The sequence below is a fragment of the Leguminivora glycinivorella genome, chromosome 3 (genome assembly GCF_023078275.1).
Source record: "Leguminivora glycinivorella isolate SPB_JAAS2020 chromosome 3, LegGlyc_1.1, whole genome shotgun sequence".
NCBI lineage: Eukaryota > Metazoa > Arthropoda > Insecta > Lepidoptera > Tortricidae > Leguminivora > Leguminivora glycinivorella.
Window position 1 is genome coordinate 1,879,342 of NC_062973.1, and position 72,089 is coordinate 1,951,430.

The 72,089-nt window shown below is 39.1% G+C and overlaps 1 protein-coding gene across 1 annotated transcript; it reads right to left on the minus strand.

The window, feature by feature from the left end:
* Positions 1-10,498: 10,498 nt before the first annotated feature.
* Positions 10,499-54,297, minus strand: LOC125224982. Its single transcript, XM_048128498.1, has 6 exons — positions 54,097-54,297; positions 21,750-21,893; positions 20,576-20,737; positions 15,277-15,459; positions 14,829-15,067; positions 10,499-10,665 (listed from the first exon to the last, which is right to left on the minus strand). The coding sequence occupies exons 1-6, from the start codon at positions 54,278-54,280 to the stop codon at positions 10,645-10,647; spliced, it is 933 nt and encodes a 310-aa protein (XP_047984455.1). The 5' UTR covers positions 54,281-54,297; the 3' UTR covers positions 10,499-10,644.
* Positions 54,298-72,089: the final 17,792 nt, after the last annotated feature.

Sequence of the window (72,089 nt, forward strand, 5' to 3'; positions counted from 1 at the left end):
GTACTCAGTTGCCCTCACTAAAGAAGATTAAAAAAATTGTAACGTGCGTACCGAGCTGCTGGGTTGTAAAGGATCGGGGATCATATTATTATGGTCTTCTATAGAGCAACTAGTATTTTGCGGCATTTCACAATTGACACTTGTTGAAGTAGTCGTCATTAATATTACTATCAACATTAATTTCAGCGATCTGTACTTCTTTTGTCAAGATTTTTGTATAGATAAGTGTCTACAAATTTGTAATGTTAAAGAGACATAAATAAAACGTAGTAGAGTAAATAATGTGTTTTTTTTGTAACCCAAACAAAATACTTGTAGATACGAGTGCGGAAAAGAGGAAAATCGATACGAGTAGCGATAAATTAATACACGAACGAAGGGAGTGTTTTAAATCGACACGAGTTGTGAATGTCCTTTTCGCACGTGTATCGTACGACGATTTTCAGTACCTAAATCTAAGCTAAGAGTTTCGACCAGACAAGAAAAGAATCATTGCTTGATTTGCTCGCACTACTGCGTTAAAAAAAGCAGCATCTGTACTGAAAAAAACTATCATTGCGCAACAGAAATTCTATTAATATCACAGTAAATACTCTATTTCATTTGATTCCTACTTTTATTGTGTAAAGCAACACTACACTTCATTTTTATCAATAAGAATTAAAAATTATATATTTAATACATTAAGTAACTATAAAGTGCTTATCTATTTGTATTATCATTCTGCACTTTTCTTAACTTTCCCACATTTCTATAAAATGTCGAAGAGTGCTTAAATGGTCGTCGTCGTTTATTATTATTTAATTCGCTCATATTTAAATGATTCAAAGCAACCAGTCCACAACTTCACAAGACAGTTTGAGAAACCTTCGTATTTCAGATTGTCATTTGCGGATACAGTGGTTTAGGAGCAGTTCGGTAATCAGACCTACACATGTGTGTACAAATTCTGTCAATGTCACTGTCAGAAACCGTTCTGACAGTGACAATGACAGCCACAAATTCGTCCACATGTTGTTACCGTTATGTGTGCAAACGTCGACTAATAAAGTGTCGTTAAAAGTCATTCTGACAGTGACATTGACAGCCACAAATTCGTACACATTTTGTTACCGTAACGAGTGCACACGACGACTACATTTTGTTATTGTATCAATACGGTCGCATTGTTTGCACGACGTTACCACGCGTTATGTCACATTTGACAGTTAGTTACTGATTTGAAGAGTTTGCGACTGAAATGGTTGTATGGGTACTTACTTTAGCAATGAATGACCTTTTTACTACGTACCTACATGTAGGTATTCGGCCCTAGGTCACGACTGAATAAGGACTAGATAACCATATGTATCCAAGGTGCCCCCACACAATGGCCTATTTAGTTTGAAGGTCCAGCTCCTTTTATTATCTCAATTATCGGCTCAATATGGCTGTGTTCTTGCTCGGAAGTTATATAGTTGGTACAGTTACGTAGCATAAATAAAAGCTGTTGTAAGTACTTAATTAGGTCAGAAATATATATTGCCCGAACACACTTTCTATTCTTCCTAAATTAATAGTACATTGTGTTTTAATGGCGGAAAGTGAAGGATTACGAACGAGAGGCATACGAGAGGTTGTTCTTTAATAACTCGAGTTGCCACACACAAGAGACACACTCGCGAAATAATAACCAAAATTTAAACTAAATGTATTGAAATATTTGAAATACCTACGCTGACATAACATTCGTCCGCCATCTTGCCTAATTTTTGACAGGTCGTGGAAGGCCCTACCCAGGTATTTACTATACAGCCCTAGGGTGGTAAAATTGCTCATTACGTATCAGTATGCAGGTATGTAATAACACCGTTTACGAGCGAGTATGATGAAAATTTATAAACAACATTGTAGTCACAATATGTTTGTATTTTACGAAAAAAAAAAAATAGAACTTCCTACTCGCAATTTGTTGTTTTCCTGGTGCTATATATAAAATTCAATGAATGTTCTATAAATATATTTTCCCCTCACTAGCTCGGAAACTCGTGTTTTATCCTTTAATACGGGTAAAAACGCATTTTATCCACTAGTGGGTAAAGTAATTTGACCTAGAATAAAGTCAAATTAACTGCTTTAAAATTGATAAAAGTAGGTGAATCTAGTAATAAAGATGATTTACCACCTGTGGAACTACTGGAAGCAGTGATAAACGCATTTTTTGCGTTGTAGTTTCCTCGCTATAGTGAGAGGAAAAGTTTTGTGTTACACTCGGGTGCAAATGTATTTTACTTCTCGTGTGTTAAAAAACTCGCAAGTTCAGGATTCTATTCTCGAACCACTCGCTTCGCTCGTGGTTCAACAATAGAATCCTTTCACTTGCTCGTTTTTCAATTCCACACTCGGCGTTAAAATACAACTTTGCCCCCTTGTATAACAAATAACTATTGTCGATGCCGGTAGGCACAAGTATAATAATAACATATAGTTAGTGGCACTTCCAATTTTTGGTATATCAGTACAGTCAACAACACAGCTTTGAATACAAAGTGTAAAAACCCATTGTACATTAAGATCTGTATACATATTTGGCACTTCGTCTGTATTCACAGCTGTGTTTTCACTCCGCCACACATAAAGCGTTTTGATAGCGTAGCGTTAGCGGAGCGCAATGCTCGGCGGTACGCAAGCGTTCGTCCGGCGCACTGCTATCAATGCGCTCCGCTGACGCTCCGCTGACGCTCCGCTAACGCTCTGCCTACGCTCTCAAAACGCGCATGTGTGGCGGAGCTTTAAAAGTCTAGGCACAACATTTATTATTTCAGTAAAATTAACCGAAGAATCTGTTGATAGATCACTATATTTTCTTGGAATCTTAACGAAAACGTTTTATTCGTGCAAACAGCTGGAAAAATTAAAATCGGATTGGAGCGAGCCCCGATCTATTTCAGTTAGTTTAGAAAGAGCTGTTATAAATAAATCTATGAATCTAGTTAATATTAACCGCGAGTCCGATTCGGACTCAACATCTTGTTATAGTTTCGATCTGGTTTTGATAGGACCTCGATGATTTTATGGACGGGCTAAGAATTTCACCACCCTCTTTCCTCTTGGGGTAGAAGGTATGGGATAGGGGTTCAAATACCTACTTCAAACATGGAGTGGGCGATGGGCTAGCCACCTATCAGGCTGTCATTGCAATATCACAATTTCTTTTTCTTGTAACCCTTTTAACCACTTAATAATGAGGAGGCACACTGACATTTTATCCCTCCAGGCGCCGCCTGTGCATGTGACTAGGCATGTCATTGTCATTCATATGTGAGAGAGGGAAAAAATATCATCTCTCTCTCACGTATGAAATTCTTTATCTGTGTCATGGACTAATAAGGTGGCGCCATCTGTTATAACCTTTGAATGATGTGCAAGCGCGGTTCCAGCTTCGTGTCCAGGGGGGGGGGGGGGGGCACCTTGGATTTTTTCCATTCCGACATCCGATATCCGATCGGATAATGTGAAAACGGACTTAGGGTAACAGATTTTACTGTATCTCTACATATAATAATTTTTTTAAATGATTTGTCCAAGCACAGCGATAACGGCTTCCTGTCAAGTGGCTTTTAAGATCATTAGTTATCACATAAAAATATACCATAGGTACTTATAAAGGGGAAGTTGGGGACGTTGGGTTAATAGTGATGTGTGAGTGTGTTACTATAATGAGTTTAACTGGAATTTGTAACACCTGTGTAGTATGATACCTACGCAATAATTGATTTATTTACAATTCAATGAATAGATTAAATCATGATAGATGCTTAAATAAAATGCAATATACACTACATACCTATTATAGTATTAAGACATGTAGTTATGTATCAAGAATTAAAAAAAAAACAGGATAAGAAAACTTCATGATTATTTTAAACATTTTATTCATACATATTTTTGTGCTATAACAAACCAACGGGACATTCGAACGTTCCTACAAAATATCACGATTACATGTAAATCGATTCTTTAGTCAATTAACTAGAATTAAATAAATCTTTCAGCAAGCGTTGGCTGGGTACGAGATTCGGTGGAAACGCTTACATGTAAAAACATGGTAAAAATATTGAAAAATATAATAATTTCCTAACAGACCGCTTAGGAGAACACCAGATGGCGCCAATATCTTTGTTTCTGTCACATTTTTGACATTGAATGCCTAAATAATGTTATACATGGAAATTGTTTATACTGTCTTTTTATTTCATATTTTTTATTGATGTCATTAATGAAATAAGAAAATATAAATGAACCCTCATCAAAAAATACTTCATAACATTTTGTTGGCGGTCAACGTTCAACTATTTTGTTTAGTTTCCTTTTATGTGTTTTAATTCTTAATTTTAGGTTGTTTTAGGTAGATAGCAATAAAGACTACAAGATACTGATAACAATTATGGTCTACAACCAAAACATCCGTGAGACACAGATATTAAATATTACGAGACACCAGTGGCGGCTGGTGAAAATTTCTGCTAGGCAACACTGAGCAAAAAGAAACCTAATGGTAGGTTAGGTAGCTAACCACTTACTTGATTAGGTACTTTACTAGTACCTAATCAAGTTTAGGCAAGCCTGTGGGAATCGGCTTGTATGGATCAGCCGCTGCTGTCAGACACTGGCGTAGATATTTATTTGCGTCATGGGACTGCGTGGGCCTGACAAAACTTGTTTACGCTGCATATCGATGGCGTGTCGAAAGTTTAGCCGAAAAAAATGTATTGTAATAGAAACAGAATATAGGTACATATTATGCGATATCAAGGATAAGATTAAAATTTATTTAAGTACCTACATGCATACAAATTTCCATCGAATCTCAACACCAGTTAATTTTCCTATTGTGTAATACCTATCCTTAAATAACTATATACATTACGTTAACGAGTACAAAATGAGTCCATGATACTATCTATCTCGCTCGCACGTCCAGGGTACCTGAACTATAAGGCCTGGCCTAAGCCACATTTCATGCAAACCGACTTAGTATAAATTTAATTTACAATGCAGAAGATTTGCAACATCTTAAAAACATCATGTACCTAATAGGTAATGGTAATTATTAATATCATCTCATGTTTCGCTTAACATACTGTAATGCCTGACAATATATATAACCATGGTTGCAAGAAATGATAACTATGAATATACCTACAGTACTTAAAAAATATAATATATTCGCTGGAAAGCTTTTTATAATACATATACATTATATTATACTTATTACTTACCAAAATTATACAAAGAAAACGAGTTCCTAGAAATATTTTATTAAAATAAGTTTCCCAACCAATGATTCCAACGACAATGCTATTTTTATTTTTTATATAAAAATAAACATGAGAGTTAGTTGTCGCGTCAGAAGATTATTTTTAGAAATAGGATAAGGACGTCAGTAGGGCAAAACCCATGGTGTATAAATCTGAAATGTTTTGATTTCACTCGCAATATTTACGCGTTTACACTACGCAAAGTTTTCCTGAAAAAAAAAAACAAACTAGGTTGAAATAAAACTATGGAAACGGATTAAAATCGTGTATAATGAATTTACAATTTGGGTGTCACCCGCTGCTGTAAAGTGTTCGAAACGTCGGGATGAATTGTAAATTCATTATACGCGATTTAATCCGTTTCCATAGTTTTATTTCATGAGTAACTATCGCGGTAACCGAAGACAATATTATGTAAACTAGGCTGATTTATCTTACCTTAACTTGATACTAAGATTTTAAAAGACTAGTTGACTATTTATAGGGAATTTTACCTTTATGATGGGCTCAACACAAGTCAAAACAAGGTTATAAGTTTAATCAATATTATTTTTTTACTCGTATCCAAGTGTCGTCGTTATTTTGTAATGTTTTTGACATCAAAACAAATTGTTCTTATTCATATTTTTGTTTTATCAATCTTTGTAAAACAGATCAGTGGTTATGGTTGTACGTAGACGAATTTATTGTTGCATATCTTCTGACATAATAATTATTCAACATATTATGTAGATTTGGTTTCATGAAAGTCCATTATATTTACAAATATCCTTTTTTCTCACATCCTTCCCAAACTTATAAATAATTCACAATAACTGTTTTTACGCAGTTACCCGACTTAACCCACGTTACCCTTTAACGATAAATATAGCTTAGGATCATAAAAGGTATCAAAAGTTAAGGATAAAGATCGTTTAAGAAAAAGACATATAAGTACAAGTTTAATCTCGGATCATTTTGGTGGCAGCGTACAGTCACATACAATAATATGTTGCACACTCGTATTTTCGAAGGTCGCCGTTTTAGTTTGGGCATAAATGCTTTCGTATATCAACTACCACATACTACATAAATTGGTGCACAGTTACAGTCTGACCAAAAACAGTATTAAAAAGTGGCAACATTTGTAGTGTCATCCCTTTCTAATCAATATGCGTGAGAAAATAGGACGACACTACGATGTTGCCGCTTTTTAATTTCAGCTCTTTTTGGTCAGACTGTTCACTGTCTTAAACAAAGGATACTATAGACTAGACAGCCAAATAATAATACCACTACCGAACGAGATGGTCACATACAAATTATAATAAGAGTGACAGAGAGCAAAATGTTATTTTTTGTCTTTGTCATAGTTTCACTTTTCCGCCGCTGCCACAAACGAGTTTTTGGCAAAGGACGTGACTTGTAAAGCTTATTATCCGCCCAAATTACGTAGGTTGTGTATGGTAAACTGTCAGCCATTTTTAAAGTGATTCTTAAATTCGCTCCATTATTCTATATCTGTCCCTTACGGGTGTACCCTTGCGTCAAGTCTATAGTATCCTTCGTCTGAGGTTCACTGTACATACATCTGTCTGACACCAAAATGCACATCACAAATTACCAATATAGGAAGTCATTTAATGAGTTAATTTCCACAGATACATATGCGTCGAATGTCATCATTCCATTGTATAATGGACAATCATGTGTGTTTATAAACACCAAACACCTCATGTCATTCTAATTCTCAGAGAGAGTACAGACATTTTGTTCTTAGATTGAAATGAGGCATTTTCGAGAGAATGATTTGATAGACCATTAAATAGAGACGCTTTCTAATAAATCATCTTTGTAAGAAAAATGCAGTCGGGTAGATAGTAGAAAGATGTTCAAAACCATACTTGGATAGTCCCTTACCTCCTATACCTTGGCATTCAAAAGCGAGGTAAGTTTACAGAATACCTGATTTTTGTTCGAAGCACATTCCAAGTAATATAACGAGTTATCAAATCATTCTCCTTAGGTGTCAACTACTCCGCACATCAGCTCCGCGAAATTCGTCCATCTACCGTCTGTTACAATAACACTGCATTAGTTATGTGATGTTTTATCATTCCTTAATCTCCAGAGCTCATGAGCGATCCTTAACCAGGCTTACATCGAAACGATCGGAAGAACCCTTTCACCATTTGCTGTGTTGGTAGCATTGGGCCTCTGCACCAACTTATATATATACTATACAGTTTCAATACACTGCACACTGGTTTTACAAAATCCTGTCAAAGTCGCATCCCACTTGACCTTCAACGGATTTCTGGTAAAAAAAAAACAGAAATACAATATTCATAATCCTCAGAATTTTTTCTGTTCCCATAAGTTCGTTCGTTCCCATTCAATTCGTATCAATGGGCCCATTTCTGGAAGCTACAAGTTACAGTTGTTGTCAATATCTAATATGACAAGATGGAAAGACACTTTCGCTTGTAACGTTCTTTTACTTTTGAGAAATAGGCTCAAGGTCGTTTGGGATGAACTACAAAGGTTAGCTCCACAGGCAAGCATGCAAGTTTTGACATAAGATGGTCAGAGGCGTTGTCAGCATCTATTATAATTATTGGTACTTTATAGCCACGTATTCAGTCTTTTAAGCTCATTGGTTAGTGTCAGGACTCTTCCAATCGCGAAGGAGCTTACTCCGAATGATTTCCTGTCATTCCTTTTTGCTATTATTTAAAATACTTTTTAGGTACCTCCTTTATCTGTTTTATTTCATGATTGCTTTTGAATATTTTAGTCATTTCCATTCACAATCACATTTCACCGCCGTAGATGTTTTCTAGTCAATAATCACATGATCATGACCTTACCATATGACTTCCACAGAAGTATATGTATCGCAAAAGCAATATCACCAGGAATTCGTTGATAAATCATTCTGAATAAGCCCTTTAATTTACTTATAATTATCATATATTTAGGCAAAGCTATAAATTGAGATATGACTGAAGCCGGATTTGTTAAGCCGATGACTGTCGAAGTTCGTGGGGTCTAGGCTAGATTTAGGGCTCTAGGTCACTTATTACATTTATAGGCGTAGAGGTAAGAGGAGACATAAATCATAAAATAACTGTCATAATGTTCGAAAGGGCGGGTTGACAAGTTAATCACAATTAATGTATGTATAATACGTATTTAGAACGTTTTAATGTATTCCTGTGATTAACAAGAAACAAAAATATAACCATCGATTTTTTCTCGTAAAATGTTTGTTGGAGTCATAAAGTTTTTGGTGCAGATTTTTAACTGAATATAATTTTGAAATTACATTCGCTTGAGCGGGCGGAGGTAAGGCATTTGGATAAATCTAGGTTATCGTGCTATTGAGTCTAGCTAGTTAAGACTAGAAAAAGTTCTATTATTAATATGTTGAGTTAGAATGGACAAAAGTGTGTGCGATGGAGAACTGACAGAAACATTGCACACCAAATTGATTTCAACATATGTATTACAAAAAGTATAGGTACTTAGTTAAAACAATTAAAACTTAATAAATAATGTTGATAATATTCATACTTATATTAATAATCTTGATCTCGTATTTACAAAAAAATCTGGGGAAATAAATATTTTTTATTCCTCTGTACCACGTCACCCTAAGTTCTCCATCGCACTTAGAAGAGAACTATTCAGATTTGTTATTTATCTAGTTTTCGATTTAAATATCTATGTATAACAACTATTGTAAAAAGTTACAGATGATTCATTTCAAAACCTTAATTGGTATTATGTACTTCATTTCTGAACACTTTTAGTCACAGTATAATATGATCGTATTCAATTTCAAAATAAACAAACATCACACAATATCGTCAATAGTTGAAGCTATGTTGAACATAAGTATTAAATTCTTCTTTGGTCTGATACGTGTTACTGTTGCTGGATTTCGAAAGGAGACATCTGTAACGCAATTCGTCCTTATATTTAAACTGGCTTTTAAATATTGGGTTTCGTTAATCGGCTTACAAATAAACGCGGTATACTTCCCATAAAATTGCTATTATGACACGATCGACATGGTTTTACAGAATTGACAGGAACATATTAAAAAGTAAACTCCCTAAACAAATGGCCATGTAGAAAGAACCAGCCGACTGCGCCAGATATTTTTTTTGGCCTACTGAGTTTGACAGGTTTAATCTAATGCCATCGAACATGTACTTAAGGAAATTAAGTGCGTCTGTCATTCACAGACTAGAATTGAACATGTTAGCATAATAGCAATTTTATAATTTGATATTGATTTGATTACATTTTAGATATTTTTCGACGTAAATTTTACACACAAAACACATCCTTGTAGCATCACATATAGCAATACTAACTAGCCTAGCTCAAAAGCCAAGCAATCGAATGTCAAAACCTTACAAATTCAATTTGTCTTTATAATTCACTATTTTGAAGATCCCACAAGCACTAACAGTCTTATCACCCAGTATAAACCAATTCCTAATTTAAATTTGGAATTTATATTCCATTTTCGGGTGCGTTCCAAATACTAAATTGCGTTCACGTTCTAAAGTCATACACATCACTTTCAGATGCGTTCAGTGTTACTGGCAGTTTTAATATTTTTTTTAGCCGCTGTTACATCCAGGCGTAAGCGGGGGACCCGTCGGATGACAGTGAGTCGAGGGACCGACGCACCGATTTAGAACGCTGTTGTCAGTAAAGCGACGAGCTCGAACACGGGTTCTCGACGCCTTGCATTTGTTGATCGGGGTTTGTTGACAACTGAAAATATAGAATAACATCATTATAATACGTTTAAGATATACATAATTAAAAATAACCAAAACGAAATGCCTATACTATCTCAGTTTGAATGTAACGTTTTAATGTTCACTGGTCGTAATAGATTATAGATTTATTAATAGGGAAGTTTGATAAGGGGCAACGTGGTCACATGACAAACACAAACATTTAAATATATACAAACAGTAGGCAAAATGATATCAACTTTTTCTGTCAAACTAAATAAATTTTGGCAAAATTGTGTCTGGTAGCCTCGAGGGTTAACAAAAGTCATCGTTTGCCAGACTGTTGATGCCATTTGGAAGGACCAGGAACAACATTCATACTTCTCTAATTTCACATACAGATGGCAGCAGTCCATCCGTAGAATTATTGGGAGAGCGCGGAGACGGAGTGGGCGCGTGTTTAGGTATCTCTCTCCCTGCATTCATTTTGTCGTGCAACTGAGCGAGACGCATGCTCATCTGTCTCCTCTCCTTCTGTTCTCGCTCTTTCTCCCAACGTCTAGCACTGTAGCTTCTTATGGAGGATGAACTGCTTTGCACTGAACTTATACTTGGACGTCGGGAACCTGGATAATAAAAATGAGGGTCAGATTTTGAATGACTATTCATGAAGTATGTGCGTGCTATGCCATGCTGTGTTTGATGCATAGCTTGAGTGTAGAGATAAACATGTTAAAGCCAAGTTTTTTTTCCTTGAGCGTAGATTCGAAAAAGAGTGAGAAGCTTCTGAAGATTTTTATTTGTGATCATGAGTAATGCTACTCAAAATTGAAATATTAGAAATTGTGTCTCAATTCTTGAATTGTGTGCTTAAAAAATACATAAAATTAATGACTATTTTCTGAATGAAATCAGCGACAGACGGACGAGTTTATCAAAATTTTCATGATAAACGTGTTACCTAAAATAGTTAAGTAAATAAAATTTGGTACCTAGTTTAGAATAAAGATAATCAAAATTACCATGAATTGAATCAAACCGTTTATCGAGTCCATTTCGATTTTCGAGTTAATTTCTATCATTATCAAGTCCAAAAATTAGCGATTAGTAATTTAATATAATTATATTGAAAATAGCCTAGGCAGTCCTCACCAGGAAGTTCCAGTGGCGATGCATCAAACACTACACGCATGAAGTTCGTTTCTATTTATTGAAGTAGATTGTGATGAGGTAAGCAAAAGGCAACGCCACGGAAACTTCATTTTATTTCTTTTTGGTGTCTCTGAACTTTGAACAGCACAGTTCTAAATACTTTATGAGGTGTAGAACACAACATGAAGTCAGCAGTGTGACATGAACATCGCAACCAAACGCCAGCATGCAACAGTATACACGTTTAGCAGCGTAACTATAATATGGCACATTTGATACACACACAATTACACACTTTTGAGAAACCTATAGGCCTCAATAATTTTTAGGTAGGGAAAACACTTTGCTACTTAGCGTGAGCAATCTTCCTTGAACTTTAACATTAATTTAAAAAGAAGCAGTTTAAAACTTTACTTAATGGTTACATTTTCCGCCAAACTGTAAAAACAGTTTGTTGACAGTAATAGGCAGATTTTGGAACAGGTCCCTGTTCCAAAATCTGCCTGGACATTAAACATTTCGTCTATCCAATAAGTCAAGTCTGATTTATTAAGTGTTTGATTGAGAAAATCCGTTTGTATGCACTCAAACCTATACAATTTTCTACAACTGTAGGTTATCCAGGGTCGCTGGATATTTTAGAATGTAAATTGCCATATTTTATAATTACATTGCTGATAAAGCATGAAGCGAGGTGCGTGTGAAACTGAGGCTTAGCTCACCTTAGCTCTACTGTGAAATTGTCTGTGTCTAGCTTCTAAATGTATTTAAACGATTTATCATGATAAAGCCCGAACAAACGGATGGAAAGCAAAATTTTTTAACACAAATAATTTCAACAGGATGCTACGCTTCATGTCATTGTGAATTTAGCCTTTTTGTGTAGTTACAAGCCAATGTGAGGTTAGATATGTGTTTCAGTGTAAGGTCAACTTTACCTCGTTTCTTTATGGCACTGCAAATGTATCTATCACAGCAAGGTCAGATAAGAAACGTCGAGCAAATGCCAATATCCATAAAGTAGAGGTTGAGGATAGGGACAATTGCTCTGTAGTTGCAGATTACCCACCAGACCTTGCTAAATTCAACGGTAGTCTTTAAGTTGGTGATACATGCACAGTGTCATACAACAGTGTGGTAGAAAGAGAGAAGGAAGGACCATGGCCATCTTGCTCGCGCCACGGGAAGGCGCGACAGGTCGCGACTCACACCATATTTCCGAAGACTTGTCTTCGCCCCCATTATGTCTAACGAAGAAAGCATCAATCATGGCGTCACACTTACAAATAAAGCTCACATGTACGATATTTTGTTTGGTTCGTCACTGATGGGTCCAAATATGCCGTTAAGGAATTAAGGGACAATTTAACTATTGGAAGACATAAGAAATGAGGAAACCATATTTTATGAAAAAATGATTATCCGCAACTGAAGAGATCTTTAATATTTTGGCAAGTTCTGAAGAAGAAATCTGCTAACATTTAACCATCAAAAACACATGTATACACCGATACTAGAGGTATAAGTCATTCCAGTAATGTTTTTGTTCAAATTCGGATCATAAAAGAGATACAACAATTAATAACAGGTAACAAATAATTAATAGTTAAATGTACTTACTTGTGATGTAAGTAGATGGTTCTTGAAACCTAGAAAAACCTGATAAAATAACTCAAATAGGTGTTGCAATTTATTTGTCAGTCGGAGGACGTTCATTTCTCAGTCCATTTTGTGAATCTAAATTAAGTCAATGGCCGAGAAGAAGAAAGAGGGATTCCGGGGATTACTGATTACAGAGGAAGAAAAAGAAATGCTTCTGCATTGGGATTGGAAAGGAAAAAAGATATCTGTCCAAGTGCTTGAAGGAACTTTATGAAGTTCTGAAATTTAAGAAGAAATATTTGGGATATATTCGCTTTAATATCGATTAAAATATTGACTCTCAAGCTGAGGAAAATACGTTCTAAATCCATTTCTTTGATTGCATGTGTGCTGCCTTTTGTCAAAGGGATAAGAGAAAAACCCAAAAGAGAGTTTGAGAGAAGAGGAAGGCATAGATAAAGGAGAAAGGATAGAATAAAATCAACAGGCATATTTGGAACACCGTGTGCGTCGGGACTCGCGCCGCTAACATCAGCAACAACTAACGGGACGTCCCATGCGACACTCCAGCGGGCGGGTACTGGGACCCATTTCTCGGAAAATATTAGTCTAATAATATTAGTGTGTCGCCATGGCAACCCATACCATTTGACAGTTCGTGGACTAATGATATTAGACGAATATCGTTCGAGAAATGGGTGGCTGGACTCTCGAATTTCTATCTCCGAACTTCTGTAATCGAAACAACTATTTAACTGGAATTTATCTAGTAATAACATTATTGGTATTTTTTGTTATAGTTGAAAAAAAGTTATCCTTTTGTTTATTTGCGCGAAGGGACAGAGCAAAACATAGATTCTTCGATAAACATTTGAAAAATTTAGTCAGGTCTGTTTTTTAAGTTTTGTCATTGCCTCGATTTGAAGTTTAGAGTGAGTGTTTTTGATATTTTTACTATATTTGGGAGTACAGTACATATATTTTAATTATCCAACTTTACTTTACATCTGTTTCATTGAAAGTGAATTCAGTTTTTTTGTTAGCAGTCTCTGGAATTTGGTGTCAATGTTATAGTGATTCACCAACGAATGCAACATACCTATTATTCTTCTACCGTATAGCAAATTAAAGAAGATTGTGATCAGGAATTATAAGGACACCAACTACAAGAAGAACATATAGATGATTGGATTGCTTATGATCAATAGGGTACACACTACTTATAAAAGTTGGTCCGTGACTAAATACTTTATTTGGCAGTTATAGGTGTGATCAGAATTATAACATGCACCACAACTAGGGCATTCTTTACAGTGCGATGGCGATAAGTGTAGAAATCCGAGAGTCAGTCAGTTGATTATTTGAAATTTTAGTTTACAACTGATCGCCAAAGCAAATCTATGCTCTTTTGAAGTGCGGAGAAAATTGACAATCAATTGGTGGAAGTTTCCGTTTGTTGTAGACGTTGTAGTTAATCTTGATGAACATCTACCAAAACAATAAATATGTTTACATTGAAACAGAAAGATCAGTTAAAGATAGAAATTGACGATATTTTTAATTCAGGTCTAATGCTGGTGTACCTGTTTCTGTATTTTTAGTCAATCATCACCGTTTTTATTTACGAAAATTCTAGGGCTGTGCTGAAGGGTTAAATTATCACACCTCGTGCCTTATTAAAAAAAACTATAGAAACCGTATAAACTTAATATAATTGTAGCAGTTTATTTATTTATTTATTTAATCTTTATTGCACAAAAGAAAAATCTTACAGTACAAAAAGGCGGACTTAATGCTTTAAGGCATTCTCTACCAGTCAACCTCGAGGCTAAGCAGACAGACTGTGAGCAGTTCGCGCCATTCTGTTGCATTTGGTTCCCTGGCATTATCTTTTTACATGGCGACCGTGACAGGAGTCCCTACTCTTTGATTGCCAAATTTCTAGAGATCATACATCTCCAAACTCGAAGACCGGTTGTACCCACACCCGCCCGCCGCACACCGAACGTGCATTATGGGAAGGCGCGCTGCATACATCGTTATCACCTTTGGCGGCGCACTTGGGCGCGTGCGCGCCGCCGTCCCGCCTTACGGCCTTCAGGTGGCGCGAGATTAGCAAGATGGCCGCCGTGCGCGCGGCACCTGCGCGGGACGCCGACACTGGCACGCCGCGCCGCGACGCTCGCCGGGACGACCCGGAGTCCAGCGTGGCGCCCGTGCCGCCTGAGCGGGACGAGGCGCGGGATGACGCGCGGGTCGCGCTAAGAGTGCCCCCTGGAAATATTTTTTTAATTGAAAGAATACTATCGTACATCGTACACTATGGCCACTCCCTGCTTCTCGCTGAAAGTGCCGCTTTGCTAAAAGAACAACTCTTATTTCCCAATTCTGTAGTTCTTATGCCCACTGCTTACCATTCTTAACGATCCGTCTAGTAAGTACACATATTAGCCCCCTCAGGAGAGAAATATGAATAAACGTACCAGTATGTGTGTCATTCAGTGAGTACAGACACGGTGGCGTCAACCGCGCGTCAGCGAGATGTGCTGGATGGTACCGTGCCCGAGTGTACAGGTGTAGCACCATACAGAGCAGACCGCCCAGCACGAAGATGCCCGACGCTACGCCGAGCAGCGTCGGCATATCCGCTGTCAGCAGCACGAGGTCTGCAAAAAAATTGAAAAAGTTTTAAGTACTTAATTGTCAAAGTTGTCAAAGTTGATTGTCAGGGTGAAACTGTGCTCGTGTTATTTAGCATATGTCGGCCTTAAAACTGTGTAATTTCAAGTGAATACTATACCAAAGTGGTTGTGACTATTCGCGGAACTTCTGATAGTGTTATTTTTCCTTAAAACTAAGTACTTTTTACAAAAAACAGTGCAAAACATTACCACTTGACACAAATCTAAACTAAATTTATCAACCTACCCATAACATTTTTTATCAATAGTGTTGCCAGTGGAAAAGTTAAAAAAAACCCACAAAAATGGCTGGAAAAAGTACAGAAAAATGCACTAACTGCAAGAAAATACCAAATGAGAAGAAAACATCAGTCCTTTGTGATTCTTGCAAAAACTTGTTTTGTGGAGATTGTCATGGGCTATCACCAACTGAGGTCCGGGTGATTGAATTGAAAACTGTTTCTCGGGTTATGAACTTCTTCTGCCCCGAGTGTAGGTCTGTAATAGCTCAGTTACCAACGATTATGAAAAAGCTGGACATGCTTACTGATGAGGTTCATAAGCTTCGCATGCGGCAGAGCATGCTTGCAACAGAATCAGCAGTACGAGAAATAACAGAAAGGAATGAGAGGGCCAACAATGTCATTATATTTGATATCCCCGAGTCGATGAGTGAGCAAGCTGATGAAAGGAAAGAACATGACATGCAAGAGACTGTTAGTATAATAAGCAGTGTTTCCAGCAAAGTAAGTTGTACTGGCATGAGAGTGTTTCGCCTAGGCGCTAAATCCAGTGGCCGTGCGGCGCCGCGTCCGTTGAAGGTAGTCTTACGCAGTAAGAATGACGCGCTGGAGGTGCTTCGCAACAAAAAGAAATTGTCAAAACCCTCATCTGTCAAAGCTGACCTTACACCCCTTCAAAGGGAATATCTTCAACATTTGAGAGAAGAGCTTAATAAGCGCATCAGCGAGGGCGAAACAGGCATCACTATAAAATATGTTCGTGGCCACCCAACCATAGTGGAGGCTACACCGACAAAAAACCATTAGATCTAACAAACAACTGCCTTACAAGTGTTCAAGCCGCGGCCCTGAAAAATGACATTGGTGTCGCCGTTGGAAGACCATCTCTGCCAGCAATATTTACAGTCACCATACTTTACACAAACATCCAATCTGTTTCTCCTAAGATAGATCTCCTCACTGCAAAAGTTAATGTCCTCAAACCAACTATAATTGTGATCACAGAAGCCTGGCTCAAACCAAACATACCTGATTCCTTGATTAAGATTCCTGGCTACGACCTATATAGAGATGATCGAGTGGAAAAACGAAGTGGTGGAGTGGCTATATATGTTACTAAAACTGAACATGTCACGGCAAAATTAAACAGCAATTATAACACGAAACATACCTCATCTGAATGCCTCTTTTTGGATGTGGAAATTGGCAGTTGCAAATTCATATTATGTGGTGTGTACAGAGGTCACGACTCGTCGCTAGATCAAGACAACATATTGCTCGACAAAATGAGTGAGGCTTCAGAAATGAATTCAGTCATTATTATGGGAGACTTCAACTATGGTGGAGTGAAATGGCCTCTCGAAAACTCTGGTTATGTAACGCCAAAGGAAGATAACTTTATACAGTGGTACAAAAATGGTAACCTCTATCAACTAATAGACAAACCTACTAGATTTCGTCAAGGGAATCAGCCATCATACTTGGATCGTGTTCTGACAAGTGACGAGCTTTTAATAGCTAGCATTGATCATCAGGCACCAATTGGCAAAAGCGATCACGTCTGTTTGGAAGCTACCATTCAACTACAATTTAAAAAGCCTTGCATGAAAAGAGAACTTAGATACAACTATAAGAAAGCCGACTATGACAAAATTAATGAGCATTTAAAATTAACTCTACTTCAAAAGATTACTGGTGTGGTAAGCATCGAAGAACAATATAACATGTTCCTTACCGCGATGAATGAAGCTGTTTCCCAGTTTGTACCTCGAATAAAACCTAAACCAATTACTAATGATAAGCCATGGATTACCAAACAGATAAAGGACTTAATAAAACAAAAAGCAGCGCTTTGGGACAAGTATCAGTTAACTGGGTTGGAAAATTCTTACAAAGAATACCGGAAAATAAATAACAGAATAACAAATTGTATTAGAGTAGCCCGTATGAGTTATGAAACTAATTTACTAGCAACTGGGCCGAAAAAGTTTTATTCTTATATACGTCAGCAATTAAGTTCAAAGGTCAGTATACCCACGGTTCTAAACAATGGACAAGGAAACGCGGTAACCAGCGCGCCTGAAATAGCCGAAGCTTTCGCTGACCATTTTGCGAGTATCTACCAAGTAGAGCCACAGGGTCAATTGCCATGCCTAGAACAAACCTGTAGAATTAACGACTGTATTTCGGACATAACATTCTCGGCAGATAAAATTCAACGAGCAATCAAAGAAATGAAACACGACTCATCACCAGGCCCAGACGGCGTCCCTGTCATACTTTTGCAGAAATGTGACGCAGTTTCTAGTCCATTATCAATAATGATGCAGCTATCGTATGACAGTATCTTGCCGGAGCAATGGAAAACCGCTAACGTGACCCCGATTTTCAAGAAAGGAAGCAAGTTGGAGCCAGCAAATTATCGACCAATAAGCCTAACCAGTGTAGTTTGCAAGGTCATGGAAAAATTAATAGTGAAACACATTAGAGGATTCCTTACCCAGCACACTATTATAGGTGACCAACAACATGGCTTCTGCCCCCACCGCTCGACTGTGTCCAATTTACTATCCTGCCTTTCCTCATGGACAAATAGTTTCAATGTAAGGGAGCCTACCGACGTAATCTACTTAGATTATGAAAAAGCTTTCGATAAAGTCCCCACAACAAGACTTCTTTTTAAGCTGGAGCACCTGGGCATTAGAGGGAAGCTATTAAAGTGGATTGAGGCGTTTCTGCGTCATAGAACACTCAAAGTGAGAGTAGGTGATTCGATGTCATTGCAACGAGATATTCACAGCGGAGTTCCACAAGGTTCAGTGTTGGGCCCTGTTCTGTACATTATATACACTTTTGACTTGCCTCACTGCTTAAACTGCAGCATCAGTACTTTTGCAGATGACACTAAACTATTCGCCAACCCATTGCTTGACTTTGATTTGCTACAAGACGACCTGAACAAAGTATGGAACTGGTCAAAAAGATGGCTCATAAACCTTAACATTTCAAAATGTACTGTTCTGCACATAGGCAAAAATAACCCTCGTTATGTTTATAATTTAGACAATGCTCCCCTAAAAGCTGTCAAGACACAAACCGATCTGGGCGTCAAAATCACAGAGGATCTAAAATGGGAAGAACACATAACATCGATCGTTAAGAGAGCAAAGAGTCTCATCTACCTCATAAGAAAAGCTTTCGGGAATCTAACGCCAGATATGATGCTCAAAATTCACAAAACCTATGTTAGGCCTATATTGGAATACGCGTTTCAAGTGTGGAGCCCTTATTTTATCAAGGACATCGATTTGTTGGAGAAGGTTCAACGCAGCTTCACCAAAATACCGAAGAAACTTAAAAAAATGTCCTATGAGGAAAGATTGGAGTTCCTAAAGCTTACAAGCCTGAAGGAGCGTAGAGAGCGTGGAGACCTGATCGAGACATACAAAATACTAACCCAACATTATGACCTCAAAGATTTTCATAAAATGCTAGAACGTAATAACAACACCCGTCTGAGAGGTCATCAGTATAAACTGGTCTCTCGCAGGTCATACAACAATCCTCATAGACATTTCTTTAGTAATAGAGTGGTAAAAGCTTGGAATCAGCTCCCGGAGGATGTAATATCGGCCCAAAGTGTAAACGAATTCAAGAATAAGTTAGACAAGCACAGTGCTAATTCCACATAACACCTGAAACCTCTACCGACAACTGGATACAGGCTTTATCAGTTACTACAACTGCCTGCCTGCTTTACAAATAATAATAATAATAATAACCCCGCGGGGGCAGCTTGTGGCGAGCTGACGGTGAGTGGCGACACCGCGGACCCCTATTCCAGAGTGCACTTCCATCTAGCCCTCGCCTCTGCGCTTGCCTTAATCGGCCGGCCAGAGTGGATTCGCAAGAGCGGGACCTATGCTCCAGGTTGGAAGTGTAAAATGTCATAACGCCGGCGGCCTGCTGAACGGATCACCGGGATCTGGCTACCGCAGTCTCACCTCTCGACAACCTTTCAGCCACTCTTCAAGTGTTGCTCTGTTGTCGCACCATGCGTGCGGCCGTTTTGCAGGGCCCACTCAATGAGTTGGCGAGTCACCGCCTGTCTTTTACAATCTTGAGACTAGTTGTCATGGCAGGTGTCCGATAGTCTCCCCCCATAGACCATTATCCAGTCCATCCAACTTGCACAACAATAGCCTATGACCTTAGTTCCCATCGCAACACAAAAGTGCTGCACTGAAATAGTCTTTACACCTGGCGGGGACCATCTCCGGATGTATCATATTGTGCGCTCGGGGATGGTATCCGCCAGGTGTATCCCTTGCCTTTAGATTAAAGTGTCTAAAAGGGCCTCTGAGCTGTTGGCTTCGGCCCCACACATGCCTCCCAAAAGTCTGGGACCCCATGGTCCCGAGATATGGTAAGACATACAAATAATAATAATAATTGAACGCAAGTCCATCTGGATGATTCTCCGTCAAGATGTCACAGAATTTTGGAAGGAATTTACGTCATTAAGGTTCCCAAGCTTGATTAATTTGTCTGCCGAGAACCAGGAATGGCAGGAATTCCAAGATGATCAGCTTTTAGCAAGACAGTACCGGGAACCAGGAATTCTAGATTATCATACTGAATGATTACCTTCCGTGCAGAATATCCTCTGGGACGGTCGACTGTGTGTGGTACCTACTGTGGGAGCCAGGATCGCATTGGCAGAACGCATTATTGACCAGGATGCACGACGCGCGAGGGCCGAAGGCAGACCACTGCTCCAGGAAGAATCGTTGCTCACAATGCTCACCAAACATACCTACGATGTTTAACGATGTGTAGAAATACTTTTTTAGAAGTACCTTCAGTGCAGAATATTCTCTGCGTCGGCCGACTGTGTGTGGTGCTGTGGTAGCCAGGATCGCACTGACAGAAAGCGTTGTGGTTGACCTGGACGCATGACGCGTGTGGGTCGAAGGCGCGACACGTCTGCCGGTAGAAGCATTGCTCGCCGAGCTTTTTTGCTGGAATGAGAACATTTTTGGTTAGTAAGTACATGCTTTGGTACATCATCTTCCTTGCGTTATCTCGGCATTTACCGCGGCTCATGGGAGCCTGGGGTCCGCTGTGACAACTAATCCCAAGATTTGGCGTAGGCACTAGTTTTACGAAAGCGACTGCCATCTGAACTTCCAACGCATAGGGTAACTAGGCCTTATTGGAATTAGTCCGGTTTCCTCACGATGTTTTCCTTCACTGAAAAGCGACTGGCGAATATCAAATGACATTTCGCACATAAGTTCCGAAAAACTCATTGGTACGAATTGGGGTTGATCAACCGGGGTTTCCGTGGGACTTAATCAGTAGTAGATCTGTGTAAGAATGTCCTACTATGGTACTTATTTTATTCATGATGTTTATTTATATAAAACTTTAAAAAAAACTCGCGACGTAAAGTAACAAGAGAAAGTGCGAACGTGCGTTCCGTGAGAACGCACGCCACCCCTGAGTAGGCCGCGAACTCGCGGCCGCCACCAGGATGTACTTGTAGCGCGGCGATAGAATCGCGGAGTGAGCCGCCCCTGCTTCGGCTCTTATCGGGGTCGCATAAGTGCGAGCAAGATAGATATAAAACCCGAATCGTTAAGGGATGTCAGTGTGTCAATCGTACTGTACAAGCTGGCTGGCATTCGATTCAGCTGCACCAAGATTTGGATTACGTCTCCGATTTTGATAAAAATTGGTAGGCTGATAGAGTCCATGATTCTGAGCAAGATCCACTAGGTTTCCCAAATGTCCTAGGTAGTTTGTTCATACCACTGATAGTCATCTCTACTAGTGTCAAAATCGCTGCTAACTTAGGCTGGCACGACTCTTACGCCGTGTCTTGCGTGGGCGACGGTCATCGCATCGTCCACTTCCATATCGATAAGGTTTGATTTCGTATGCGTCGCATCTCCGTCGCGCGATCATCGCGCGACCGTCGCCCACGCAAGCGACGGCGTTAGTTTAGTAGGTACACAAGGTTACTTGTACCTTTAGCGCAGCCACGCGCGACGCCCAGGTTGACGGGGTGCTTGGGGTCGCACTGGCAGGAATTTGACGCCGGATCGCAAAACACGTGCAGGAGTGCCGGGTTGCACGTGAACTCGCAAGGCGAACCCAGGTACTTGCCCTTTTCTGAAACAAAAAAACAATCATTCTTACTAGTCAAATCAACTTCTTTTTAGGAACTGTCAAAACGATTTGCTAATAATTATGGAATTACTATGAAATACTGAGGACGCGCGGCCAGTTCACGGTCAATTCATCCATACTAATATTATAAATGGGAAAGTGTGTGTGTCTGTTTGTTTGTCGATCTTTCACAGACCCCCCCGACGCAAAAACGACGGGGTGTTATAAGTTTGACGTGTCTGTCTGTCTTCTGTCTGGACTGTCTGTCTGTCTGTGTGTGTCTGTCTATGGCATCGTAGCTACCGAACGGATGAACCGATTTAGATTTTAAAAAAAAGTTTGAATGCTGAGTTAGTCGGGAGTGTTCTTAGCCATGTTTCATGAAAACCACTGGTTGTGGTTCCACATCGGTTCTTTGTCGGGTTTTTTTTTTAATTTAAATTTTGTGGTTAGGTTAGTTTTAGTGACAAGATATCCGTGACCATCTTTATATTGTTTTCATCATTTACTAACATGTACTTGGTACTTGTTCCCTTACGTTCGGACTTAAGTCTTGTAAAGTAATTATTTATTAACGTCGATCGACTCCCCAAAACTTCCCATCGAACGCAATTTTATTTTAAATCATTCGCCAAACGGCCTTCATTAAAATCTCTTTGAGTGCCCATCCGGTTCCGGCAGATAAGGTTTCGGAAATTAAAAATGAATCAAATAACCGTTTAACAATTTCGCTGGCGATTTATTTTTATTTATGGCTACGAAATTTGGTTTTCTTTGTGATAATGATAAATAACTTCGGCTTGGCGCTTATTGTTTGAGAAAAATCTTGTTGAGACGAATTTCTTTGAACGGAAGGTGCGGTAAAATTGTTAAATGTTTTCCTGAAATCAAGTTCCTTAACATCAAAGTTAAATAAATTAATATATATATTTTTTAATAAATGGCTTCAGTCCCAATAATGATTGGGACTATTTCGCCAGTGTCAAGGTGATATGAGCTAATATTAATTTGTGATTTTGGTACAGTAAGTACGACAGTGTACGGTGAGTTAAGCACTTGTAAATTGATAGCTAGATTTTACAAGAGCACGTGGACTACCGGCCGTTGACGACAAAAAAGAGGCTAAACGCGTTTCGAGATTAATTCTTCATCAGCTTCTCACTACAACATTAGTTTACTGCATAATAAGCTATCGATATTACACTTTAAACAACACTGTTACACTGTAACACTCTTATTAGGCACTGAAGCTTTAGTAGTTTCATGTGTTCTGCCTACCCCTTTATGGGATACAGGCGTGATTGTATGTATGTATGTTAAACAACATTAATGAGCAAAGGAAAAAGAAATTATTCACGACACGAGACCGCTAAGCTAGCGCTCGAACCGGAAGTCCCAACAATGTTACTTATCAACCCAGAAATAGGCACAGAATTGTCAGTTTCAACTGTCAATGTTACTGTGGTGAAAAGCCCACTGGACGACACGGTCATTATCCACGAAATAACCTAACCACAAAATAAATTTTTTGAAAAAACCCCCGACCGCGACATAGTAGACCGCGCGATTTTCATGAAATGGCTAAGAACACTCCCGACTAACTCAGCTTTCAGACAAAAAAACTAAATCTAAATCTGTTCATCCGTTCGGGAGCTACGATGCCACAGACAGACACACACACGGACAGACAGACAAACAGACAGACAGACAGACAGACAGACAGACAGACGGACGGACGGACGGACGGACGGACGGACGGACGGACGGACGGACGGACGGACGGACGGACGGACGGACGGACGGACGGACGGACGGACGGACAGACGGACAGACGGACAGACAGACAGACAGACACGTCAAACTAACACCCCTTCGTGTTTTCGTCAGGGGTTAAAAACTTTTAAAAGCATCCCCACATTTTTTTTTTCAATTAGCAAAATGCATTGCGAGAAGTTACCGTCCTAACATCCAAACACCAAAGATTATAAATCAAAGTATCTTAAAAAAAAAAAAACCGTTACACACGCTTGAAACCGGTATAAAAGGCATTCTTCAATTTCCTGCAGCTGCAGCCTTGGGAGTTGCTCTAATGGCAGTCTTTGTTTCCATTTGTTGCGACTTTACCCGGCGTCCATTGTCGGGGCTTAGGCTTACCTACTGAGATACTGGGTGAGGGCTGGAAAAAATGTAAAGCGACTAGGCTGGCTTTTTTGACACGTTATGTTGATAATTCGTATTATGGTACGGTGCTCCGTGCTCCCACATTGGCTGGCTGGTTATCTTATCAAAGAGGATACAGCTTATAGAGGGTTACTGTCAAAGTAAAATGTGTAATCACAGTGCTTAGACTGCCATCTCTCGACACAGGCTTAAAACTTTTGAACATCAGTTTTGACAATTTGGCCCATATTCTTAGCTTGATATGTTTTAAAATGTCAAATATTAATATTAGCGCCATCTAGCTGAGCTTACCCCAAAGGTGTAACGCCATCTAGGCCACCGTACCTTTTTCTCTATGGTTCTGAGTTACGTTTTTTTCTTAGACTTTATCTGTCTATACGGAGTTATATATGTCTTTGGTTGATATAAACCGTGTAACTACGCGCCATGTTGCGGAATAACGTTGGAACTATTTTCTTCATACTTGCTTCATACTAAACAACTGTCAACGCATACATCAGAAGTGCTCTCTTGACAATAGTGATATGTTTCTGGTCGGGCTTTACAGAATATTATGCACCTAAAATCGCCGTCAATAGAAATTATCAATATTTTAGCACAATTTTGTTATTTTTCACCACACCAACTGTTAAAGGCTTACTTTGCTAAAACAGATAACAAAATTGCATTTTATTCACAAGAGTGCAAAGTAATTTCATACATATATTAACTTGATATTTTGAGGTGGCTGGTAGAATTTACCTATAAATAATCATTTTGAATAATAAATATTGAATAAATTGATAGATTTGACTTAATTCGATCTTTTATAATCAATATTTTGTTCGTTTTGGTGTGGTGAAAAATTTTGTGTTTCACTCGGCGGCAAAGTTTGTTTAACCTTCGTGCCTTGATACCCTCGCAACGCTCAAGATTCCACTTTTTGAATTGGAATTAAATTTCAATATTGGAATCTTTCGCTTGCTCGGGTATCAATATTGGCACGTGCGGTTAAACAACAACTTTGCCCCCTTGTAAAACAAATAACTATTAAAGGTTGAGGATCATAATATGAGATGAATTGATTAAATAACACATGGATTTAGCCAGTATCTGATGAGTTAGGATTAGCAATGCACGGACGAGAAGTTTCCAAAGTTGCAGAACTTTCTTCGTGACAATTTTCGGTAACTTCTGAGAATGTTCTCGAGAACGAGAATTTATCAGAATACTTAGTAACTTCGTTGTTTATACCATGATTTCGTCGGACTCAGCAAGTCAAGACGTACGCTGGTAGTGCGCTGGCTTCGTATGCCGATGTTCTCAGGTTCGATCCTGATAGCGATCTTTTTTATTTATTTATATTTTGACATGACCAAATCAAGATCAATCAATCAATCAAGAAATAATAGTTCGGTACCTAATTTAAAAAAAGTCAGGACCAAAACTGTGAAGTCTGAAAGTCGAAATGTTCCCTGAAGTATAGTGAGAATTTAAGCAACTTATTGGTAACTTATCACTTATCAACAAAATAGCTAACTGTAATAGACAATATAATAATAATAAATACTGAATAATAATAAATAAATAAATAAATAAATATTATAGGACATTCTTACACAGATTGACTGAGGCCCACAATAGGCTGAACATTATATGTATAATAACATATAGTTTTATATTATGCCCATTTAAACTTTATTTCGAGTATATTCTCTTGTTTAAACAATAAATTTCATGTTGCAGGAATGCTCTGCGAACATTCTCAAGAATGTTTCCGCTTTTTGGGAATGTTCTGCAATTTCTACATTACTAGTTAGGATGGAAATTAAAGACATTTTGACTACAAGGTTTGTTTACATTTGTTCACAAATTCTATTGACGGCGACTTTAAGGATTTGTCGAATATTGGTATCGGTAAGTAATGTACGAGGCACTTCATTAGGCCCTGTATTGAAATATCGAGTTTTCTCCAATTTTAAACCAAACCAAAACGAGCCTTGGGTTTAATCCACCAACCCAACAAGAAAAACCACAAAAACAAGAAAAAAGTGAATTAGGCACGTGCAAAACAAGAACATTCACGTAACGACTGAAACCTGAAACTCATGAATTCAAGACAAACTGAAATGAAAAATTCCTTGCATACATCTCCGAAGGTATGACAGTGTTGTCTTACACACCACAGAACCTAAAGGACTTAAGTTCGCTATAACAACATTGGACTTATGACCTTTTATACTGGAGAGATTCAACTTCAGAGCCTAAAGGGCTTAATTACGCTCAAATAATACTGGATTTAGGACCTTTTTAATTGAGAGACTCACGTTAATCTCAAGATCTCAGCTAGAAATTAATTACCCGTGTGTTTGCACAAATATGTGTTTTAAGAAAAAGTGTCAGGTTCGAATTTCTCTTGTAAGCAGGCTTTCATTTGAGCGAGTGACGAGTTCTTTGTTCGGGACTGAAAAAGGCTTGACGACGTGTGCATTAGGGCCATTAGGTGAGTAGGGTTGGCACGTGTCTTTTTGTTTTTATTTGCTGTCATATACAGCGCGTAAACCTAATAAGGGCGATAAATAAAACCAGGCATATAATTCAATATTGTTATCATTAATTAAGAGGTGTTTTTGAGTAACTCTTAATTTTCAGCCCATAATTAATTTTTGAAAAATTTCCCAGCAGCAATGTACTGTAAACGTGGTTGCGATGACAATCAATGACAACTGTCAACGAGCGTTTGACGCGAGTGTGTTTGCATTACGTTGCGGGCCTAATTAATTTGTATGGATAAAAAAATATTATCTAATTCCATTTTTTATGTCCTATACTCACCACCGTTAAGAGGTTCGCCCGTATTAGGTTTACACCCTGTATTTTAACTATAAAACTCCCGTGAGACTCATACATATTTTAAATATTTACACCCTGTATACTTACAGTGCAGTAGGCGTTTTTGCGTTGTCTGGTCCCATATAAAACGGCTTCGCTCGCGTTAACTTCGAAAAACTTGGAATGATCCATACAAACTTCCACCCCCCGATTTTAAGGAAGTGGGGGGGTTAGACAAAAGTAGCAATTGTCACTCTCCATCCCTTCAACTATATCCACTTAAAAAATCACGTCAATTCGTCGCTCCGTTTTGCCGTGAAAGACGAACAAACAAACAGACACACACACTTTCCCATTTATAATATTATTAGTATTAGTACTTATGGATATTTTGTTATAAAGTATATTACATGTATACATAATCTCACGCCTCTATTCCGAAACAGGGTAGGCAGAGCACATGAAACTACTCAAGTTAGCAAGTTACAGTGCCACTCTTGGCAACTAAGCGGCTGAAAGAAAACTAAATTGTGATGTTGTAGTGACAGGTTGCCTGCCTCTCGCCTACGCCACAACAGGCTACTTTCCTCCTAGTCAAATCAGCTTCTTTTTTAGAACTGTCAAATCGATTTTGAAGGACTTGCTAATATGAAATTGACTTCCGGTACGGGCGCCATCTTAGCGCTATTGTGTCGTGAATAATTTCTCCTTCTTTTGCTCATTAATGTTGTTTAAAGTGTAATACCGATAGCTTATTATGCAGTAAACTAATGTTATAGTGAGAAGCTGATGAAGAATTAATCTCGAAACGCGTTTTACCCCTTTTTTGTCGTCAACGGCCGATAGTCCACGTGCCCTTGTAAAATCTAGCTATCAATTTACAAGTGCCAACTACCGAACACTGTCGTACTTACCGTACCAAAATCTTAAAACAATTAGCTTATATCACCTTGACACTGGCAAAATAGTCCCACCAATGGGACTGTGGCCATTTAATTTTAAAAATCTAATCTAATATGAAATTAATATGAAATCGAATTGAGTGACGTCACGATCTACTGATTTACGTTACACATTTCTATTTGACTTATAAAATATAAATTGGAGTTAAAAATAACTTCTGTCCTTGTTTTTCTTGTAATTATCTGACGCGTTATTTCGTGCATGGTATAAAATATTTTGTTTAAAGTACAGTCAAGTTCCCTATACATTGTACATAATTATGATCCAAAATTGAATTATGGTAATAAATTATGGTTCGCTCTGGCACCAGGTGATAGCCCTTTTTTTTTGTTGGGGGAAAATGCATTCCGCATACCACCCGGGTGCGAGGGGTGACCCGAGTGGTTATGTGGGACTCCCGTCTAGGCTAATGAGGCCCACGGTATACCCACTAAAAACCCCCCATGCCGCCTCGCCGCCTTTATGGTGTGGTTATGGGAACAGCTTTCTTATTATCCACAACCACACCGGCGGTAGCCACCCACGAACGCCCGAAGGCCCTCCGCGCTTGGCGCGCCATACTTTGACGCGCCTTCCTCTTCGACTTCCGTCTTGTATAATATACACATATTATATGGTGGACCCCCCCGAGTCCGCCACAAGGAAGTCACGGGCGCCAGAAAATTCTCCGGTACCCGGCGACAGATTAGGTCTATGGTCCTGTCGCGCACCACAACTCGGCTGCAGAGGACAGGGAGAACGGCAGACCGTAACACCAGGTGATAGCCCTCGCTAACTTTACGTAACAGTTAGGGCTTAGGCACACGTTTGCAGGCCGTTTAGGTTTTTATTCAGACTTATGTCAATGGCTTGTTATCTAGTGAAACCCCTTTAGGAAGGTACTGTCTAACGCCGTGGCTTGCGTGGGCGACGGTCGCGCGATGGTCGCGCGACGGCGATGCGACGCATACGAAATCAAACCTTATCGATATGGAAGTATATGACGCGACGGCGACGGTCGCGCGACGGTCGCGCGACCGTCGCCCACGCAAGACACGGCGTAAGTAAAACCTTAGGGAGACTTATGTTCCTAAAGAGATTGGTAGTAATACTATTAATACTGACATTTTATGGTATTGTATACACTGTTTTTTTTTGTTTTCCGTTAAATTCGACACGTCGTTAGGTTCATTATCAGGAACCACCCTGTATATCATTTTAGTTAAATTCACAAAAAAAAAACCGGCCAAGTGCGAGTCGGACTCGCGCACCGAGGGTTCCGTACAAACCTGCATTTGATATGAATTTCAACTTGATAGCTCTACGCGTTCATGAGGAAAAAGTAATAAGTTTATATTTATTAAAAAATATATATTTTGTAATGTAACTAAAAATTTAAGGTTTTCGGAATTTTTCCTTTATGTGTGCTATAAAACGTTGCTTCATGCCAAATTTCAAGATTCTAGGTCGACTGGAAGTACCCTTTAGGTTTTGATTCCCTTGCGAGTACTTGCGAGTTTCAAAATATGCAGCTTAAATTGCTGTTTCTTTTGATTGCGTTGACATAGAAGTTTGATTTTGTTACAGCTTAAAGGTATTATAGACCTGAGTATTTGGTATGAATTTCAATTTAATACCTCTACGCGTTTATGAGGAAATGGGTAGTAAGGTTAAAATTATTAAAAAAAAATATATTATGTGATGTAACTAAAAATTTATGGTTTTCGTAATTTTTCCTTTATCTATGCTATAAGACGTTGCTTCGTACCAAATTTCAAGATTCTGAGTTCACGGGAAGCACGTGTAGGTTTTGATTCCCTTGCAAGTGTCGAAAATTTGCGGCATAAACGGCTGAATCTTTTGATTGCGTTGGCTTAGAAGTTTGATTTTTTCACAGCTTCAAGGGACAGTAGACCTGAGTAATTGATATAAATTTCAGCTTCATACCTCCACGCGTTCCTGAGAAAAAGGGTCTTGACAGACGGACGGACGGACAGACGGACAACAAAGTGATCCTATAAGGGTTCCGTTTTTTCCTTTTGAGGTACGGAACCCTAAAAATTATCATTTCCATACATACATAATAATAGTTATTTGTTTTACAAGGGGGCAAAGTAGTTGTTTAACCGCACGTGCCAATATTGATACCCGAGCAAGCGAAAGATTCCAATATTGAACCATAGTTGTTATGAAATTCCGCCACATATATTTAGTCAGGGGTCAGATGGTGATTTTTCGAAGCTATCAAAATTCAGTTTTGTAAGGGCCGAAGTTTAGCGATATCTCCCAAAAACGGTCGAGTTTTAAGAAACTACTCCCCAATATTATTTGAAATACAAGAATATTTAGGTATTTAGTTTAACATGCCACTAAATCCCCTGTCACAACTTTGTAAACAGAAATGCCGAAAAGTTGTACAAGCAATCCATTTCACAGACGCAGCGATACATCAACAACTGTGTAATAAATAACAGAATATTTACATAACAAGCTATGTAATGTACATAAAAATGTTTTAAATGGCTGTATTTCAAAATTGTTGCACTATGCGCACGAATGGGCAGCGGTCGGGAGGGTTTATTTTGATTTTTTTTAATGAAATAGGCAGCAAACTAGCGGACGAGCCGCCTGATGGGAAGCAGTCATCGCTGCCCATGGACCTAAGCAACGTCAGGGAAGCCACTTACGCTTTGCCGACCTTTGGGAATTCTAAATACAGACTAGGCTTGTGTCGTTCACGAACTATGAACTGTTAGGAATAAAATCCCATCAATGACCGAAATGAACTGAATCTTTCCAGGCTCTGAGATTCGGTCTTTGCTCATTTAGTTCAGTGTAGGATCGGCGAGCGCGAGCGGTTTGGATCGAGAACGAGTGTGTGACTGCGCCGACCGAGAGCGAGAGGTAATTAGCAGAGCAACAAAAAAACGTCAAGTTTTCATATTAAACTTCGGTTACTTACAACCTTTGGGCCCGGAATGTTACTATCTGTGGACTATTCGTATCATTTTGACACTATTTGGTCCCATTCGTTCTGATCTTTCCGACCGCAGTGGTCGCTGGTCTGGCTGAACTAAATGAGCAAAAGACCTAAAAGAGCGAACTAGTTCGTGGGAGCGATTGAACGAGATCGGAGCGCTCCGATCAACGAACGAAACGGCACAAGCCTACTGCTTCTTGAAGAACCCCATATCATAGCGCAAGGGAAACACCTCAGATGGTAGCATATTCCACAGCTTGCACGTTCTGGGCAAAAACTAGCGATTTATTAAACAGTGGAAATCTCTTGAGACCGAAATAGTCCGGTAATTCCATAGATAACTTACTCGTACACGTGGTTTTCAGCTAGCATGAATAGGTATGTGATAGTCTGTTGAAGACCACGCTTTAGTTCGAACACTAATACCTACATGAAACTAAAACGTATGAACTAAAAATAACAACAAAGATATTGTATAACAGACACAAAATACCTACATAGATACTGACTACCTAATACCTATACTTACTGTTATTGTTTGCGCCTTAATTCAACTTAACTTGTTTACATATTACGGCCTTCTTGTCAGGTGTTGTCAATAAAGAAAAGAAATGACATTGTCAGTGTCACGACTAGAAAGAAACTCATATCGTATAATACATGTGTTGCGAAGATTAACTCATTCATATAATTAAAGGGGATCTCCAAACTAAATAAGATACATTAATACAACTAAACCAAAACCTAAATATCAGTGAGTACACTCGCCAAGAAGGGAACCAGTGCACCTAAATATTTGGTAAGTTATTCTGCAGCCCCAGTTATTGTTTATGGTTTTTACATATACGTAGGTACAAAATGGTGTATAAGTAGCTTATAACCTCGTCGGCAGGCTGGCTATCAAGATTACCAAGTAGGTTAAAGTGGCCGACAAACACACTTAGCTCTGACGGAGCTCACATGACTAACACAGCCATCAACTCCAAGACTTAGAGAGTCTCAACACTGATTCGAATCTCTTTGTCACATTTACTACTTCCAATTCCCAAGCGCCTATGTTAAAAAACATAGCAACTTTATTTTATAATATCCTTACAACAGATATTTATATCCATCCATCAGATATAAGGGCTCTTTGATTTGATTTTCCAAAGCGACTACTTATAAAATTATATCAAACAGCTTTTCCAGAATTCACAAAAGACTGATTCGATCTACTGTGTCGCAATAAAGTTTTTCCCGAACACATACTCAAAACAATATAGCAATCAGTTTCCCCAGCAGCAAGTATCATTACGCAGGTAAAGACCCATACATGGGTTCGCAATCAGATCAGCTTGATCTAACACCAAAAATACGAGATCGATAACTTAGCCGCATTTCCTTCTACATAAGTCCTACAATCTAAGCGCCTATGTAAAATATTACAGCAATAACTGATTCCTACACTTTGCTAGCATAATTAAGTAGGCGCTAGAAAATAAAAACGTAAAGTTCGAAACGCAATAACAGTAGTGTGCCAAGGCCCGGCGGCTGGCGGCTGGCCAAGCTGCAGATGTCACACCGCTAATGCCCGCCGAGTTTTATTGTGAAAGTGTGATGTGAGCTTTAAAGACCGCATATTGTTCGCTTTATGAGGGTTTTATTTAAGCTTACATAATCATGTTTTTAGGACAAGGCTTGTTTTGCGGACTTCTTTTTAATGACGCTGGCCAGTTCGTTTTTGCAGTATTTTGGTAGGCTTAAGTTGGCGTGACAGGGGCAAAGAATGGCATCTTGTTTATACGGTGTGCAAAACTAGCTGGAGTTGGTACCTTTATGTAAGGTTAAGACAATACAAAATTTAAATTTTGAAAACAGTTTCTATCAAATATGGCAAAAAACACTTTTTTCTTTAGAAGTTTGGTAATAAAGTATATTTTTTATGTGCTTTCCCAAAAATCTGTGACCGCCGATCTTTATTCATTTGAAACCAACGGAAGATCTTCAAGACGGTTTTCGCGTACGGATCTATTGATAGACTTTACACGTGTTTCATCAATAAGTCCTTGATTACCATTAATTGAACCGAAATATCACAAAGCAGTCTCAGTCCTTGAGAAACTCAAACAGCTATCGAATAAAGGTTGACCCTCCGGGTCCGCATTTAAGGCTTGCAAGTTTCGGTCTTTGAGAACTTTCCTGTTTTAACTTCGTAAAAAAGCTTTGGATAAGTTAAGAGAGCCATTTTCGAAAACTGCTCATTCGTTTTTCCTTTACAGTTGTCAGCGGAGCGACTAATGAACACACCTTTGTTTTCAAAGCCCTAACGCCTTTGCACAGTTAATGCACGTTCGAATATTTTATACTAGTTTTTGTCGTCTAGTTTATGTGCGTTAAATTCGAAAATTGCGGAATGCTCCTTAAATAACTTCCACCACCCATTTTTGGGGAAGTGAGGGGTTAGAAAGAGACAAAAAGTAGCCTATGTCACTCTCCATCTCTTCAACTGCCTCCACTAAAAAAATCACGTCTATTCGTCGCTCCGTTTTGCCGTGAAAGACGGACAAACAAACAGACACACACACTTTCTAATTTATAATATTAGTAGGTATGGATTATAACACCTCCTTCACCCCGGTTTATATCATGGCAACTATACGTAGGTATAGCAAAAGCGTATGAATATTGGTGAAAAATATGAACCCAACTTTGGTATAGTATTTATGTCAGCCACAGCTTACCCAATCTTAACATCCATTATAGAAAACAGAGTTTATTTTCGCGTTATGAATCTAATATTAAACTTTTACTACAGGTTGTAAATTAACTTAGCTGTTAATGTAATTTATTTCCATTCATAATGTACTTCATTAAATAAATAGATGTATGTTTTATAAGATACTTTACTGAATCTATTTCAAGCTATGAAAGGACCTTTCTTTGACAAAACTCGGCGACAGCAAATTATAATTAAAGTTTCATTTATATTTTGTTAATTAGGTACCTCAAAAGCAGGGACTCAGAGACAGACGGGCCGAGGACAATTTATAATTTTTGGGGTTAACAAAAGCCCCTGCCTTGTTCAAATACTACTCTTCCTAATTACGCCGAGATTGCTCGTGCATTTTGAACAGGCGCTAATTTTAATCCAACTTTTCCTACTTTTTATTTACAATGGTAATGAATGCAGATTTAAATCTGATGTCGACAGTTTTAGTTAGTTTGTTAGGCAGTTATTAATTAGAAATACTAATACCGTGCCTAAAAATATAAAATATTGAAATATTTTATTCAGATTCTATACTCGGCAGCGGCAAATTTGACGACCGGTCTGGCTCAGTGGGTAGTGACCCTGCCTGCTAAGCCGCGGTCCTGGGTTCGAATCCCGGTAAGGGCATTTATTTGTGTGATGAGCACAGATATTTGTTCCTGAGTCATGGATGTTTTATATGTATATAAGTATGTATTGATCTATTTAAGTATGTATATCGTCGCTTAGCACCCATAGTACAAGCTTTGCTTAGTTTGGGGCTAAGTTGATCTGTGTAAGGTGTCACCAATATTTATTTATTTATTATTATTTTAAATAAAAGTACCGTACTGTCACTTAAAGGAGGGCAAAGCTAATTAGCCCGGGCGCTAAACCCTTAAAATAAGTCCCTGAGCTTTTGTGCATAGACCATAGAAAAATGGCCCTTAACCTACCTCTAGTTTATCGAAATTCGTTCTTTTGGTGAGCTATAAACATCTTCATATGTGAGTGTGCACGGGAAAACATCCCACTTTGTCGATTGCTATAAGGCCGCTTTGTCAGTTTATTCATGTAAAGATATAAGTAAACCTCGCCTTAATGGTAACCGACAAAGTGAGACGTTTTACTAAACACACTCACATAGATATATGATTACAAGTCTCATACCCATCTTACATAGTTCAAAATAATTTAGACTGGTGTTTATCTAAGCGCACATTTATGTAATACAGCAAGAGTTCGTCATTAATGTTAATTGTGTCAACGCTACAATTTATGCATATCTATTTAAGTGATGGCGTGAACAGACTTTCATATCCAACAAGCCGAACCAGAATTACATCGTTTAGTCGAAAGGATCGTCCCGTTTAAACAAGTCATTTGTCTATTCAACGTATTCAGGCCGACACGCAAAACTTTACATTTTATTTGAACGAGGGCGAGCGATCACGCAATCTTGTGATTCGCCTAAATTGTGAACTGTCGCTTTCTGTATAGACTAAGAGATAGCCCGGAAACTTGGCATATAATTTAGGGACCAATAAAGCCCAGGCGGGCTATTGCAATTTCATCACTTACCTATCAACGTGGATAAGACACCTGTCATTCTCATACTGACATGCATCCCAGAACGTGACGGTTATTTTATCTACGTAGATAAGTGATAATGATATAACCACAAAATTAAAATTTTGAAAAAACCCCGACATAGTGGACCAATTTTCATGAAACATGGCTAAGAACACTCCCGACTAACTCAGCTTTCAAAGAAAAAAACGAAATCTAAATCGGTTCATCCGTTCCGGAGCTACGATGCCACAGACAGACACACATACAGACAGACAGACAGTCAAACAGACAAACAGACAGACAGACAGACACGTCAAATTTATAACACCCCGTCGTTTTTGCGTCGGGGGTTAAAAAATTGCAAACATCATAGGCCTGCAGCCTGCAGGGGTTTTGCGGCTACAGTTTGGCATGGGTAGGGGTTAGGGATTCATCCTGATGCGATGAATAATTAAATTGCAAGACTGATGTGATGAACAAATGAAAAACGCCTGGTTCTAGTTATATCCTTGCATTTAGAGCAGCTCTACTTTAGCTGTACCTAGCATTAATTCTAAAGGCGAATCTTGAAATAATATGATGGAAATAATGGTGATTTTTATGTAACTTTCGAAATTAGACGAATTTCGAAACTACCCCAATGCTATGCAATACTACAACCTGACAGATGTTCATAAGTGGATACTAATAGAAGTTGTAAGTAGCATAGAGTTGTAATATCAATTGTATGCGTCTTATTTATAAAGGTCCATTTTTGCACGATAATTTAAGCATAGCATTAGTTATCAATGCTCTTAAAGTGGAAATAAAATCTTTATAACTGGGTTACATTATTAAAAGACATTATCTACTCTCTTTTTTTTTGCAAGATCTAAGCTCACCTATTTTTTTTTTCTTTTAAAATTAGATGTACTTTCAGTACTAGCTCTCAGCTTACAATTTCTCAAGTAGGGCAGAAACGACCCTAACTGAATAGATGCTGATGTGTTCGCAAAGAGGTCACTAGGCCACTTCGTAAACGCAAGTGGGTATTTAGTACAATTCCAGACACTTGTTTCACTTTAAAACTGCATCCATACTAATATAAATATATTACTTATAAATGGGAAAGTGTGTGTGTCTGTTTGTTTGTCCGTCTTTCACGGCAAAACGGAGCGACGAATTGACGTGATTTTTTAAGTGGAGATAGTTGAACGGATGGAGAGTGACATAGGCTACTTTTTGTGTCTTTCTAACGCGAGCGAAGCCGCGGGCAAAAGCTAGTAATATATATTTAGATAGAAGAAATAAGGCCGAGCGTGTTACGTTTTGTACCGAAATCGTTACTTGCCTGTGATAGAAAATACATGTCTCACACCCTTGAGCGTTCAGAATGTTTGTGTTGTTGCAATTAAATATCACGTAATTAATTGAAATACGGTTGTACTCACGTTATTATATCGCTATTGCTGCGACATGTTTCGGGCCAATTCGGAGGCCCCTCTTCAGGCGTATAGGAGTTCACGCGACGGCTAGACTCCGCAAACTGAACGCCTGAAGAGGGGCCTCCGAATTGGCCCGAAACATGTCGCAGCAATAGCGATATAATAACGTGAGTACAACCGTATTTCAATTAATTATTTGAATATGTCTCACGGAAGTTTATCGTGTATAAATATCACGTAAATAGGTATTTTCTTATATTTTTGATGACTTCAACCTACAAAATTGACGCCTAAATTAAAAGCTGCAAGCTAGATCTAGAGTAAAAACGGATAAACCAGTCGTTTTGGCTGTTCGTTTGATAATTACGCTTAATAGATACGTTTGCTAGATCTATGATTTCAAAATAATAGTATTTTCACTCTCTTAACGTTATCCAACAAGCAAAAGCACACACTAATATGGTTACTGCATAGGGAGGTACAAATAACAACATAAAGCGCTGCAAAGTTTTTCAGTGGTTTTCCAACATTCTACCTACATTTTACATTTATTCTGCCGGTTCGGTTGTCGCTCGCTTTGGGGCGAGCAAAAAGTTAGTAAACTATGAATGCAGTCAACTTGCAATTGCCACCGTGCACAATAGTTCTCAATTGTGTGGCTCTGCGTTTCTGGTATTGTCGGAGTATAATGCTTTCAGTTCGGTTGTTTGTTAGGAGATATGGTTTAGGTACAATTATTTTAAATTGTAGAAGCTAAAATTTAGGTTTGTTTTGCGTAAATGATTATAGAAAGGGGAGTAATAAGGTAATTCTGCACTTACTTGATTTCTAAGCGATTTTAATATTATAAATGGGAAATTGTGTGTGTCTGTTTGTTTGTCCGTCTTTCACAATTAACGTGATTTTTCAAGTGGAGATAGTTGAAGGGATGGAGAGTGACATAGGCTACTTTTTGTCTCTTTCTAACGCGAGGCCGCGGGTAAAAGCTAGTATAATATAATAGTCTTTTAAAAGTGTTTTCAACTTTTCACATTAACCGATTCGATATCGGATGTAGGACGGATGTAAAAGGCAGATGTAAAGGATGGCGTCTTTAATATACATATACGATAGGTATCGGTCCTGTGTACATCCGATATCGGATCGGATGATGTGAAAACTATTTAAGACCCATTTTATGTAAGAACTAGTACTTAGAATAAGTAGAGATCGTGTGTACTTTTTCACTTTCAATCGAAGGTCAAACTTTCTTGGAAACTAATTGCGAAACTATGTATCTATTTCTTACTACTTACCAAGAACGATTGAATACTGGACTGAGAAAGCCCATACAAAAAAGCGTACCCTTGAAAAGTATGGGTCTTTTAGGCTTAAAACTAGATGGCGCTGTTCGCAGCATGGAAGTGGCGAAAATTATATTTACCCGAAATATTTTTGCGTGTTTTATGTTTTTGTTTTTAATAACAACAAATGACATATTTCTATATATTAAAATCAGGATATCACGTCAGTATACAATTTGAAATAAATAAATTTGTAGGCATCATCAGTGTATTTATGATAGTATGTAATAGGTGGCGCTAAAAATACGAGGTACGATCCTTAGTATGAAGTATGTAAATCCTATATAAATATTCCTTGCTACTTACTAAGTACCTATACATATACTAACCAACATGAAATAAAAATACACACAAAAGAAAGGAAATGTCGAAGACAGCGAAATAAAGATAATCGAAACGTAGGACATTTCGACAAGAACGCTTTATCTGTTATATAATCAAAAAACCGGCCAAGAGCGTGTCGGGCCACGCTCAGTGTAGGGTTCCGTAGTTTTTCGTATTTTTCTCAAAAACTACTAAACCTATCAAGTTCAAAATAATTTTCCTAGAAAGTCTTTATAAAGTTCTACTTTTGTGATTTTTTTCATATATTTTAAACATATGGTTCAAAAGTTAGAGGGGGGGGGGCGCACTTTTTTTCCTTTAGGAGCGATTATTTCCGAAAATATTAATATTATCAAAAAACGATTTTAGTAAACCCTTATTTATTTTTAAATACCTATCCAACAATATATCACACGTTGGGGTTGGAATGAAAAAAAATATCAGCCTCCACTTTACATGTAGGGGGGGGTACCCTATTAAAACATTTTTATCCATTTTTTATTTTTGCACTTTGTTGGCGTAATTGATATACATATTGGTACCAAATTTCAGCTTTCTAGTGCTAACGGTTACTGAGATTATCCGCGGACGGACGGACGGACGGACGGACGGACGGACGGACGGACGAACGGACGGACGGACGGACGGACGGACAGACAGACATGGCGAAACTATAAGGGTTCCTAGTTGACTACGGAACCCTAAAAAACTAGGCTTGTCTTTTCAAGGTCATCTCGTCTCGCTGTTCGCCCTGCCCTTATTTTTAGGACTTTAGCCTCCGCCCAGGGGAGCTACCGCGAATAACCTTCGATGTGTTCTCTCCTTGTCACACTTACCAACTAATTTACAAGCGCGACAGAGAGGCAATACTTTGAAAGTAGTTCGCGGTGGGTCTTTTGATTTCTACTGCGCATTTTCCGAAAATTTATAGGCTTTGATTAAAGTTTTCCTCTACGTTTATTTAAAAAATCTTTGAAGATTTTTGTTTATTACTCTTCTGCCAGAGTCAGGAATTATTTAAGTACTTGGTATAATCAAAGAGGATCGAGTATTATAGAGAGTTACTGTCGAAGTAAAATGTGTAATCACAGAGCATAGACTGCCATCTCTTGACACAGGCTTAAAACTTTTGAACCACAGTTTTGACAATTTGGCCCAAACTGTTAGCTTGATATGTTTTGAAATGTCAAATATTAATATTAGCGCCATCTAGCTGAGCGTACCCCAAAGGTGTAATGCCATCTAGGCCACCGTACCTTTTTCTGTATGGTAGTGAGGTACATTTTTTTCTTAGACTTTATCTGTCTATACGGAGTTATATAAGTCTTTGGTATAATATAAGAATGTTTGTGAAATTTGACGACCGGTCTGGCCTAGCGCGTAGTGACCCCGCCTGCTACGCCGCGGTCCCGGGTTCGAATCCCGGTGAGGGCATTTAATTGTGTGACGAGCACAGATATTTGTTCCTGAGTCATGGATGTTTTCTATGTATATAAGTTTTTGTATATTGTATTGTATATATCGTCGTCTGGGTACCCACAACACAAGCCTTCTTCTGTGCGGCTCAGTCAATCTGTGTAAGAATGTCCTAATATAATATTTATTTATTATGTGCAGCAAGTTTATTATGATTCTTATATTATTAGTAGCTACATAACAACATTCTTCATGATCTAATAACAGAACATCTTCCTAGAAGTTTCCTGAAGCCTACAAAGTAAAAGGGTTCTATTAAATCTCGGGATAAAATAAATAACGAAGTTATGAACTTATGAATTTTCCAGTAAATAACAAAAGACAAATTAACCCAGTTTCTTAATTGTTGTTTTCAATAAGAACGGATCAAGAATCTTTCATTACTCTGGCTGAAAAGATTATTCGGAGGGCATGGTGATTTTAAGAGGTCGGCGTAAATAACACAAGTAGGTTTATTTTTTTTAATTTCAACTAAGTATTGTATTTAAGAGCCTTAAAGAGTAAAACCCAGGAAGGAAGGAGACCGGACATACCGGTGTGCGTAGCGGAATGGCGCAAACGCTCACGAAACGAAACGCTCGTAGATATCTATCTTTATCGCTCTTGCGTATTGGCGCGACGGAGCCAGACTAACTTTCGCGGCGTTTCGTTTTCGTTTCGCGTCGTAGAAATGCCATTTGGCTACGGGGCCGGGTGATTTGTATTTAATAAGCTTATTTGTATCGAATTCTTGAACCCACACACATTTGTAAAGCCTGACAAGTTTTTATTTGACCCTCGCCGCGTTGCGGATTTTCAGCTGAACTAATTTCTTTTACTGGCAAGGATTACTATTTGACACCCGTTGTCGAAAGTCATCGAATGTCAGTGATGTAAACATGAAGCAAATATTTTAAATTTTCTAACGGTTTCATCGCTATTTTGTCCAAAATAATATGATTAAAAGTGAAAATAATTATACTAAACGTGATAAATTACTTACAACAAAAAAGGATGAAGGATTCGACAGCATTTCGATACAATGTTCTGAAATTGGTTATTGACAAGTCCGGGACTGACAGTTTATAGTGCGGTTCTCCTGTATTAATTTGTTGGTTTCGCGTTTAGCCTAATATATTTTTGTTCTAATTTAAGGTGTCTGTAGCTCTGCCGTGAAAAATATGTATAGAAATAAGGAGGCCGTTCCATAACTGCCACCAGTCCAGAACAAGGTCCCACGAAAAAAGAAAATAAACATCGATGACTTCGATTAAGGCACAAGATTCATGGATTGTAGGCTGTGCGGAAAGAAGTAGCGAGTCTTAAAACCTTGCTTTTTAAATTTTGATTCTCTAAAACCATGTTTTAATTTTCTACAAATATTAACGGGTAACCAGTACACGCTGTCCCCAATACGTATGACGTCGGCACATTATTGCCATATGAAAGCGGTTTGTAGCGACACTCTTTCAGGGTCAAATAAAATCTTGTCAGGCTATAGATGGACGCTCCTCATCATCCTCCTTGCGTTATCCCGGCATTTGCCACGGCTCATGGGAGCCTGGGGTCCGCTTTGACAACTAATCCCAAGATTTGGCGTAGGAACTAGTTTTACGAAAGCGACTGCCGTCTGACCTTCCAACCCGGAGGGTAACGGGGCCTTATTGGGATTAGTCCGGTTTCCTCACGATGTTTTCTTTCACCGAAAAGATGGTCGCTCCTATTGGCACAATTTGTTCAGATGACCCAAAAACAAGTGAGCGCCTACTGGCACGACCTAGGTTTCAATCAGCCCTTTCATTACGATATTGGATCAGCTGTGGCAGTTGTGGCACTCTGCCAACTATTGATCGTGTTGGCAATGCCTTTAGGTACTGCATTATGCTTTCATAGGTAGGCCAGATGACAGTAAAATTGTGTACTAAATAAATATTTTAGGACATTCTTACACACATTGATTGAGTCCCATCCCACTCCTACTCCCAGGGTAAGCTCAAGAAGGCTTGTGCTGCACTGAGAGAAAATACAACCAGTTTTCATGTTCGTTCAACAAGTTTTTTGGTTAAAATAGCGCCTACGTGCTCTTTGGTTCAAACAACAAGCTACTTGTCATTTGAATCGGCAATATATTTGAATCAACAAGTCGATTTTATAAAAACAACCTGACACATATTGTTTTAAACATACGTTTGGCTGATTCAAACGGATAAACCGCAACAAGTCGAACTTGTTAAATTCACAATGCAAATTTCTCTCAGTGTGTGAGTACTCAGACAACGATATACATAATATACAAATAGTTATTAAATACATAGAAAACATCCATAACTCGGGAACAAATATTTGTGCTCAACACATAAATAGATGCCCTTACCTGGATTTGAACCCAGGACCGCGGCTTAGCAGGCAGGGTCACTAATTCACTATGCGCTAGTGTCACGCAGCGACCCCTAGTGAGTATCTGTGTTACTACGTCAACTACGTGTATATACTTTTGTTAGTTTTATAATTTTATTTTTTTAATGATGATGACAGCCAACTAACCCTGACTACCCTAAAGCCCCAAAAAATATCGTATCATGTAAACTATGCGTACGATATCGCACGAGAGGGGGCGATAATCGCCTCGCCTTTGATATTTGTATGTCTCCGTGTAAACAAAACACATAATTATGCGAGAATCGTATACGAGTTTATACTCTACTCAGTCGAAATGAATTCAGTAGAAATCATGTAAAACATGGTGTTTTTATATTTATAGCTGCCTCTCAGTAACTGCTAAAACCAAAAATAAATTCGGCTTATTAATATTATACAGTTAATGTTTACCTACTGACATTTTACCCCATATATTATCAAAATGCCTACTATGATTTAAAAAAAAATGTTATTTATATTCTATGTTTAATAATATCCTAAACCTAATCGCAAGTATCGCAATCAAGATTTTATTAGCTAGGTAACGCTACGGTCGAATTCATTATTTTCCCTAATTGTATATTATTGAGACCTTCATAAATCATTTATAGTGTTTTTAATATTATTGGGTACTATTCAACTTAAATTCAAATAAATCCAAGGTAAATTATACCCAATATTATAAAAAGGCATATAATATATGTGTTTATAATTAATTAATTAGCAACTAAGCACGCAAGTTGACAGGTAAAACTCGTATGAAAATCGGGTCATACGAGTTTCTCGACCACGACGGGCGAGAAACTCGTACCATCTAAATCGGGCTTAAGTGGTTGGTGCAAGTGGGTCATAAGGAGTCGAAGCCCTAGTATTTGATCTGTCAAATTCCATATAACATGGAGGGTTAACCCGAGGTGCAAGTGGCCCTTTCGTTGGTGCTAGTGGCCCTTTATTGCTAAAAGGGGCACGGAAACTTAAGCAGTCATGCCTTTTAGAAATACGTATGTGAACTTAATTAAAAGAATTTAAATTTTATTGTATATCGCACAACATAATTACCTTAAACGCAAACGCACCGCAACAACCTGCCTGGCTGGCACTCTGTCAGTAGTTAGTCACTTTATGCGGTTTAATTCTACTGTTTGTAATGTTAATTGCTTTTTTATATTTTTATTTGAATTGTGAACCTTAGTTTATATCTATACTAGCTTTTGCCCGCGGCTTCGCTCGTGTTAGAAAGAGACAAAAAGTCGCCTATGTCACTCTCCATCCCTTCAAGTATCTCCACTTAAAAAATCACTTCAATTCGTCGCTCCGTTTTGCCGTGAAAAACGGACAAACAAAAAGACACACACGCTTTCCCATTTTTAATATTAAGTATGGATATGGATTCTCTGTCCTTTTATATAATTTATTATAAAATATGCTGCATAAGATACTATTTTGCATTTTTCTTGTTAAAGTCAGATGACTTTGAAGATTCCAGATGCATAAGATAGGGTCACAGAGAACCTCCTATAGAGTGGCAGTCTTGTATATTTGGTTCGCGATACGAGTCACCAGTGTTTGGGGTGCGAGGAGCGGGCGGGGAATGTGTTAAGCGCGCTGTGATTGGCCGTTTCAAGGACGGCGGGCAGTCGCGCCAGATGAAAAGGGACAGAAGTATGACTGTCCCTCTACTGACGCGTAAGTGGCCAATGTAAGTTGACCTATGCCGGCTCTGAATAAATTATAAATATGACTTATTTGTGGAATGTAATGCCGTCTGTTTTTAAATTTGAGCTTCTTGTTACCTTTCCACACCATTTCACACTACAGGTGGACATCTTTAAGGCATCAAAATACCCTTTTCCAATTTTTTTGTGCGAAAAACACGCGCTGCTTTCGGGTCTGTTACTTGGTCGATACTGATCGGGCACGGCGAGCGCCCGCGCTTATATCAGTGCAAATACTAGGAAGGCTGGCCACCGCGAGTCGTCTTGTAATAGATGTCTATAGGGGTTGGTCTGTGGATAGGGTAAACGAGCTACATACAAAGTGCATTCCTCTTTTATGCGACGGGAAAGGCACTGGCTGCCTTCATATTTCTACATAATATTGTTTAAGTATTAAGTATAGTAAAACATGAATCTGTAGTTAAACTCTGTCAAACAAGTCTGTCAGTAAATAAGAATAAAGAAAACTATAGGTATCCTTTTAGAACCCTAATTAAAAAGATGCATATAGTTTTCTTTGTTCTATATACATTCTAGATACAACAACTCACAAATTAAGGAAGTCGATGTTGTAAAATTCTTAGGCATCACCTTAGATATGCACTGTAGTTGGAAAAATCATATAGACATAGTGTGTGATAAGCTCGTAAGATTTGCATATGTACTAAAACGACTTCGCAATATATCTAGTTGGAATACAGTAGTGATGGCTTATCATGGATACGTAGCGTCTCAGCTAAGGTATGGACTCCTTGTATGGGGTAACTCTACTGACACAATTAGGGCTTTTATAGCGCAAAAAAAGTGTGTAAGGGCAATGTGTGGAGTACCCCAACGAGAATCTTGTAGGCCACTATTCGCAAAGCACGAAATTTTGACACTGCCTTGTATGTATATTTTTGAAGCTGCTGTGTTTGTAAAAAAATATCCACATTTGTTTGTCAAGGCTAATCAAGTATTCCATAGAAACACAAGAAATCCGAATAGGCTTGTAATTGATTTTGTTCCTAATAGTGCCCTTTTTATGAAAAGCAGTTATAACATGTGCATACAAATATTTAATGCTCTCCCAGATACAATAAAAGATCTTACCCTTAATTCATTTAAGACACAACTCTATCGTTGGCTAAAAATTAAAATGTTTTACTCTATTGACGACCTGTTTTGCATGTAATAGTATTACTTTAAGTATTTAGTTAAGTTTAGGTTAAGTGTATTTGCATGCTGAATCAGCAAAATATGTATAGCTCGATAAATGTATATATACAATAAAGAATTTATTTATTATTATTCCTCTTTATTTCTTTCAAATCTTAGGCTAGGTTATTTATAATACGAATATAAAAGTAAAATACAAAACCACTTACAAAACAATAAAAAAATATAAACATATTATAAAAAACCTAACCTAGGGTGCCGCCAGCAGCGGGGCAGGGCCCAAGCTGCCGGTGGTTAGGGCTGCAGAGAGAGGAACCGTCGGACTATCCGCGCTGTGTCCAAAATCACCGCCTTCTGCATCTGACCCTTGATCCAACCACCGAGCGAGAGTCTCTTAAGATGTTGGTCGAGACTCTTCGCTATGAGACCGTTCGCTGAAACGACTATCGGGACAATGATCGTTGAATCAACATCCCACATGGTGGTTATCTCGTGAGCCAAGTCTAGGTACTTACTGGACTTGTCCTTCTCGGCTTTCACGAGATTCTCATCATGGGGGATGGTGATGTCAACGAGCACGGCCCGGCGTTGTGGTCGATCTATTATCACAATGTCAGGCTTATTGGCTACAATAGTCCTGTCAGTGATAATAGATCGATCCCAATAGAGCGTGGCACGGCCATTTTCAAGAACTGGCGCAGGCAAGTACTTGTAGTACGGTACTTCGCGGTCCACAAGGCCGTATTGAAGAGCAAGCTGCTGGTGAATGATCCGGGCTACGAGATTATGCCTGTGCAAGTACTCACCGTTAGCAAGATGAGAACAACCGGAAATGATATGCCTGAGTGATTCTCCGGGACGGCGGCATGCCCGACAAATGTCGACCGTGCCGTCCTTCAGGATATATTTCCGGTAGTTGTTCGTCATCATAACTTCGTCCGCAATTGCACAGGCAAAACCCTCAGTTTCTCCGAAGAGGTCCCCGAATCGTAACCAGTTCACCGATGCGAGCAGGTCTACATCGGGTCCCGTGAGGGCCTTGTAGAACCGCCCGTGTAGCTGCTTGCTCTCCCATACCGCCTTGCGGTCCGCAGCACTTAGTACCACAGGTTTGCGCCAGTTCTCTTTCGCCAAGGAGAGCGGCGTGAGGTTTCCGTCCACTGCCACCACATCACGATGCATCCCACACTCGTTGTTAAGGAAGTAATTCCTGAGATTGTACACCTCACGGTTGTGGAGATTTTTGGCGTTTAGGAAGCCTCGACCTCCGCACTTCCGTGGGATGTACAATCTCATAACAGACGAGCGCGGGTGTAACATACGGTGTGTGGTAAGCAGTGACCGGACCCTCCGATCCAGGGCGTCCAGCTCGGTCTGTGTCCACCTTAGTATGCCAAAGGAGTATGTGAGTAGAGGCATTACCCAGGCGTTAAAGGCGCGCACTTTGTTGCCTCCTGACAAAAGACTGTTAAGGACTTTTGTCAGCCGACTGAAAAAGCGCTCCTTCACCAACCGTCTAATGCCAACATCCTCAATACCCAACGACTGTGACATACCAAGGTACTTATAGGTTTCTGATTCAGAGATAGATCTGAACGACATCGTCTCAGAAAGTTGTAAATTTTCTGAATTTACAACCTCCCCCGCTGTACATGCATAACCGCACACTTATCGACACCAAACTCCATTCTGATGGCGGTACTGAAAACTTCTGTGGTTTTCAATAGCACCATCAGGTCTTGGGTGTTCGGTGCAAATAGTTTGAGATCGTCCATGTACAGAAGGTGAGAGATGACTTCACCCTCTCTCCGAAGCCGGCAACCTAGCCCTGAATCCTTCAGCAGGGTACTGAGGGGATTCAGAGCTAGGCAGAACCATAATGGACTCAGACTGTCACCCTGGAATATTCCTCGCTCAATCCTTATGAAGTCCTGCGGGCCAGTGGGGTCATCTCTGCCTCCTGGTTGACGAAGGACTGTGGTCCACTGCCTCATACATGCAGCCAGGAAGGATATTAAAGCTGCATCAAGTTTATACAGCTTCAATACCCTTCCCAGCCATGAATGAGGCACTGAATCATAGGCCTTCTTATAGTCAATCCAAGCGGCCGAGATGGCCCCCTTGTTCCGCCGAACTTGTTGGCAAATGGTCATGTCTATGAGGAGGAGCTCTTTAGTACCACGGGACCCAACCCTACATCCATTTTGAGCGGGGGCCAGAATGTTATTAGCGACAATATGCGCGTTAATTTTTGCTCTCAAAATGGATGTAAGGAGCTTGTAGAGTGTAGGCAAGCACGTGATGGGTCTGTAGTTTTTTGCTTCCGTGGTACTACCGGATTTGTAGAGCAGGAAAGTAACACCAGTTGTTAGGGAAGGTGGGAGAGAACCAAGATCGAGGGCTTGTTGAAATTGCGTTGCCAAACGCGAGTGCGAGCATCGAAACCATTTTAGCCAGAAGTTGTGCAATCCGTCCGGTCCAGGACTTTTCCAGTTCTGGGCCGTACGGACAGCACAACTTACGTCGTCGGGGCTGATGGTGATAGCCCCCATAGGTTCGATGTTCTCGCACTCGCGTTCGACAACGGTCATCCACTCACCCTCCGTGTGTTCGACGGGCACCGACCAGATGCTACGCCAGAAATCAGACATGGCAGTAGCATCCGGCAGCCGCACGTCAGACACACGAGGGTCGGTTTCCTCCCACCTTCGGTATACTTTCCTTTGGTCGCTTTGAAAAAGACGATTCTGCTGGAATCGGTCCACACGCTTTCTGTAGCGGCGAATACGGCTTGCCCATGCATAGACTTTCTGCTTCAGGAAGTCGATGCGCTCTGTGACATTGGCCAAATAGTCGCGGGGCCTGATGCCCGTCCCCGCGAACGCCTGGTTCACAAAGCGCATTACTCGGGGGCGATTATTACCCCCTCTGAAGCAGATCAGCTTTGCAATGAGAGTCCTAAACGAGTTGATACGACGCTCGATCCGTACTTGCCATGCAGGGACACCTCCGACGGTCCTAGTTGCACGGTCAGCGTCCGGAAACTTGACTCGAGCAACACGGCACGCCGCGATGGCTCCGCAGTACATGATCGAGTGTGTATCATCTAGATCTTTACTAGTCCGTATAAATGGCTCTAGTAAAGCGTTTAAGGCTCCCATTAACGCTAGATTGCGTCTATTCATAGGCAGACGTGGTAATCGTGGCCTAGGATTGTTTGCGGAGCGATACTGCGTAATCGCCTCTTCCAAAGACCTCAGTTGCTCATTAGCAGGCTCACTTACGCTCTGACTCGCGAAGTCCCCGCCGTCGTTACCGGAATCAACCCGCGGCGCCTCCGGTGCCAGGTCGGGTTCGGGCACCGGGTCCGGCGACATGGCGGGCAAATCCCGCCCCGAGGCGGGGTCCGCGCGAGCAGCGAGAGCCTCCTGGCGAAGCCGATCAAGTGTGGCGTCATCCAACCGCTTTGACCGCTGAATGACGCGCACCTGATCCGATAGACGCTGTTCCGATACGCTGTTCGGAATTTATTTATATGTCTTTCCCATCACGGAACAATGGTATTCCGGACCTTTGGGAGGCGTGCGCGGGGCCGAAGCCAACACGTAGAGGCCCTTTCGACACTTTAATGAAATGTAAGGGGTACACCGAGCGGATGTTGCCCTTGCCCGTATCATGGGACACACGCAGAGGCAACACCGGCCAGGGTGTAAGGACTATTTGAGAGTTAATGGAATCTAAAATGAACTGGTCTATTTTGATGAAAGTGATGGACTAAATACTGGGCTATGGATAAAAAACCGGACGCCTGCCTAATAAAACGGTATCCAATTTTATTTCCGGCAGACGGTGACTCGTCCCCACAAGATGGGCCCCCACAAAAAGCGACATCCAAGATGGCTCAAGGGCAACACCGGTGTGAGAACTCAAGGGTGTCGAGAGGTGTACACCGCTTTCTGCCCAGTGGCTGTTAAGCCACTGCACCAACTCGCGTCTTATGCAAATTTTCACTTCCACCCCTGGGGCATATAGCCCTAACGACTCCACTCTGGACGGCCAGCCAAGGCAAGCCAGAGGTAGAGAGTACTGTCCCACCCACCCGCCTTACGGGTAACAGAACTCCCCAGGAGCACTCGGGTACGTGGGGTCGCTGTTCCCCAACAGCTCGCCACAAGCTGCCCTGCGTTGACTGATTGCACTGGTAAAACCAATGGGCGATGGGGTCGTCACATCCCTACGCCTTATTATTATTATTCTTATTTACTGACATACTTGTTTGACAGGGTATAGTACTTTTTTGAAAACAAAAAAAAAACATTTTTTATTTTTTCCTGGGCTAAATTTGGTTAACTTGGCATCACACCGCACCTTAGGTAGGTAGTAATAAGGTCAATACGGGTAAGTGCCTTTTCACATTATTATTTAATTATTATTGTTTATTTTAATTTTAAATTGAGTGACTTATTGTAGTAGTCTTTTGAAATGTAATGTTTTAAATACCTAATACCTTTTTTCAATACCTTACATCCGATATCGGATCGGATAATGTGAAAACGGTTTAAGCGAGTTAATACGGGGACGTGTGTCTGTCCTTCCCATTTGGCCTGTTTAAACAATAATCAGTGTTTATTGATAGTTCAATACGTCTACCACAATCGTAATTAGCAAAAAAAAAAAAACATAACAGCTTAAAAAGAAATATCACAATAGGTACCTTCAAACAAAAGTCACAACCATTTCACACTTCCATCTACGGTTTACCGAAACCCGAAACATTAAGCCCCATAATAAATAACCCGACAAATGGGTTCGTGGCTGAGCAGCTCTGACCCTATTGATAAGATACGCACTAATTAAATAGGAGCTTATCTTGTGTTGTGTAAAAATGGGAGTCCGAATGGGAGTAGGTAAATTATAAATTATAATTACACTTAGGTAGTTCAGGTACCTTGTGTGTAATAAGTATATCTCTAACAACCATAAAAGAAACCCCGACCGCGACATAGTAGACCGATTTTCATGAAATATGGCTAAGAACACTCCCTCAGCTTTCGAACAAAAAAAAACTAAATCTAAATCGGTTTATCCGTTCGGGAGCTACGATGCCACAGACAAACACATACACAGACAGACCGACACACACACACACACAGACAGACAGACAGACAAACACACGGTTATTTCCTGATTCAAATGAAAATTGCTCTTTTCGTCATATCACAAATTATTCTGGAGTACTTATCCTTATTTCTATCCTGTTCCTACTTCCCATCCATTATCTGTCAATGTTTCGTAGAACTGCGAATATCATATTTATTATTATATTTAGAACACAATGAGTACAACTAGTCTACGTTGTTACTTATGTTATGTAGGTCACATGAGCGTAAAAGTACAGTCACTCGCATTAGCTGGACAACTACAACAGTCACTAGTTACTGCCGACTGCATTATTAGAGCATTTCTTTTTTTTGCCAATAAAAAAAATTTGATTGTTTTAGGGAATTTTAGGTCAATTGTACTCAGAATCACGAGTACTTTCAATCTCACTGGGTGTCCCACAATTTCCATACATTTTTGTTACTTTCCTCTTTTGTTACCCCATACAACATGTACGGAAAATGATAACAAAATAAGAAAAAATCGTATGGGAATATTTTTTTAACTACTAGTAATTCTAAGTTAGAAATAGCATTTTTTTTTCAAAAATATCACACTTCATAAAAGTGGCAAAAAAAAGAAATGCTCATTAAACACATGTACCTACAAAAACCTACATTTATACATTAATATTAAAAATTTAAAATATTGAAAAAATTCCAGACCGCGACATAGTGGACCGATTTTCATGAAACACGACCAAGAACACTCCGGACTTACTCAGCTTTCAGACAAAAAAAAAATCTAAATCGATTCATCCGTTCGGGAGCTACGATGCCACAGACAGACACACACACACACACACAGACAGACAGACAGACAGTTTTTGCGTCGGGGGTTAAAAATGAGAAAAAGTGTTTATTTGCCTCTGTGTATCAAGTGCATTGAAATTTGGAACATATAAGGTAAACGTCCCAATGAATGACACTATTAGGAGGAGTTTGAGACATTTTCTATGAAAACTACTTATTATGTCACCCGTACAGATTACTGGTGTATGCAGATTTATGAACCAATCCTTCCTTTATGTCAGTGAAACATTACATTGCATAATAGTAATAACATTTCTTTATAATTTCAGTTTCCCTTGAGACCTGAAATTGTACCAATGGATAACACGCGAAAACTCGTATGTCCCAATATATGACTATGGAAAAAAAAATAGGCTGTCCTAATGTATGACAGTGTGAAACGGTAATTCCGTAATTATTAGCTGCTGTAGCAACAGCTATCACTCTCGATACTTCGTCTAATGCCTTTAATACGTCATCTAAACTATATTTTTAGAGTTTGGAGGCATTTTTACTTTTATTTATCTATTATCTGTAACTAGTGTATGACACTATACTTTAGACCTAATGAATGACATGTAAATACGTACCTGTCATTCACTCTATATCCATAGTAAAACAGTGTATGACACCCATGTCAGACACTACTCACGTGATAGATAGAACATTTATTTTTACAAGGTATATCATACGTATGTTATACTTCCTTAATTTATTGTCAAAATAAAAACTTGTGAAATTACATTTTGTGCCAATGAATGACACGGGTGTCATACACTAGTAAAATCTAAAAATTTGTTCCAGTGAATGACATGTCTTTAAAATACTAAAGTAAGGAAAATAAGCTAATTTCAATTTACTAAATCAATTGTTTAATATATCACCTAACAGTTTATAATGATGTTTTACCAGAAACTTCAAAATCCTGGTTTTCATTTCCACTTTTCAAAAGCAGTTTCTTAACAGATTTAGTAAAAATTACGACGCACAACCAGCTAGATGCACCTCCTTGCAAAAACTACCCCACAGAATAAAAATTACTAAACTTATCATTCACAAATTCTAAACAAAATTCATAGATAACGCTGACGATCGATTAAGTCCTGTATCTTGTTCATACTGTTAACCGTTTTCTTATTTTTTTAAATAAACTGTGAAATAGTCATACATTGGGTCAGTGTCATCCATTGGGACGTTTACCTTATTTTTATTCTAGATGAAGGACAAAGGACAGTGTTTATGACGGCAATCATCTCTTTAGAGTGTAAAATAGGCTAGTTTCCTAGTATATAGTCAAATCAGCTTCTTTTTAAGAACTGTCAAAACGATTTGCGAATATGGAATTACTATGAAATACTGAATAGTGACGTCACGGTAAATTCATTTATTTTATATCTTTCTCTTTGACTTATTAAATAGAAATTATGTTTAAACATAACTAATGTCCATATCTTTCTTCTTATTAGAATTACATTATTATGTGGTGCTTTATTTCGTGCCTTGCAAAAAATATTTTATTTTAAGTATAATAAACTGGCCTGTGTGGTGACGGGTTAAGAATTTCACCACCCCCTTTCTTCCCGTGGGTGTCGTAGAAGGCGACTATGGGATATGGGTTAAATTGTGGCGTAGGCGAGAGGCTGGCAACCTGTCACTGCAATTTCACAGTTTCGTTTTCTTTCAACCCCTTATTTGCCAAGAGTGGCACTGAAGCTTTAGTAGTTTCATGTGTTCTGCCTACCTCTTTATGGGATACAGGCGTGATTGTATGTATGTATGTATGTATAATAAACTAGCCCATTATCTCAGTTCCACCCTGAAATTTAAATAATATAGCAGCACCTGTAGAGAGATGTAGGTACTTAAATATTTTATGCTAACTGATTTATTGCCTTTAATGTTTATCAGGCGTCATCCAAATTACTAATTCCACACAAATGAAGGCAAAAGCTAGGAAATACCTATACTGGCACCGTAGCCAAATGGCATTTCTGCGAAGCGAAACGCCACCGAAACGCCACAGAAACATGTCTGGCTCTGTCGCGCCAATACGCAAGAGCGATAGAGATAGATAGCTACGAAAGAGATATTATCGTGAGCGTTTCGTGAGCGTTCGTGCATTCGGCTACGCACACTGGTTTAGTTTGCATTGTAACAGTACACCTGCAGTGCAACAATATGTGACGTTTAGTGTCCGCAAACATATCAGACTTGATTACTATCGTCACATATAAATGCAGAAGACTGTACGTCTGAGGGAGAAATCCAGGACTTATTTACATACATGCTTGAAAGGTAGCGTTGTGTTTCTAACAGAGACATCGTAATTTATATTTCCTAGAGTCCTTTGTACATTTTGCATCACTCATGAGTTGTTGAAAGCATTAATATTAGACGACAAAGCTACCCTTAGAAATGATACATTTGTTGTAAGATGGCCAGGATAACCTTTGATAAAATATTAATTTACATGTTGCGTGAACGAAGTCTGAGTAAGGTAAGTACAGTCGAGTTCATAAATATGTGTACACTTTTTCATCTTATTTTAACGAGTTAAGGTGACGAAATGTACACATATTTATGAACTCGACTGTACCAGTGCCCGACAGTGTATTAGTAGATACCACTTTCAATCTTAAAATTGTCGAATTGGGTCGAAAAGCTCTTGGAATATTGAATCTCTCTCACACGGCTTTGTTACCGTCCTTCCATCGTTATTAATAATATCCCTGGGCAGATTTCATTATTTCACAAATAAACATTCAAATGATTTCCGAATATAAAATGATTGAAAATCATAATTAAGTATGTAGTCTATTTTTGTGAGTGGTGTGGATTGACTTACAGGTCTCATTCACACTGACATCAGAAAGAAATCTCATCGGATAGGCTCGGGTTGTGATGTTGTCTCGAGTTTTCTCACAGCACCAGCTGACTCACATGAGAGTTTATTATACAGGGCTGTTAACCACAATATGAACTATCGCGCAATGACAGAATTGAGGTGGTCATCGTCCATTTCAAAGTTAGTTAGGTTGGTTGGATTTTTTTTATGTTGGTTAGAATTGTGTTAGTTTGTTTCGGTTTTGTTAGATCGACTCGGATATTATTAGGTTTTAACAGGTTGGTTTTGATTTTATCAGGTTGGCTCAGGATTTGTCCAGTTGGCTAGCTTTTGTCAGCTCGGATTGAGCCACTCACCTGAAATATTGATCCGCTCCTCATCGTAATAGTCGAGGTGGTGGTCATCGTCCTCCGGCTCTAGATCGGGCCGGGTCGGGCCGGGCCGGGACGGGTCTGGCCGGGCCGGGTGGCGGCGCGTCGCGTTCGGGGCGCCGCTCACGGCCAGCACGCACACCACCGCCAGCGGGAGCACCACCTCCATGCCGACATCACAAGCGACACGCCTTCAGCGCTAAGGACAAAAAAAACTCAGTCAGTGTTTCAGATTTGCACCAGAACAGAACATTTGCGCCAGACAGGCTGGCAAAATCGCTGCTAACTTAGCTTCGTATGGTAAGACTGAGTAAACGTGTTCATAACGATTTGGGGTTTTATCACAAAAGGATCCTTCCATATGCAATTGAGATCGTTTTGTTTGAATTTCTGTTACAATTACATCTAGAGGATAAGGACCCTTCTGCGATGGAAAACACATATAAATATGTCTCTCCATGGTTAAAGGTTGTAAAATTATATGATGATATTTTGTATCATGTCTAACCAGCTATAAAAGAGGCATTCGTCTATAAGCCAGTGAGTTGATTTGTCAAAGGCTTTTGACTGCATCTGTTATGAAACTTTGATCAGTAAACTACACTAATATGGAGTTAGAGGATCGGACTATAAGACATTTTATTAAATCACGATCAAATACAAAGGGTTAATGTGAATGTACTTGTGTAGCGATCAGCGGGGTCACTAAACTCAATGGGTGTGCCGCAAGGATCAATATTTGGGCCTATTTTGTTCCTTATCTACATTAAATACTGCGTAACGTAAATAATCCCTTAATCATTTAAATAAAGAGATTTCAAAAAAGGTAAGTGGGTTATGAGCAGCGCAAGGAATGAGTATACAAATGTCACTGTGAAGAACGTTAGTTGCTAAATCGGAAGTAGTTGACCTTCTTGACGTATGTTCATTAGACTCGCATACCCAAAATTCTCTCATTATCTGAATTCTACAATTTTTGCAGTGACCTACATCAGAAGTAAACAGGCGAGAAAAGAGAAACAGAGAAAACGACTAAAATGAAAAGAAACGCAAAAGTAAAACCGGAAAACCGCTATTCAGTTTGCGCACTCATTATTCGCAGACTTTAGTATGTAACCTTCGACTTGTGTTCAGGTAGCCCTCTTTACCTTTTTCAAATTAAACCAAGCAAAATTGCACTTTATAAGCTCTGCATCTAACAACCAACGTAGCTTGACACTTTTACTGTTATATTCACAAGCAAATATAGTTCTTTTTACAAGAGAAATGTGCTGTAGAAAAGCTTGGTCATTCTTTCGTACTTAAACCAGCTCGGCTTTAGCAGTACTGCTGGTCTAACCGAAGTGACATTCGTTGGCGTTACGTGGCTCTCCAAACGCAGTCTGGCTCTGTCGTTCCACTATAGGGAAGCTACCTGCGGTTATGAAGCGTAGCCTGTTGGCACAGTATAATAATAAAGAGTACTATCGTACAGTATGGCCACTCCCGCTCCCCGCTGAAAGTACCGCCCACCCCCTCAGTTACCTAACAGTTACCGCCTGTCAAAAACGCGAAAAGTCGACCATTCGACCTGTCGTATTTCACTCATACAAGCATGGTACGCGGTCACCTACACGAGCTTAGACTGTGTGCTAGGAACGCGCCCCTTTCATGTATTTGGTCGCCAGTGTCCGAGGTGTGCTGTTGGCTAGGCCCTGGGTACCCTAGCCAGTACTAGAAGAAATATCAAACAATTTCCGACCGTATTTGCTTTGGTCTAAGTTATATTCGTGGTTGTGTGGAAGCGCGACTTTTCTATATTAGTCTCCCCTATTTGTTACCGACACGCTGTCTGATCCTTGATAGCGCCTTTCTAGTTGGCCGAGTTCGATATTTCAAGCTCTGGAACTATACTGACCTAAATCCAGATAATACTATACCCTTTAGGACATAAGCGCCGAAAAACTTGAACTATAATCACGGGAAAGGAAAAATGTGCTTACGTCAATCTGGTTCTGAGGGTGGAAAAACATGAGCATGTTTTTTGAAAATTGCAACTAGGTTTCCAGTATTGAGAAAATGTGGGATTTTGCAATAGATATTGGAAAAGTAAATACTTAGATCATTTACTGAAAACCAGCAACCTGTCACTGTAATGTCGTCGTCTTTAACTAATTCGCTGACACTACGTCGACAGCCGAACTACTGCCGCAGAAATGACATACCCTTATACTATATGTATTTTCAGTGACAGTACGTCGACAGGGAGCACTATCAGCGAAAGGGTTAAACGCCTTTACTGCCGGGTGTGGTGTAAAGTATGTATTTTCATGTAGGGAAAAAAATTGATTTTGACTGTGTTAGATCAATGTATAGATATCATTATATAATACATAGTATCACAGCAAAATTGTCAGCAGAAAAAGATGGTAAGCACCGAAGTTGACCTTCCAAAGAAAACTCGAATTTTGCGTCTTTTTCTGCTCACTAAGTACTCTTTTACTCGTACAAAAGACACGATCTAGGTACCTACTCACTTCATAGGAAAAAAGCCAAACCATTTTCTAAGCAACACCTTAATTTCTTTTCCTGCCAACTCATCCTTTATTGCTCTAAAAAAACAGGCTTTTCGTGAGCAGACTTTCAGTTGAATGTCTGTCTTATCATGAATATCTTCGTCTTTAGGAGACTAGGTCAAACAACCTTAATTATGCAGTCCGTGGGCTGAATAACTAACTATTGAATGACCGACTGCGACTTTGGTTGTTACTCTTGGACTATTGATGTGGGTTAGAATGGTTGCCGTTTGTGACGAGACGATTCAATATCATGAAGTGAATCTCTAAGTAGATTTATCTTATTTCTGAAGTGCCTGTACCTATTTAAATTTATGCGTCAATATTTGATAACTATGACAAGACACCTAGTGATAGTGATATAACATAACGGAGGCAATAGTAAATAAATAAACTTTGAACTTCTGACACTTGACACTGATAAATTCTTTTTTCATCACACCCGCACTTTAAATGTGCTATTGCACGCAGGCGGAGCGTGAGTTATAGAGAAATCGTCCTCCCAAGGGAATAATGAAATTTCTTGTACCGTACTTAACTTTTTTTATATCTATTTACATATTTTTTACATTGCGAGTGTGATGAAAAACATTGTGTGTAACTCAAGTCTTTAAATCGCTCCGGCAAGCCGTCGCGATTTAACTTACTCTCGTTAGTAATATTCAACTTCCTCCCCTCGTTGCACAATTATTATTCTATTTCTGGGTTGACAAGACAACATTTGTTACTGAGCGTCAATATTTCCTTCTTGAACGGGCAATGGACAGCGAAGTGTCACTGTCGGGCGACAATTGCCACTGTGGTGAACGGTCTGCCGGCGTATCATGCTTCCAATTTTATTACTTATCCACGTGGATAAGACATCTGTCACTCTCACACTGACATACTTGCCAAAGCGTGACGGAAACTTTATCCACGTGGATAAGTGATAAAATTGGAAGCATAATACGCCGGCAGGTCACGGCTTATCGGGTGTCAATTTCAAGTGTATGTTTTCAATTTTAGTTACTAGATGGCATACCGTCCATCTTCTGACGCACGCGTCTTGCTATTTAATTTTATCGCACAAAAAATCGGGGTGCCCTAGCTAATCAATCTTAGGGCGGGTATACGGTAACACTGACCTTCGGAAAACACTTCAGACAGTTACCTGAGACTCCATTTTGTTTTGCAGAGTTACAACATTGTCTAGAAAAGTCTATTCATTTACATGTGTGTGTGTACTTAGATTAATTTATTTAAATTGGTATGTAACATTTGCTTTATCATAATTATATCTTTACTATATAATTAAAATATTTTATTACTTAATATACATTTCGTTTACAAATAAAATGTCAATGCGTTTTATTTATTTCTTAGATGTCTCAATGCTAGATTACTACTGGAAATTACCACCAACATACTTACTGAAATGAGGCTACATCGTGGTACTTACTTTCTTTTCATTTTTAGCACCCGACGCAAAAACGACGTTAAGTTTGACGTGCCTGCCTGTGTGTGTGTGTCTGTCTGTCTGTGTGTGTGTCTGTCTGTGGCATCGTAGCTCCCGAACGGATGAACCGATTTCGATTTAGTTTTTTTTGTTTGAAAGCTGAGTTAGTCGGGAGTGTCCTTAGCCATGTTTTATGAAAATCGGTCCACTATGTCGCGATCGAGGGTTTTTTCAAAATTTTAATTTTGTGGTTAGGTTATTAAATGATTGTTGGTCCAATCAACAACCTCAATTGAAGACTATATACATGTAGAATATAGATGTTTCATTGAATTAGCTACAATGAGATTATATTCACTATTTCTGATTCTGACTACTTACGCCTTGGAACGAAAATACATACATACAATCAGGCCTGTGAAGCTACTCAGGTTTCAGTGGCACGAAAATAAAATCAATTTATATCTTTCTGTACCAAAACAGTGTTATTTTTAGACCGCTATCTGATACAGACGTTTAGGCAAGATTAGGGAAATTGCGGCAGACATTTTAGAGATATCAATCATCTCCCTTTCAGAATCTGGGCTATATTTACGCCTATATTGAAATCCCTGCTGATCCTTACTACCTAACCTAAATAAGAAATAATTGTTTCTGTTACATAATATGGTGCTTACTTTACCGCACTAGTGCGAGAAATGATACTTTGTGCACCTATGGCGAAACTTCAAAGGACCATATGTGAACTGAAAAACGTCGTACAATGCACGTGCAAAGAGGAAATTTGTAACATGTGTCGATTTAAAACAATCAATTTGATCGTGTTTAATTTACAATTATTTTCCCATTTGTTTCGTAATGTAAGTTTTTCACCTTATTACAATGCAATAAGGTGAAAAAGTGGATACATCTCTTTGTAGTCGACTGTACTTACTACTATTTCTTATTAGTTATGGTTTACGTTCGTACGGTCTTACCGCGATTTCATAAAAAATATTTTCCACGGAAAGGGTCTTAGCTTTTCTACTCAAATGAAATCACGTGTTGGTAACTTCTACTCGTTAGAGTATTAGGACGCAAAAATATAGTATATAATGCCATCTGCAAAAATATCAGACCTTGTTTGTGGAGAGCGTTACATTTTTTTGGCTTTCATAATTATTTTGGCAGAAAATTTATAATCTATAATTTATACACCGTGTTTCACTTAACACTAAAAACCTGAAAACAGTTTGTTCAGAATCGAGAGTAGAATCGATTGAGCTATATCTTGGTGGGGGTAATATTTTTATTTAAATTACTATTATTAGTTATTTTTTACGTGCCCTATATTGTACTCGTAATACAACATTGTGTATATCGCATTGCTAGAGGTTGTTTACCTTTTTCAGTATTTGGGGGTATTAATACTGGCTGGTTACTTGGACGATTATTTTTTCCGCTACTAGTTTGACGTTGTTTGTCAGTTTAATCTTATGTTTATCATAAGTCATAACAAATTTAACTCGTACCTATGTTATTACAACACTGTTATTTTGAATATTGGGTTTAAATTTGCTTACTGCGATTACCTGTCCAATTTGAAGTTCACTGTGACAAAGTTTTAAAGTGTTTTACAGTGACATCTTAGCTGTCTATTGGTAAACCTTATGTCGTTGCAGTAACGTACACAAATAAATAGTTTTATGGTTTATGATGGTAGTTAGCAATTATTTTATTGAGTGTAGAGCTAAAAGTCAAGTAGACCAGTACAGAAAATGAAAAATTCAATTAAAAAAAAATAACCATCAGATTAAAGAATGAATACTCTAGATGAGTTTAAAAAAATAAAAATCAGTTGTGTAACCAACCTCGGAAAATAACCAACACTTTTACTTTTAGAACAATATATATTTCACGTTTTAGCACTTAACGATCACTTATTCGAATACAAAACTCAACTAATTTACTAATTAATAAACGCGTCCGTTCGGTTTCACCGTCCGGCCAAGAATGCCCCGCGCCGCGTCACTCCACACCTGTCGGACGTGACGTCACCAGAATAGTCAGTGCAGCTACTTTTAATGTTAAATTTATCACTAAAAATCATAAAACCTTACACTCGACCATCCTGATGACGTGCATGTCCCCAGGCACGTATCGGGTGAAACCAAAACCTTACACTCGGCGCGGCGGCCAGGGACATTCTGGACCTGATATATTTTCTATTCTAAGAATATACAAAGACAAACATATGCAATCGTATCTAACTAAAAGTGGTACTGAAGTATTATATAATGCAACCGTTTTGTTGTTATCTTATTTAAATCTATAACCATAATATGAATTTAATCGATATTCATGTTTGTGTGTCTCATAGATCATGTCGTTCACGAGGACGCGTGATTAAGTCTTAACGTCGTGGATAGTATTATGTTATTATATTTACGCATCGTCGTGACCAACATACTCGTAATCTACAACTAGATATAACATGTGTGTATTCAAATCATTATTTACATTGTTTACCATTGTGTCTTTTCGCCAAATAGCGATATTTATAACGATAATTAATTCTTCATCATTTAACTATGTAACCAAGAAACCATGCAGTCAATTAACTTTATCACTATAGAAAAATCTTACAACCATTTATCCTTATAACCTTTCAGTAAAATACCCTTATAGCCTTATAACCAATTATCAGTGTATCCAAATTTCCTTGTAACCTTATAACCAATTATCCTTATAATCTTATAACCAAATATCCTTGTAACCATGTAACCAAATATCCTTGTAACCATATAACCAAATATCCTTGTAACCATGTAACCAAATATCCTTGTAACCAAATATGCCATCCAGCATATATCCAAAATCATTAGTCTCGTTCCAGGCCAAGCTAAGCACGCCCACCATTTCCGCGTCTTCTAGCACTTGACCTGAAACGAGAAAACAAAAATACACTTGCGATAGCTAGTTGTCAGAATCATCTATCTCTTCTATATATGAAACGTCATTATCACTTTCGTTGTCATTATCAATTTCTAATGCAGCTATGTGGATCCACGGACGCATTCTGTCCGCAGCTACCGTAGTCTTTCGTTTGTTTTTCATCCCTTCATATCCAGCAATTGGGGCCACCTTATAACGATCGTTACCTAGTACTTTAATTACTTTAAACGGGCCCTCGTATGAAGGCATCAGTTTTGTACTCTTGCCATTATTTTGGAATGCGACCTTAGTAATTTTTACTAAATCGCCATTTTTGTAATTACGCGCAGGACGTCTGCCCTGATCGTAACGTGCCTTTTGAGCCTCCTGAACCTTATCAGTCCTATCTTTAACCTCCCTACGAATAGACGCTAGCGATAGTTTATTCTGGGATTCCTCTGTAACTTGATTCAATACAGGGTTATATTCGCTTGCCATTTCAACCCCAAACATGACTTCAGCTGGAGTCCTACCGATCGTTTTTTGCACTGTATTATTCAGTCCCCACTGAATTTTCCCTAACTCCTTGTCCCATTCTTTCTCGTCCGTTCCCAGACCTTGAGCTGTCAGCGAGTCGAGGATAGTTCTGTTGTATCGCTCGACTTGGCCGTTAGCTCTCGGGCTGGCCACGGCGTTCAACACATGTTTGATGCCTCGGTCTAAACAAAACCTTCTGAATGCGTTAGAAGTGAAGCATGAGCCACGATCGCTAACGATTCGGTCGGGTACTCGGAAAGTATCAAATATGTCTTGCAATACCTTTACTACGTTTTGAGTCTTTGTGTTTTTAACGGGTTTTATAAATAGAAATTTCGTAAATGCATCTACAATAGTTAATATATGCGTGTGACCCGTCTTAGACTTCACGAAGGGCCCAAGGTGGTCAATATGCAGCGTATGGAATGGTTTTTCGATTTTTTCTATGGGATGCAACAGGCCTTCCTTGGAATTGGAACCCTTCTTGGCATAAGCGCACTCAATGCATGCTCCTACATATTTTTTTATGAACCTTTTCATTTTCGCAAACCAGTAATTTCTTTTAATCCTATCCACAGTTTTCTCGAAACCTACGTGACCTATATCGTCATGGTTTCGCTTGCATATCTGCCACCTTGCGCCCTTCGGGACCACCCATCTCAGACAATCCTTATCCCCACCTATGCATCGAAATATTTTGTTGTCCCGCAAAACGTAATTTGATCTGATGTACTCTACGCCTTTGGGGTCTAAATCGCTACTAATAATGTCACGTATGCGGCATAGTTCCGAGTCACCCATCTGTAACGTAAGAAGCCAATCATCATCGCAGATTGTCATGACAGAGGGGTATTGTTCGGGGCACTCGGTCTCTACATCGGCAATCGGATTTCTAGATAACGCGTCAACATGTGCCATTTTGGTGCCTGCCCTATATTCCACCGTGCATTGAAATTCCTGCAGTACTAACCACCACCTGGCAATTCTTGGTATAAGATCACGTTTTTCAAAAGTGGAGCGGAGAGCACTACAATCGGTGACTATTTTGAACGGTTTGCCTAATAGGTACACTCTTAGCTTTTTTAAAGAACATATCACAGCTAACGTCTCTAACTCATAGGAGTGGAAGTTCCTTTCCTCCGGGGTAGTCTGGCGGCTGTAATACGCCACCGGATGAAACGAACCTCCACTTCCCGTGGGTCGCTGCAAGAGTATTCCGCCGACGCCTAACCTACTCGCATCCGTATGCAGTTCCGTCTCCGCATTAGGGTCATAAATAGCTAGGACTGGTCTTTCGACTAATTTCTCTTTTAATTTTCTAAACGATTCTTCTTGATCGGTTCCCCATTCCCACTCAGTATTCTTTTTAAGTAATTTTGTTATAGGTTGAGCTAATTGGGCAAAACCTTGTATGAATTTTCTAAAATAACTCACAAGTCCAAGAAATTGTCTAGCATTATGTACATTTTCGGGCTTTGGGAAATCGACCACACACTGAATTTTTGCTTTTCCGGGCCGCATGCCCGCTGAACTTATTTCAAAGCCTAGGTAATTAATCTCATTTTGCAAAAAACTACATTTCGATAAGTTAAGCTTTAGATTAGCTGTTTTTAGCGACGCCAGGACCTCTTCTAGTCTATGTAAACATTCCGCGGAGGTCTTGCCAAAGATTAACAGGTCATCAATATAAACGGTAGCTTTGTCAAATCGGGCCGGTCCCAGAACACGGTTCATCATGCGTTGGAATACCGCTGGCGCGTTTGCCAGGCCGAAGGGCATACGATTATATTCGTACTGGCCATCCGGAGTGACAAACGCCGTCAGGTGTTTACTGCCTTCTGAAATAGGTACCTGATAGTATCCGGACATCAAATCCAATGTGATGAACCATGACTGGCCGGCCAGACGAGCGATCTCGTCCTCAATTACCGGTATTGGATAGCGTTCCTTTACGGTTATGGAATTTAATAATCGATAATCGACGCAAAGTCGAACTCCGCCATCTTTCTTCCGGACAAGTATAATGGGGCTAGCGTAATTAGACACGGACTCCCTAATTATACCGGACTTTAACATATCATCTATCATCGCCCTGACCTTCTCGCGCTCATGATGTGATAATCTGTAAGGTCTGTATACGACTGGTCGCTCGCTATTTAGCTCTATTTTCATTTCGGTCACATTCGTGCACCCTAGGCTAGCTAAATCGAAAGCAAAACAATCTTCATAACGGCTTAGAAGTCTAAAAAGCTTGTTTTTATCCTCTTCAGTAACGTTCTTGCCTAGATGAATTTGTTTTTCATCCAATCGTGACGACGATGTTTGTCCTATAGCGATTTCGTCTTCGTTCTGATTTACTGTTGTACCTAAATCCGACAGCCTATACACTGCTTGTACACGTTCTGCTCGTGCGAATATAAAATTTTCCTGTAAGTCACAAGATGTGGCACAAGGCATTACCATCACAAACAGGTTACCTTGTTTCACTTCATAAATCCCTCCACAAACTATGTATTGATCTTGGGGTTTCCCTACCACCTTAGTATTTATCACTACGTTACCACTAAACACCGTCCCGGTAGCGGCTCTCACGCTGGCTACCCCGTATATCCTATTACGAGCTACAATTTTCACTGTCTCTAACTTCTCGTCGACATTCTCCTGTACATTAGGGAGCTCTGTACCTATATGTAAAAATTGCAACTTATTTGCATCTTTATATACCACGATATGTGATTGTTCAGAGTAAGTCTGACCTATGAGCATAGATTTCTCAAGTAGACTATCATTAACTACCCTACATAAAACGTTAGCGGTAACGCCGTCGATTGATACTGTCAATTCCACTGATCCTAAAGACTGAACCAGCTTATCACCGAATCCTATCATTGTAGTAGATATGCAATCATGAGAAAGCCCCAGACGTGAGAAACTAGATTCTTGTATTAAAGTGACTTCGCTTCCTAGATCGACAAAGGCTCCCATTGTTTCACCATTAACTTGCACCAATTTTCTAAATTTATCGGACGGGTTAGACCCGTATATGCGCATAACTCTGGGAGCAGTGTCAGCCTTTGTCGACCCAGAGTCTGACTTGAGTCTACACATTTCCGGTTTATGTCCGATCTTTTGGCACGTGTTACATTTAACCAAAGGCTTAGGGCAGCGAGAATAAATATGCCCCTTCTCCTTGCAGTTATAACAAAATATGTTAGGGTTTACTTTTGGACCGGCTTTATTAGACGTCTTATCATCACTCCCAGACACATTTTTATCTTTTGACGACTGAAAATTTACGAATGTTTCTTTATTACTGCTTAAAAGAAATTTAAGTAGCTGATCCGGTTCCTCACATCGTAACGCTAAAGCACTAGATCGCATAGTTCTGTCGCCAATACCATGAATGAGGCAATCGACTGCCCTCCTACCCGTTATTTCGCATTGGTTAAGCAGGGCTAACTTTTCGTAGAAGTAAACCTCGATAGATTCTTGATATTTACTTCTACGTTTCAACATGTCTTCAAGCAATTGACCGTAATTTTGTTCAGATGGAAATGCGTTAACTAATTTAGTTTGCCATTCATCCCAAGAGAATAAAATCGTATTGAGGCTCTCAAACCAAGTCTTAGCCAACCCAGTTAATTTCTGCATGGCAAAATGAATAACTGTCTTCTCGTCCCAACCGTAAACATTAGCGCACTCATTAACTTTCTTTAACCACACATCAATTCTTTGATTTTTTTCGGATGGGTTAAACTCGGGAATAATGTTTTTATAATCAATATTTCTATTAACCGGAATTTGGCTTTGTGTTGTCGGTTGAGATGAGAAGACGTCTTTAATAGATTTAACTATTTTAACAATATCGTTGGAAGAAAATGAAGGACTACATGACCTTTTATGACGTCGATCGATGCTCGTAGAGTCCCTTCCTGCCCGGTCACGCGTTGCTCTGGGGCGCAGCTCTCGGCTGCGGCTGCGCGGTTCGCGGCTGACCCCGGCTCTCGGCGGTCGGCTGCGGTCGCGTCGCTCGCGGCTCGACCTCGACGATGAAGCGCGTTCGCTCCTCCGTGAGCGGCGCTCGGCGTCCCTTTCTTTCTGTAGCTCCTTCTCCATGTCCCGAATACGCTCTCGCTCCTCTTCAGCGCCCGCTCTCGCTCCCTCAAGCGGCGACTGTGGCTGCGGCTGCGGCTCCTGTGTCGCGTACTCGTATCACTGCGTCTCGATCGGGAGCGATCGCGTCCTGGAGTCACTAAGCTCCGGCGCTTCCCATCGTCATCATTCATTATCTGAAACTCGTCGTACGTGTATTAGTACTTCGGCTAGGTAGATAGAGGGTAGTTTACACATAATTGTACATATCTCGTAAACGGTGCGTCGTAGAGCAAAAATAACGATAATTTTGATTCCCTTTGTAACCCTACATGGGCCTCTGGCATCATGTTCCACCAGGCAAAACACACTTTTTTTTTTTTTTTTTTTTTTTTTTTTTTTTTTTTTTTTTAACTGTAGCAATTTTCATGTGGGTATATCTAGATCTTGAGGTAAGCTTGTTTTTAATCTATTAGCAGTTTAAATAACGCCACGTGGGCAGTGTAACTCAAAATGTCAAAAACAATCGCGTGGTTTACGAGAAATTTCGGTGTCACGCCATAAATCCCGTAGTTTATCTCACATGCATTAATTAGGTTCTAAACAAATGCGATTATTGCGTATACAAGTTTAACACCAAACAAGCTAACCTTGGACTCGTACCCAATTTACAAGTTAAATAACAAAATAATTCTATATGTGAGCGTATACTTACGGAATTTCGTAATCCCACTGGCTGAAATGTAACCAACCTCGGAAAATAACCAACACTTTTACTTTTAGAACAATATATATTTCACGTTTTAGCACTTAACGATCACTTATTCGAATACAAAACTCAACTAATTTACTAATTAATAAACGCGTCCGTTCGGTTTCACCGTCCGGCCAAGAATGCCCCGCGCCGCGTCACTCCACACCTGTCGGACGTGACGTCACCAGAATAGTCAGTGCAGCTACTTTTAATGTTAAATTTATCACTAAAAATCATAAAACCTTACAGTTGGGGTGTCTGAGGTTTTGAGTGATACCGGAAACACGTTGTATATTAATATATTATTATATCTTCAACAACATCTACGCGTACCCTGGCATAATCCTGATCGAAAACATAAACCGGATAAAAACATAAACACCTCGTAGTACATCTTAAGAACCGATGACAAATCAAATAGACTTATAAGTTATAACGAAAATGGCATATATCGAAATTGGTACAAAAGGTAAGCGACCTCAATGCAGATACAAAAAACCGGCCAAGAGCGTGTCGGGCCACGCTCAGTGTAGGGTTCCGTAGTTTTCCGTATTTTTCTCAGAAACTACTGAACCTATCAAGTTCAAAACAATTTTCCTAGAAAGTCTTTATAAAGTTCTACTTTTGTGATTTTTTTCATATTTTTTAAACATATGGTTCAAAAGTTAGAGGGGGGGGACGCACTTTTTTTTCCTTTAGGAGCGATTATTTCCGAAAATATTAATATTATCAAAAATCGATCTTAGTAAACCCTTATTCATTTTTAAATACCTATCCAACAATATATCACACGTTGGGGTTGGAATGAAAAAAAAAATCAGCCCCCACTTTACATGTAGGGGGAGTACCCTAATGAAACATTTTTTTCCATTTTTTATTTTTGCACTTTGTTGGCGTGACTAATATACATATTGGTACCAAATTTCAGCTTTCTAGTGCTAACGGTTACTGAGATTATCCGCGGACGGACGGACGGACGGACGGACGGACGGACGGACGGACGGACGGACGGACGGACGGACGGACAGACAGACATGGCGAAACTATAAGGGTTCCTAGTTGACTACGGAACCCTAAAAATGGATCATCCCTAATAAGGTTTTACTTGACGGAGACATGAAAGGCTTTTACCCATACTATTCATAGAGACACATATTACTATGTCACTCAAAATGTAACGCTATAGTCACTGAAGTTAGACCCATTTTAATTTGTCTCAGTATGGAGATATGACTTTTTGGCAAGCGAGGCAGTGACCTCAAGCTATTATTTGCCTTGTTGACGCGAAAAAGCGTATATTATTTGTCAACGGTATCACTTACATCGTTATAAAAATAAGTTTTCTTTTGATAAATCACTTTTCTTTAGCCCGATACAAGGATGGGCTAGGAAGCTATAGTTTTTTTTTATGTTTTCGTAGTTTGATGGTTTCGTTTGTACTTTGCCCAGCTTTTTTCGACACTACCTGCCCAGGCCCCGTAGCCGAATGGCACAAACGCTCACGAAACGCTCACGAAACGAAACGCTCGTAGATATCTATCTCTATCGCTCTTGCGTATTGGCGCGACAGAGCCAGACTACCTTTCGCGGCGTTTCGTTTTCGTTTCGCGTCGGAGAAATTCGGCTACGCCACCAGTTAGCTTGATTGAGACTAATTTGAAGATGTTTCACATAAGGTTGCATTTGGTTATGCCTACGCACCGGATAGACCATCGAAATCGCAGGACATATGTTCAGTTTTGGTTCTGCTTATTTTCAGTCCCTCACTTTCCACCCTTTCTTGTCATTTTCCATCTTTTTCACACTTCAAAGCATCGAGCGAGAGAGATGTTTCACAATACAAACAGTCCTCCATAATGGAAATACTGTTCTGCTTCTAATACAGATGTTCGATATTATATCTCTTCTATTATCGATCTTATTGTGTGGAGTATGTACAGGATGATTCAATGAGTCGTGAGCAGGAGTGAACAGGGTACTGGGGAGGGTCACGCTGAGCAACTTTCATAATGGGGCAACACTGAATTGTGATTATTTTTCTTAACTATGACTTAATTGATAAGTACTTAATTGATAGCTAATTATCAATTACGTTCTAATTATGACTTAATTGATGATTAACTATCAATTAAGTCATAGTTAAGAAAAAAAATGTATCACAATTTAGTGTTGCCCCATTATGAAAGTTGCTCAGTGTGACCCTCCCCAGTACCCTGTTCACTCCTGCTCACGACTCATGAATCATCCTGTATAGACTCTTTAAGATTAAATGGTAGGATTTGTTAGCAGGAAATTGCGAACTAGCTGGGATTGTTACATAAAGGGTGAAATACTGTAAATATTAGTAACGCAATATTACGTGAATTTGTACCTAAAATGTAGAGAAATGGGACAATATGATATTAGTGGCCTATTTAACGATAGCGACAGTGACACTTCGCTTTCGGATTTGATAATGATCTGCCAGTGTCAAAATTGACAATTTCTACAAACAAAAACATCGGTTTTCCACTTTACACATTTTTTCCATTGAAATCCTTCCGACATCCGATATCGGATCGGATAATGTGAAAACGGACTAACTAAATAGGGTACGTTTTGACACTGATTTAGTTTTTAAATTTTTATAGTTCTATAACCCAAAAGGAACAAATGGAAGCCTGACATGTCAACTTCAAGATTTTTATTGTGAGTACACATGTCTGGCCGAAGACCAACCCACGTGGCGTCGTGTTATCCATGACGGTCAATCCAAGAACGATAATGCTTTGTTCTCCTCTATAAATGATAAACGCATGAGGCGTCACGAGCAAGCCTCCAACCCCCGCCCACCTCCGGGAGTACACACCTGCCGTGTGTGCGGACGAGGGATCCTCTCTCGAATTGGACTATACAGCCACGAACGCAAGTGTCGCTGTCGTAAGGATGTTGCTTAAATCATCACGCCTACTGTTGGCCGTGCCGGCAGCGCGCACTGTATCTCACAGAAACTCGCCTCTACTTCGCGCATTGTCGCTGCTTAATGCACTCTTGACATCAGCACCGGAGTGTGACTTCAGATGGGCGAATGTGTGCCGAGAGTGTCTGAGGTTTTGTGAGAAGATGGACGATAGGCTTCCAGCACGTGCATGTAACATTACTAGTATAATACATATTCTGTAATTATAGTTGTAATTAGTTAATTATTCGGTGTATTGGCTTAAGCTTATTGTAAATACTGTGTTGTATTATTAGCACCACCTTGTTGGTAATTCTGTCTGCTCTTACTGCCTCATCTTAGTCCTCACGACACAGGCTTGACCTAGTGTGAAGACTACTGTTAAACTAAGTAATATATTGTAATATATGTACCCAAACCCACTTATGTTAACCCTTAAATGCATATTGTTGCCATTTGGCTACAATGCATGTATTTTTTAATAAACTAGCCAAAATATAAGCTGGACTTTTTTATTTATTTTTCTTAGATCTGTAGGATCATCATCCAGTTTTTTCACACTTTTCCGCCATTTTTTCTTAAATGGTTGGAAATAATGTTTTTATTTAAGAAAAAATGGCGGAAAAGTGTGAAAAAACTGGATGATGGTGATTTTTAGTACATGATTCAGGCAGATTTTTTCAGAGTTAGTAACTATTTTATGTTTAATCATTTTATCATAGGGGTTTCTCAAATAGTGTACCTTTTTAATAGTAGTAAAAGTTTTCTTATAAATTTTACTAGTAATTATATATTTATATAAGTAAGATTTAGCCTATTTTACTTCTAACACTGATTTAGTATTAAAATCGATGTTAAATATTTTTTTATTATTTTTCCTAGAGTCAGAAAACCATTGTCTATCACATTATTAATTTCTAGTTAAAAGAAAAAATCATGCATTTAAGGGTTAAATTTTGCTTGCTCCAATTGTCAATAAAGAAATTTTGTATTTGTATTTTTTAGCTTTATTTGAAATAAATATAAATATAAATCTGTCATAGATGCAAAGACCTATTATTGTCTGACATACAAATTAAAGTTGTAGGTATTCATTACTGGATATTACTAACACGGTTTCAACATTCACATCGTCAGAAAAAACTAAGCCGTAAGTTTGGCCTAGGTACTTTGCGTGACAAAGAACGATGTCACAAGCGTAGGTATCTATTTTGTGTAATATCCTCAGTCAAATAGTTATTTTCGTTATGCACCAATCTAACTTAGACAGTTTACACAGTTTTATTTAGAGCAATAGTTAAACTTGTCACGTCAACCTGTTGACTCGGGTTAAGAGAGACGGATAAATAATAACTATTAATCATTCTTATTAGAACAGTATTCGGTGCTAACCTAGTCCCACTGATGGGTTGCGCAATGCGCATCCTCCTTATTTTCGAGTAGTTTTTGATCAATGCTATAATATTAGGCATGCAGGCAGCGTGTCAAACAGGAATGGGCACGAAGTTATTATCACCCCCTCATCAGTGGGCCTATGAAGACAATCGTTGACGCGATAGCTGATAAGCGGCGATAGAAACTACGGTTTCTGAACTACGGCTATTGTTTCAGTATTAGAGTATAACTACATAACATAATTAAGTTGAATTTGTCATAATTCTATTCGTACATAATGTCATGTAAGGGCGCATAAAATTGACTAGCAACATGCCCCTCGCATCGACGAATGGACCGTCCCTGTATTTAAATTCATAACAAATTTCGAATGCCTACGCCCCCTTCTCCGAATCTTCACCGACTTCCGACCGACAAGGTTTCGGAAATTAAAATCGAATCAAATAACCGTTAAATACTTTCTGTCGTGAATTATTTTTATATACACTTTCTTTGATATTTGGTTCCTTTGTGATATCGTTGAAAAGCGTTTATTCTTCGACTGGAATATCGGTTGAATGACGGACGAGCACGTGGATTGGCTTTGAAGATGTTCTTAGAAATAAAATGTCATCGAGATAGTATCTAATATCTATGACATTTTCATTGACTTAAGTTATCTGTTATCTTTATAATCGGAAACATTAAAGGAGGTGATCATAAGCTTATACAGAACGAAAAAAATGGATACCTAAATTTTACGGAAAATGTTGGCGTTTATAAAAATTATACCTTATTAAAAAAAATACCTTGTAGACAGCCAAAGTAGTTAAAGAATTTTGCAATATGATATCACACAACCAAAAAAAAAAGAGCCGTTATCTACTTTCAAAAAGTACTGACAGCACCGTATCGACTTTTACCTTACCTCAGATATCTTTTGGTCAAACTCTAATCGAATGTTTTACGTTTGAATAAGAAATGTAATGAACATTGACTTTTGTTATTATTTAAATGTCTTTGGGTTTTAGTTACAAAACGTGAATTATTAAACGTTTTATGAATAAAACTTACGATAAAATCGCTGTTAGTTTATTTACTTAATATAAATACATGCTGTTGGAATGTTGACGTACGTAATTGTAACACAAGCGTTTGATTAAAGATATGTAGATTAGTCGGGTTGTTAACGTTTTTGGTAAATAATTAGGTTTTTAAAAGTTTTTTTTTAAGTCCATAATATTTGCTCACGGCACGATTCAATTTGAATATTCGTTTAAAATTAGCTCTGGGGGCCGATTTTTGAGTCTCACTGTCACTAAAATACCGGTTGGAAACGGTGAATTGCCTACTATTTTCAGTGACAATTTTCTGAATTCG

What these genes read in the sequence shown, in the direction of transcription:
- LOC125224982 (XM_048128498.1), bottom strand. Translation starts at nt 54,280, where the DNA reads ATGGAGGTGGTGCTCCCGCTGGCGGTGGTGTGCGTGCTGGCCGTGAGC. An exon ending in GAGAATATTCTGCACTGAAG is followed by an intron (nt 15,460 to 20,575) that starts GTACTTCTAAAA and finishes ATTTTTTTGCAG; the next exon opens with ACCTCGTGCTGCTGACAGCG. An exon ending in ACTGAATGACACACATACTG is followed by an intron (nt 15,068 to 15,276) that starts GTACGTTTATTC and finishes AAATATTTCCAG; the next exon opens with GGGGCACTCTTAGCGCGACC.